We start from the raw sequence: 69,952 nt of genomic DNA, 5'->3' as shown, positions 1-69,952 counted from the left end.
GTACTGACTCCTCTGTATGATGCTGTGTCCTGTCGGCTAATAAACCTGCTGTTTTCCTGCTGAGTGAGAGACTCTCCTGCATGCGGGCAGGGGGCAGAGCTTGGGGGACCCCAGAACCCCATCACACCCATGCACACACTATGCACAGCAAACACCATACATAACTGGACACGCACACCCACATACAAACACACAGACACACAACCTAGGAGGGCGGGAGGCAGCTGACTGACAGTCCGAGTGTGACCTCGCATACACTGGTAGGATTTTAAAACAAATGCTCTTTCTGCACCTGATCAGCACATCCCAGGGCCTGGCAACACACACAGCAGTGGGTCAGTGGCTCTGTTTGCTGGGAACACACCAGCGCCTGTCTGAGGACTGCGCCCCACTGTTCAGTCTGGGTGTGAACGATGGCACCTACCTGTTCTTGTGCCAGTTCCCACTGGCGCCTCCACAACAGTGATCTCATTCGCACGGCTCTGAACAGAAAGCAGGAACAGGTGCATCTGCTGGGCTTGCTACACTGGGGATGGCTATAAATCAGTGTCGGCAAATCCCAGCAGAGTCTCTACATGGCTGGGAGGCACGAGGGACCCCAGTGTTTACTGAAACCAAAATACCTCTTGAAAAACTGAAGGGCTAAGCAGGAATGGACAGTCCTCTTCCCAATAGGGGTGTAAAATGTCTCTGCCTGGACATCTGGCAGCAAGGCTCCCACCCACCCTGTCCTCTTCAGGGCTTGCAGCTGTCACCTCCACCTCTGGCAGCAGTGACACTGGTTATGCCATAAATATGCAATCAGTAATATGCATTAAGGCTGGCACTAGAAACTTGCTGCTGAAAGGGGAGCAATAATTCAGTGGAATTACACAATCTCCTCAAATAGTAACATAGAGGAAACCATGCTAATCTATACACTATCAAAACAAAAAACAGTCAAGTAGCACTTTAAAGACTAACAAAATAACTTATTAGGTGAGCTTTCGTGAGACAGACCCACTTCTTCAGACCATAGCCAGATCAGAACAGACTCAACATTCAAGGCACAGAGAATCAAAAACAGTAAGCAGTAATTCTCTAAAACCAGGGCATTTGCAGACAAGAATATTAAAGGAGTTGGCTGAGGAGCAATCTGTGTTCTTTTTAAGACATCTTGGCCCACTGTGGAAGTTTCAGAGGAATGCAAACCGTGCTAAGCCAATGTTTTAGATAAGTGAGGAAGACACACAGATAACTAGGCTATGTTTAGCCTTCTCCAATCCCAGAAAAAGCATGAGAAGGCTGCTAAGGGGTGCCATCAGCAAATCTGTGAAGGACGGCATAATCAGTGCCAATCACCATGGCTTTATGGGAAACAGGATGTGTCAAACAAACGTCATGCAGGATCTGATGGTGTGAAGCTGGAGTCCCCCTCCGGAAGTCCTCTCCCCTGGCCTACTATGTTCCTGTGTGAAACTTCGGGTCACAGAGGAGATGGTGGGATCTCAGTGTTCCCAGGGATGACCCATCCAAGGGGCAATATCATACTGCTCTGCGAGTGACCGGCAGCCCCTCTGGTTTCATTCCCACACAGCCACCAGCAAGGCAGGTGGGCCCCAGCTGGCAGAGGGACCCCAGTGGATACTCCCCTCCACGTGCACCCGGATCTGCAGAAATGTACCGTCTGAGGCCGCCCAAGACCATCTCTTGTTCTGTGCGCGGTTATGAACTGGGCTGTTCTTCCGTGCGAGGGCAGGAGACTGGCACCACCCGCTGCCGTCGGAGCAGCGCGCCCACGAGCTCTCGGCAAACAAGCTAGCGAGGCCGTAGGCCGAAGAGTGCACTCCATGCAGACGGGGGGCGGGGGGGGTATTAAAGGACTGTAAGTGTTAGACACAGAGGTTGGGGTCGGCAGCTGCGCCAGCCTTTGAGGTGTCTTTGGCCCCTGGAACTGGGGCCTTGAGGTGTTTCAAGCCCCGTCTCACCAATGAGGAATTCTCTGGGAGCTCTGGAGAGCAGGAGTGAAGCCCTCAGCCCCTAGGACATGAGAACATAAGAACAGCCAGACGGGGTCAGACCATAGGCCCATCAAGCCCAGCACCCTGACTTCGGACAGTGGCCAATGCAGGCGCGTCTCTCGCTGAGCCTGCCAGACCCGCTGACTGGCCAAGGGAGGGGCGCAAAGAGAACACTCCTCCATTCATTAAACCAGCTCTCAGCTCCCCGGAGCGCCGCGGCACTTGGCTTTTCGGTCTGCGGTTTGTGCAGCGCCTGGCGCGCTGGGGCCAGCTGCATGACTGGGGCTCCCAGGAGCTACCCAAATACTCATTCCCCCTGTGCCCTCAGTGCTTTGCGTGTCCTGCAGGCCTCAGCGGGGGGGCAGTTGTCGTCCATGCCAGGTGTCTCTGGCGCCCGCTCCCCCGTACACACTGTCCCAGGGCGTCGTCCTTCAGGCCCTGGGCGAGGTTACGCTGCAGACAATAACCAAAGTGTCCCCAGCCCGACCCGAGGTTCCCCATGCCATGCAATGGAGCTATACCACCGCCTCACATGCTGGCCGGAGCTCTCAGCATCTGCTCTGCTTCCCCCTGGTCCTCTGCCAGGCTGTCGGCATGCGCCTTGGCTCTCGAGTCCTGCCCCTTCCCTAGGAGCCGGCTGCAGCTGGTCCCCGCCCCAGCCCCCCGCCTGGGGACAGGTCCTTCTTCAGCCTCTCCAGCAGGCAGAGGGGGTTCATCTGCGCTCCCCACGTCCAACACAGACCCAACCGGGGCGGACACTGGCCTGACCCTGGCACCTCCTCCAGGGGCAGCCAAATCCACCGACAGCTCACTCACGCTGTCACCAGCCTGGTCACCCACCTGATTCCCAATGCGGAGCCAGGAGACCCTCCCTGACCCCGCTGACTCCTGTGCTGCTCAATGCTGCCGTGAGCATCACCCACCAGCCAGACACCGCCCCATCCCCCTGTCCGCCTCCCCTGAGGTCCCACCCCACCTGCAGCAGGACCAGCCTTTGGCCAGGGCTGCCCAGCTGCTGGGGGGACCCTCGGCCAGCTTGTGGGGATTGTGGCTCAGATGCTGACTCAGCCTGTCAAGCCCCGGCCTCAATGCCCACATCCGTGTGTGTGATGAACTGGCTCTAGCGTGACGCTGGGCCTGGGGTGCTGGATCCCAGCTGCTGCATGGCGAGGCACCACCCAGCCCCTCCACTGCTCGCTGCTGTCCTGCTGTTGGGTGGGACACGGGGTTGCCTTGGGGCTGAAATCCCAGCTGTCATATAAGTGCCAGAGCAGAGGAGCAGGCTGTGGACCCCTGGGACCTACAAGGGTATTGCAGGTGGTCCGGGAAAAAAAAAATAAATAGAAACGATCTCAGAAAATACATTTTAGATCAACTGCAAAGTTACAAACCTTTATTGCGCTACAGTTCAATAACTTCCAATAACGTTATTAACCGTTGTCTGGCAACCGCTGTTCTCGTGCCTTTGTGTGATGACGCGATGGGAAGGGGGCCAAAAGTTGATAGTTTGTGGTTCTGGAGGCCCAATCACTGTGGTGACTTGTTGTGATGAGAAGAGCAATCGAATGGATGTGCCAGAAGAAATCAGTGTGTCTTTTTTGAAATGTTAATGATTTCCAGTTCCTTTGCCTCTAATGAAGTGTCCATAGCGGCCAGAATTGCCTCTGATGGGGGCGTATGAATGGCTGGGGGGAATATTGGGGATCTGCTCTAGTGAAAATGTTTGGACCCACTGTGTTGTACTATTCTCCCCACAACCACCCACTGGTGTCTGATGCCTCTCTCACCATCTCCTTCCATCTTTCCCTGTCCACTGCAGAGTGGCTTCGTTTCTGTACACTAGCCCCTTGGACTCTTTCGTTATCACCCATGTCTCACACCCGTACAACATGCTGCTGAATACACACGTTTTAAAGACCCTCAGCTTCATTCCTAAGCTAATCACTTGACTTTTCCAGATCTTATCCATCGCCTGCAAACCCGCTCTTGCTTTTGCTGTTCTAGTCGCTATTTCTTTCTTACAGTCTAGATCATATGTTACGTTGCTCCCCAGATATGGGAACTTCTCTACTTTCTCTAGCTCCAGCCCCGCTACTCTGATCTTCCTTCCTATTTCCTTATCTCCAGATACCAGCGCTTTTTTTTTCTGATGTTCATAATCAGTCCGTTCCGCTTCCCTTTCTTGTTTAGCACCTGCACCGTTTGTACTAGCTTCTCCTCGTCTTCCTCATACACAACTATATTATCCATGAACTTCAAGTTGTTAATTCTTATCCCGTGCACAACTGTCCCTTCTACCTCTTCCTTGCTCTTGTCCATCGCTCTCTCCAGGTGTGTGATGGGTGCTACCTGTCAGGCAAGGACTGTCTCTGATCAGATGATCAGACAGCATCAGCCACAGTGCTTCTTCGCTTTCTCTTTGGGTTAGAATGGGACAGAAACCCTGCTCTCACCTGTGTCCTCAAGGTTTCATGTAGAATCTCAGTGCCACTGGATGCTATTGTATTTTTCACAGTCAGGGCCCCAATGTAAATAATACAGGTGATGTGCGGCAGCTGTAGAAAAGAGCCTGCAGTGACCTCCCTCCAAAACTCAGGCGCACCTCATGCAGAAGACCCTGGACACCCGAGTGCGGAGCTGTTTGGTTTTCACCCTGTACACGATGGGGTTCAGCGTGGGAGGCAGGAGGAGGTAGAGGTTGGCCAGCAGGACGTGGATGGACTGGGGGACACTCTGGCCGAAGCGGTGCGCCAGGAAGGAGAAGAGCCCCGGGACGTAGAAGATGAGGATGACGCAAACATGGGAGGTGCAGGTGCTGAGAGTCTTGATCCGGGCCTGGCCAGAGGGGAGGCTGAAAACCGCCCGGAGGATCATGATGTAGGACAGAGCAATGCACAGGACATCCAGCCCCCCCACAAGCAGCGCCACCATCAGCCTGTATGCTGCATTGATGGTGGTGTCTGCACAAGCCAGCTTCACCACAGCCATGTGCTCGCAGTAGGAGTGGGGGATGATGGAGGCCTGGCAGAAGGGCAGCCTGCTGAGCAGCAAGGGGAAGGGGGCTATCAGAATGAGACCTCTGACCAGCATTAGCATTGTCATTTTGGCCACTGTAGTGATTTTCATCATGGTTGTGTACTGGAGGGGGTTGCAGACGGCTGTGTAGCGGTCAAACGCCATGGTCACAAGGACTCCTGACTCCACCAATGAAGAAGAATGGATGAAGAACATCTGGGTGAGGCAAGTGTGGGACCCAATCTCCCTGGAGCCCAGCCAGAAGATGCTGAGCGTTCTGGGTGTGGCTGATGTGCACATGACGAGGTCGGTGATGGCCAACATGGCCAGGAAGAGATACATGGGCTTATGCAGGTTGGGGTCCATACTTATAATAAGCAGAATAACGCAGTTCCCCAGCAGGGCTACGATGTACATGGCGCACAGCGGGATCGCGACCCAGTGCTGCCTGGCTTCCAGCCCCGGTATGCCGACCAGCAGGAAGGAGGTGGGTCTCAGGCTGACGTTTCTGCTGGGTAACATGATATGCTGCAGGCCACATCCAGCTCAGGCAGAACAGCTCCGAGACCTGTGTGTGATTCACAGAGTGTGTGACAGCTTTGGGTATGCAGGGAATAGCTAGTAATAGGGTTATAGGTTTGGAAGAGACCTCAGGGGGTTACTGAGTCCAACCCCCAGCTGAAATCAGGATCAATACCAACTAATTCATTCCAGCCACGGCTTCGTCAAGCCAGGACTTAAAGGCTTCTACAGATGGAGATTCCACCACCTGTCTAGGTAACGCATTCCAGTGCTTCAGCACCCGCCTAATGAAATAGTTTTTCCTAGTATCTAACCTAGACGTCCCCCACCACAAACTGAGACCGTTGTTTCTTGTTCTCTCATTTGTCCCCACTGGGAACAGCCTCTCTTCATCCTCCTTGCAATTCCTCTTCAGGTAGTTGAAGGCTGCTAGCAAATCCCGCCTCTCTTCTCTTCTGTAAACTAAATAAGCCCACATCCCTCAGCCTCTCCTTGTAGGTCATGTGCTGCAGCCCCTTCATAATTTCATTGGCCTCCGCTGGGCTCCTCAGTTTCTCTGCACCCTTTCTGTAGTTGTGCGTGTGTTGGGTAGGGTGTGGCGGGGGAGACACTGGATGCAATACTCAAGTTGTGTCCTCCCTTGTGTGGAACAAGGGGGAATAATCAGCTCTCTAGGTCTGCTGGCAGTGCTCCTACTAATGCAGCCCAATATGCCGTTAGCCTTCTTTGCTACAAGGACACGGCATTGGCTCACATCCAGCTTCTCACCCATTGTAATCCCCAGGTACTTTCGGCAGAAAAGCTGCTTATCCAGTGGGTCCCCAGCCTCTAGCAGTTCTCTTTCCCGCAGCACCAGCTATAGAAAGGATGTGGACATATTGGAGCAGGTTCGTCTGAGGGCAAAGAAAATGATTAAGGGGCTGGAGCACATGATCTGTGAGGAGAGGCTGTAGGATTCGGGGTTATTTAGTTTGCAGAAGGGAAAAGTGAGGGGCAATTTGACAGCAGCCTTCGACTGCCTGAAGTGGGGCACTAAAGATGGTGGAGAGAGGCTGTTCTCAGTGGTGACAGGCGGCAGAACAAGGAGCAATGGTCTGAAGTTACAGAAGGAGAGGTGTAGGTTAGATATTAGGAAAAGTTATTTCCCCAGCAGGGCGGTAAAGCACTGGAATGTGTTATCAAGAGAGGGGGTGGATTCTCCATCCCTAGAGGTTTTTAAGTCCCGGTTTGACAAGGTCCTGGCTGGGATGACTTAGTGGGGGTTGATCCTGCTGGAAGCAGGGGGCTGGACTAGGTGACCTCCTGAGGTCTCTTCCAGACCTAGAATTCTATGACTCTGTGACCCTGTCTCTTCCCTCTAGCACAGCTACATCTGCCCCAAGCTCAGTGTTATCCACAGACTTGCTGAGGGCACAGTCCATCCCCTCGTCCAGGTCATTTATGAGGATGTTGAACAAAACCAGCCCCATGACCTGCCCCTAGAATCACAGAATCACAGAATCCTAGAGCTAGAAGGGACTTCAGGAGGTTATTGAGTTCAGCCCCCTGCCCAAAGCAGGATCAACCCCAACTACATCATCCCAGACAGGACTTTGTCAAGCCAGGACTTAAGCACCTCTCGGGATGGAGATTCCCCCACCTCTCCAGGTAATGCATTTCAGTGCTCCACCCACCGCCCGCCTGGGGAAACTGTGTTTCCTAATATCCAAACTCCCTCTGTAACTTGAGACCTTTGCTCCTTGTTCTGCCACCCATCACTACTGGGAACAGCCTGTCTCCATCCTCTTTAGAGCTCCCTTCAGGAAGCTGAAGGCTGCTATCAAATCTCCCCTCACCCTTCTCTTCTGCAAGGCTGGATTTTAAAGCAAACGCTCTTTTCTGAACCTGATCAGCACATTCCAGGCAAACTGCAGCTTCGGCAGTGGGTCTGCTGGGAACACACCGGCGCCTGTCTGCAGACTGCGCCCCACCGCTCGGTCAGAAAGGGTGCAACGGTGCCACCGACCTGTTTGTTTGTGTGCCAGGCCCTGCTAGCTCCTTCACAACAGTGACCTCAGTCGCAGGCTCTGAGCACAGGGCGGGAAAAGATGCATCTGCCAGGCTTGCTACACTTTGGCTCAGTTATAAATCAGCATCAGTAAATCCCAGCAGAGTCTCTACATGGCTGGGAACCACCAGGGACTCCCGTGTTTTTTTGATACCAAAATGCCTCTTGGAAAACTGAAGGGCTAAGAAGAAATGGACAGTCCTGTTCCCGCTAGAGGTGTGAAATGTCTCTGCCTGGACCTCTGGCAGCGGGGCCCCACCCTCCCTGTCCTCCACAGGGCCTGCAGCCGTCCCCTCCACCGCTGGCGGCAGTGACACTGGTTGTACCATAAGTCGGTGGCCAGTCTAGCCCAGGAGCCCCCAAACTTTTCAGCATCACGCCCCTGTCTGACTTCTGAGAAACCCTCACGCCCCCTCAACTCTTCTCTACCACCCTCCAGTGCCCTTCGAACAAAGTGTTCAGTTCCTGATTTAAAATAACGTTCGTATAAAACTTGATATAAAAATGTAATTTACGTTTAAAAATAAGCACACAGAATTTTTTGGCAGGTGCCTGGTGCAGCCGCAGCTGGCCAGCTGCCTGAGCCCCAGGCCAGCCTCCAGAGCTGCACGTGCCAGCCACCCACCCACCTAAGAGCTGTGCTGCCAGAGCAGCCTGCCCGAGCCTCACACCACCAGGGCCAGCCACCCGCTCATGTGCCAGCTGCAGGGGCCAGCTGTCCACCTGCCCACCGCCCACCTGAGGCCTGCACTACCAGGACCAGCCACCCACCCCAACTGCCCAAGCCGCCCGCCCAAGCCCCCCGCTACCAGGGCCAGCTGCCCACGCACCAGCCACCCACCCCAGCTGCCCAGGCCTCCCACCCAAGCCCCGCGCTGCCAGGGCCAGTTGCCCACACACCAGCCCGAGCCACCCCAGCCTCACAGTGCTAGGGCCAGCTTCCCATGCCCTGCTCTGGCGGGGCCAGCTTCCAGAGCCCCATGAGTCCAGCAAGCTGGCCAGCAGCCCGAGCCCTGCGAGCTACCCGCCCGAGCCCTCCCCCGCCCTTCACAAAGCCAGGCACCACCAGCCCCCCATCTAACCCCATCCTCCTCCTCCTCCCCCCAACCCACACTCATTCTCATTTGCAGAAGGCAGCCAGCTCCATGTGGGTCTTTGCCTGCTGCCTACTTTTTGTGGCAGCTGCGCTGGGTCACACATGTAAAATGGCAGGGGCTGAGAGCCGTAAGCAAAGGTCAGATCTTTCTTCAGGTGGGGGAAATGATCGGGGGTCTGGGGGCTGTGTCACCTTGTGCCTCCCCCTTGGAATTTCTTCATGCTCCCCCGGGGGGCATGCCCACCAGTTTGGGAAACCATGGCCTAGCATAACACTAGAAACCCTCTGCTGAAGGGGTAACAACAGTTCAGTGGAATGACTCAGTCTCCTCAAATTCTCTGAAACCTGATTACTTGCACCCAAGAATATGAAAAGAGTTGGCCAAGGAGCACACTCTACTGTTTTAAAGACATCTTGGCCCCTGTGGAAGTTTCACAGGACTGGAAGAAAGTGAGTCTTGTGCCAATGTTTCATAGTGGTAAAAGGGATGCAGAACTAACTTTAGTCTGGTTAGGCTCACCTCAGCCCCACAAAGAAAGCATGACAATGGCACTAGGAGATGCTCTCAGCACAGCTCAGTGCCAGTCAGCATGGCTTCATGGGTGATTGGGTCCATCAACCAGACTGGATTTAGGGCTGTGATGATAAGATGCAGTTTCCCTTCACTTAGCTTGGCAGTACCAGTGGGGGCCTGCCCTGAGACATGCCCCTTCACCTGTGTTCAGCTGGCCTAGTCCCGTTCCTGTCTCTGCTGCCACCCAGGATCACCAAGACAGCTCCCAGGTCTCAATGGGATTGCTATGTACCCCGTAAAGCTCAGGCTTAGAACCCCCCTCACCCTGCTGAGCTAATGACCAGCAGCCCCTTGGCTTTCCCATCACACAGCCACCAGCATGCCAGGAAGTGCCCAGCAGTCGAAGAAAGATCTGGCCTTTGCTTGTGGCTCTCATGTGGAGCTGGCTGCCTTCTGCAAATGAGAGTGAGTGCGGGCTGGGGGGAGGAGGAGGAGGATGGGGTTAGATGAGGGGCTGGGGGTGCCTGGCTTTGTGAAGGGCAGAGGAGGGGCTCAGGTGGGTAGCTCGCAGGGCTTGGGCTGCTGGCCAGCTTGCAAAACTCATGGGGCTCTGGAAGCTGGCGCTGCCAGAGCAGGGCATGGGAGGCTGGCCACAGCAGTGTGAGGCTTGGGTAGCTCGGGTTAGTAAAAACAGTGCAGGTGATAACAAGAAAGGGAAGCGGAACGGACTGATTATGAAAATCAGCAAACAAAAGCGCTGGTATCTGGAGATAAGGAAATAGGAAGGAAGATCAGAGCAGAGAGGCTGGAGCTAGAGAAAGTAGAGAAGTTCCCATATCTGGGGAGCAACGTAACATATGATCTAGACTGTAAGAAAGAAATAGCGACTAGAACAGCAAAAGCAAGAGCAGGTTTGAAGGCGATGGATAAGATCTGGAAAAGTCAAGTGATTAGCTTAGGAATGAAGCTGAGGGTCTTTAAAACGTGTGTATTCAGCAGCATGTTGTACGGGTGTGAGACATGGGTGATAACGAAAGAGTCCAAGGGGCTGGTGTACAGAAACGAAGCCACTCTGCAGTGGACAGGGAAAGATGGAAGGAGATAGTGAGAGAGGCATCAGACACCAATGGGTGGTTGTGGGGAGAATAGTACAACACAGTGGGTCCAAACATTTTCACTAGAGCAGATCCCCAATATTCCCCCCAGCCATTCACACGCCCCCATCAGAGGCAATTCTGGCCGCTATGGACACTTCATTAGAGGCAAAGGAACTGGAAATCATTAACATTTCAAAAAAGACACACTGATTTCTTCTGGCACATCCATTCGATTGCTCTTCTCATCACAACAAGTCACCACAGTGATTGGGCCTCCAGAACCACAAACTATAAACTTTTGGCCCCCTTCCCATCGCGTCATCACACAAAGGCACGAGAACAGCGGTTGCCAGACAACGGTTAATAACGTTATTGGAAGTTATTGAACTGTAGCGCAATAAAGGTTTGTAACTTTGCAGTTGATCTAAAATGTATTTTCTGAGATCGTTTCTATTTATTTTTTTTTTCCCGGACCACCTGCAATACCCTTGTAGGTCCCAGGGGTCCACAGCCTGCTCCTCTGCTCTGGCACTTATATGACAGCTGGGATTTCAGCCCCAAGGCAACCCCGTGTCCCACCCAACAGCAGGACAGCAGCGAGCAGTGGAGGGGCTGGGTGGTGCCTCGCCATGCAGCAGCTGGGATCCAGCACCCCAGGCCCAGCGTCACGCTAGAGCCAGTTCATCACACACACGGATGTGGGCATTGAGGCCGGGGCTTGACAGGCTGAGTCGGCATCTGAGCCACAATCCCCACAAGCTGGCCGAGGGTTCCCCCAGCAGCTGGGCAGCCCTGGCCAAAGGCTGGTCCTGCTGCAGGTGGGGTGGGAACTCAGGGGAGGCGGACAGGGGGATGGGGCGGTGTCTGGCTGGTGGGTGATGCTCACGGCAGCATTGAGCAGCACAGGAGTCAGCGGGGTCAGGGAGGGTCTCCTGGCTCCGCATTGGGAATCAGGTGGGTGACCAGGCTGGTGACAGCGTGAGTGAGCTGTCGGTGGATTTGGCTGCCCCTGGAGGAGGTGCCAGGGTCAGGCCAGTGTCCGCCCCGGTTGGGTCTGTGTTGGACGTGGGGAGCGCAGATGAACCCCCTCTGCCTGCTGGAGAGGCTGAAGAAGGACCTGTCCCCAGGCGGGGGGCTGGGGCGGGGACCAGCTGCAGCCGGCTCCTAGGGAAGGGGCAGGACTCGAGAGCCAAGGCGCATGCCGACAGCCTGGCAGAGGACCAGGGGGAAGCAGAGCAGATGCTGAGAGCTCCGGCCAGCGTGTGAGGCGGTGGTATAGCTCCATTGCATGGCATGGGGAACCTCGGGTCGGGCTGGGGACACTTTGGTTATTGTCTGCAGCGAAACCTCGCCCAGGGCCTGAAGGACGACGCCCTGGGACGGTGTGTACGGGGGAGCGGGCGCCAGAGACACCTGGCATGGACGACAACTGCCCCCCCGCTGCGGCCTGCAGGACACGCAAAGCACTGAGGGCACAGGGGGAATGAGTATTTGGGTAGCTCCTGGGAGCGCCAGTCATGCAGCTGGCCCCAGCGCGCCAGGCGCTGCACAAACCGCAGACCGAAAAGCCAAGTGCCGCGGAGCTCCGGGGAGCTGAGAGCTGGTTTAATGAATGGAGGAGTGTTCTCTTTGCGCCCCTCCCTTGGCCAGTCAGCGGGTCTGGCAGGCTCAGCGAGAGACGCGCCTGCATTGGCCACTGTCCGAAGTCAGGGTGCTGGGCTTGATGGGCCTATGGTCTGACCCCGTCTGGCTGTTCTTATGTTCTCATGTGCTAGGGGCTGAGGGCTTCACTCCTGCTCTCCAGAGCTCCCAGAGAATTCCTCATTGGTGAGACGGGGCTTGAAACACCTCAAGGCCCCAGTTCCAGGGGCCAAAGACACCTCAAAGCTGGCGCAGCTGCCGACCCCAACCTCTGTGTCTAACACTTACAGTCCTTTAATACCCCCCCCCGCCCCCGTCTGCATGGAGTGCACTCTTCGGCCTACGGCCTCGCTAGCTTGTTTGCCGAGAGCTCGTGGGCGCGCTGCTCCGACGGCAGCGGGTGGTGCCAGTCTCCTGCCCTCGCACGGAAGAACAGCCCAGTTCATAACCGCGCACAGAACAAGAGATGGTCTTGGGCGGCCTCAGACGGTACATTTCTGCAGATCCGGGTGCACGTGGAGGGGAGTATCCACTGGGGTCCCTCTGCCAGCTGGGGCCCACCTGCCTTGCTGGTGGCTGTGTGGGAATGAAACCAGAGGGGCTGCCGGTCACTCCCAGAGCAGTGTGATATTGCCCCTTGGATGGGTCATCCCTGGGAACACGGAGATCCCGCCATCTCCTCTGTGACCCGAAGTTTCACACAGGAACATAGTAGGCCAGGGGAGAGGATTTCCGGAGGGGGACTCCAGCTTCACACCATCAGATCCTTCATGACGTGTGTTTGACACATCCTGTTTCCCATAAAGCCATGGTGATTGGCACTGATTATGCCGTCCTTCACAGATTTGCTGATGGGATTGGAGAAGGCTAAACATAGCCCAGTTTAGTCTGTCCCCCCATCCCCTTCTGTCTCCACAGGTCGCTCGCTGGTCGGCCAATGCTGCAGAGCTCAGTGGGCCACGGTTGCAGGGGGCCAGGATGCCTCCTCATCACCCCAGCCTGCATCCCCCCACGGCTGCGGCCGGGACACTCAGAGACGATGGTGGAGGGCTGAGGAGGCGGCTGGCAACCAGGCGGTTGTGTGGGAGAAGACCGAGGTTCTCCGGGAATGGCTGGCAATGGAGTGGGATGTGTGAGTGAGTCTGGCCAGCAGCGTGGACACTGTGGCTCAGGCCTTGGCTGCCCACATCGCCCAGGCTCCCTCCCCCTCACTGGCCCCACCAAAGCCCCCGCCTCCCCACTGCCAGCCGTTCCCCTCATGCACACCAAAGGGTACCACGTGCGTTCCGTGTTGTAAAGTATTTTATTTCCTGCGTTAAAATGTGTTGTTCGCACCCTAACCCTGTGTCCCTGGTGCTTCAGGGGGGAGTGGTTGGGGGGGAGTGTGAGGGGTGCGGAGGTGGGGCGGTGTGTGGTGTGGTGTTTGGCGGGGCAGTCAGGGAGGGCCCTGTGTGAAGGCCTGGCACAGGGCTTCTCGGACCCTCACCACATCCCCCTGTGCCTCACGACACAGGACAGCGGGCGGCTGCTCATAACCGGCCCCCGGGTTCACAGCCCACCCCTGGATAAAGAGCTCCCAGCGCCCCTCCACAAGATTGTGGAGGGCACAGCAGCTGGTAATGACTGGGGGGACGTTCTGGATGCTGACATCCAGCCTTGCGAGGAGGCTGTAAAACCTCCCCTTCAGCCTCCCGAACGCCCGCTCGACTGTACCCCGGCATGGCTGAGGCGACCATTAAAGGTGTCCTGGGCTGGCGTGGGGTGCCCAGTATAGGGCCGCATGAGCCGTGGGTGCAGGGGTACACAGCGTCGGCCACGATGCAGGGGGGCATCATGATGTCCCCGAGTGGGAGCTCCCTCAGGGACACATACGTGCCCCCCTGCATCCAGCATCCCAGCTGCGAATTACAGAACACACGGGCATCAAAGGCCCTGCCCGGCCCCCCCCCACACACACCCAGGAAACGGTCCCTCGAGCCCACCAGGGCCTGCAGTAACACCGAGTGGTTCCCCTTCTGGTTAATGTCGGCTCCCCTGCTGTGCTCTGGAGCCCGGATCGCAACCTGCGTCCCGTCCAGGGCTCCAAAACAACTGGGGAAGCCCAAGTCCACGAACCCAGCAAGGGCGGCACTCAGGACCCCCAGGGTCACAACGTGTAGCAGGAGCACTGTGCTGATGGCTCGGACGACCTGTGGGGGGAAGGAGGGGATGTCCATGAACGCCAGAACGGGAGGCCCCCTGCCCCCCACTGAGGGAACCCCGCCCCCCAAAGCCCCCTGCCCCCAACTCCTACCCACCACCAGAAGTCCCCTTCCCCTCACCAGGAGCCCCCATGACCCCCACCCCTCACCCCCTCACCAGAATCCCCCTGCCCCCCCAACAGGGCCCCCCTGCCCCTTTCCTAGTCTCCCCCTCACCAGGGTGGGTCCATGCTGGGGGCTGGCCATACCTCCTTCGGCACTGCTCCGACAGCAGACTTGCTGACGCCGAATTGGTGGCCGACGGGTCCGTGGCTGTTGGGGGTGGCCAGCTGCCATAGTGTGATGGCCGCCCTCTTCCGTACCAGGAGCGCTGGCTGCATGCAGGTGTCCCAGTGCTGCAGGACTGGGCGAGCCAGTGACAGGGGTCCTCGAATGTCTGTCACGTCACTCTGCTGCTGTCTTCCACCTGCCAGCCTTGAGCAGGTGAGGGCTGTGGGTGCTGGGAGGGGCCCTTTCAGGGTTTGGCTGGCCATGAGCCTGGAAAGGCTTGTCAGCCGTGTGACCCCACACCAGCATCATTTCCTGGGCTCTTACTTCACAGTAGGGGCTGTTTGTGTGTAGACGTTTAACTTGGAAGTAAGGGGAAAGCCGACTTCGAAGTAAGGGGCAGTGCATTTGGTGTGCGGATGCTCTAACTCGAAGCTGCTGACTTCCAAGTTGTCCTTCAAAGGAAGCAACTTTACAGTTATTTTGTAGTGTAGACGCGGCCTAAGTGTGTGATGTCAGGTCCCTTCATCTTTCCAGCCCAGGTCTGTGGTCTCAATGAAAGCTTCCATGACGTCACGTCTACACTGGGAGGTAAAATCGATTTTAGAGATGCAAATTTAGAGAGGAGAATCCATTTTTTGCCACTGTCCACCCAGCACAAGGTCGATGGGACAAAGTCTCCCATCAACTTCCCGTAGTCCAAACATGGGCAGGAGTACAATGGTCAGCAGTGGTGCCCTGTAAATTCGATTTAGCAGGTCCCCACTAGGCAAGTTAATCAAACTCCAGGAGATGAGCCATGGCAGGGTTGACCTTCTCTAGAGTGACGATTTACCATTGGTTTGGTAGGCCCGATTTCCCCTTATACCAAGCTGATTGTCACTGATTATCCCATCCTTCAAAGTGTTATTTATCGCAGCCCCCCCAGCTTGATTGCCATGTTCTGTTTTTCCCCATGGGATTTAGGTAACACAAACCAGCCAATATTATCTGTGCATCTTGTTTACCTTTATAAAATATTGACACAGCATGAGCTTTTTCCAGCCCTCTGAAACTGCCACAGTGTTCTAAGACTTGTTAAAAAGGTTCAAAAGCCTCAAGCAAATCCTTTAGTACTCTTGGGTGAAAGTGAGCTCGTCCTGCAGAAGTTGAAGATGTGCTATTATTTCACTGAAGTATTATTCAGCTTTCTGCAGGGCGGGTTTAGCCCAAAACTAGCAGCCATGGTGTGCAGAATTACAGCATCACCAGTGTCACATATAGCGAGGAAGCCCCAGGGACAGGTGGATGGAGGTCCTGCTGCCAGATGTCAAAGCAGAGACATTTCATAAACTTAGGGGAGAACAAAGTGTTAATTTCTCCTTAGCCCTTCAGCCTTTCAATTGGCATTTTGTTTTCTGTAAGCAGTGGGGGCCCTGGGGACCCCCAGCCACGTGGAGACTCTACTGGGATCTGCTGACATTAATTTATAACCATCCCCAGTGCAGCCGGCACAGCAGACGCGTCTGTTCCTGCCCTGTGTTCGGAGCTGTGTGACTCACGCGACGGTTCCAGGGTGTTACGGGGACTCGGGGCCATTGTTCCCACCTGGCTTACTGCGCAGTGGGACAGCGCCGCGGGCAGGAGCCACGGGAGCAGGTCTGGCTGGCACTGCAGAGGGAGTCATGGCTCGGGCTTAGGAAAAGTGTCAGTTCCAACCTCTCCCATGCGGGCAAGTCCTCGCCGACAGCCCCCTGCAGCTACCGGCCTCCCTCCTGAGCTGGGTGTCTTGTGCATGTGTCTGAGTCTGAGCACCTTTGTGTGCACGTGCTGGGAAGTCGCATGCATATGTGTATGTGTGGTCACAGTGTGTGTGTGTATGTGTGTGCTGTGTGTGTGTGTGCTGTGTGTAGGCTTTGTGTGTGCTGGGAATGCATGTTCATACGTAGGTGTGGGATCACGGTGTGTGCGCTGTGTGTGTTCTGCAGATGTACAGACATGTAGGTGTGTGAGCACTGTGTGTATGGGCTTTGTGTGTGTTGTGTGTATGTATGCACATGCAGGTGTGTGTGGGATTGTGGTGGGTGTCTGCTGTGAGCGTGCTGTGTGTATGTATGGACATGTAGGTGTGTGTGCGAATGTGGTGGGTGCATGCTGTGAGGTGTGTGCATCCTGTGTGCACACTTGGCAGGCTCACTACAGAGGACTCTTACCCAGAGGGAAGTGGGGAAGGAGGAGGGAACGATCAAGTAGGTTTCCTGAGTGAAGAGGAGAACGTGAGCCAATCGGCCCCTTCTCTAAGATGCTCGTGCACTAATGCCAGAAGTCTGGGGAACAAACAGGGAGCATTAGAGGCCCTGGCACAGTCAAAGGAGTATGAGGTGGTGGGAATAACGAGACAAATTGTGAGACAATTTGCATAACTGGAGCGTGGTCGTGGAAGGGTATAAATTGTTTAGGAAGGACAGGCAGGGGAGAAAAGGAGGAGGGGTTGCGCTCTATGTGAGGGAGCAGTATGGTTGCTCAGAGCTCCTGTACGAGGAAGGAGAAAATCCAGTTGAGTGTCTTTGGGTTAAGCTTAGAGGTGGAAGTAACAGAGGTGATGTTGTAGTTGGTGTCTGTTATAGACGCCCTGATCAGGGAGAGGAGATAGATGAGGTTTTCTTCAGGCAGCTAAGCGAAGCTTCGAAATCACAGGCCCTGGTTCTCATGGGAGACTTTAATCATCCAGACATTTGTTGGGAGACCAGTACAGCAGCACACAGACAATCCAGGAAGTTTTTCGTAAACATTGGGGATAACTTCTTGGTACAAGTGCTGAAGGAGCCGACCAGGGCCATGCACAACTTGACATGCTGCTCACAAATAGAGAAGAACTAGAAGAAGAAATGGAAGTGGAAGGGAACTGGGCTGCAGCAACTGTGAGATCATAGATTTCAGGATCTGGAGAAGAGAAAGAAAGGTGACCAGTTACAGACAGACCCTTGATTTCAGAAAAGCAGATTTTAACTCCCTGGTAGAACAGATGAGCAGGATTCCCTGGGAAACGAAGATGAAGGGGAAAAGAATTGAAGAGAACTGGCTGTATTTTAAAGAAGTCTTGCTGAAGACACAGGAACAAACTATCCCGCTGCATGGTAAGAAATGCAAACATGGGAGAAAACCAGCTTGGCTTTACAGGGAAATCCTTAGTCAGCTTAAATTCAAAAAGGATGCACACAAGAAACGGAAATGTGGACAGTTGACTAAGGAGGAGTATAAACATACGGCTGGAGAATGCTGGGCAGTAATCAGGAAAGTGAAAGCACAATTGGAACTGCAGCTGGCAAGGGTTGTGAAGAGTAACAAGAAGGGTTTCTACAGGCATGGTAACAATAAAAAGGTTATCATATAATGTGTGGGCCATAACTGGATGAGGGAGGTAACCTCGTGACAGATGATGCAGGAAAAGCTGAGATACTCAATGCTTTTTTTGCCTCAGTTTTCACGGACAAAGTCAACTTCCACATGACGGTCATAGACGGTGCAAAACAAAAAGCAGTCAAGTAGCACTTTAAAGACGAGCAAAATAGTTTAATAGGTGAGCTTTCGTGGGACAGACCCACTTCTTCAGACCATAACCAGACCAGAACAGACTCAATATTTAAGGCACAGAGAACCAAAAAAAGTAAGCAAGGGGGACAAATCGGAAAAAGATAATCAAAGTGAGCAAATCAGAGAGTGGAGGTGTTAGACAATGCAGTATGGGAAAGTGGAGGGCAGCCACCGGACGACTGGAAGAAGGCAAATGTAGAGCCCATCCTTAAAAAAGGAAAGAAGGACAATCCAGGGAACTATAGACCCGTCAGCCTTCCCTCAATTCCTGGGAAAATAATGGAGGGAATCCTCAAGGAATCCATTTTGGAGCACTTGGAAGAGGGGGAAGTGATCAAAAGTAGCCAACATGGATTCACCAGGGGCAAGTCCTGCCTGACCATTCTGATCAGCTTCTATGATGAGGTAACAAGCTTTGTGGACGTGGGGAAGTCAGTGGATGTGATATACCTTGACTTCAGAAAGGCTTTTGATACGGTCTCCCACAACATTGTTGTCTATAAGTTAAGGAAATATGGACTGGGTCCTTGGACTATAAGATGGCTAGAAAGCTGGCTCGATGGTCCGGTCCAACGGGGAGTGGTCAATGGCTCAATATCTGGATGGCAGTCTGTTTCAAGCGGAGTGCCGCAAGGCTGGGTTCTGGGGACGGTGTTTTTCAACATCTTTATTAACGACCTGTATGAGGGACTGGATTGCACCCTCTGCAAGATTGCGGATGACACAAAGCTTAGGGAAGAGGTAGATTCGTTGGAGGGTAAAGAGAGAAACCCGAGGGACCTAGATAAATTGGAGGACTGGGCCAAAAGAAATCTGATGCGGTTCAATAAGGAGAAGTGTAGAGTCCTGCACCTGGGGCAGAAGAATCCCAAGCATTGTTACAGGCTGGGGACCGACTGGCTCAGCAGCAGTATGGTGGAAAGGGACCTAGGGGTTATGGTGGATGAAAGGCTGGATATTAGTATACAGTGTGCTCTTGTAGCCAAGAAGGCTAACGGCATACGAGGTTGCATTAGAAGGAGCATTTCAAGCAGATCTAAAGAAGTAGTTATTCCTCTTTATTGGGCACTGGTGAGGCCACATCTGGAATATTGTGTCCAGTTTTGGGCCCCCCAGTATAAAAAGGATGTGGATTTGCTGGAGCAGGTTCAGCGAAGGGCAACAGAAATGATTAAGGGTCTGGAGCAGAAGACCAATGAGGATAGGCTGGGGATTTGGGCTTGTTTAATTTACAGGAGAGGAGACTTAGAGGTGATTTAATAGCAGCCTTGAGCTTCCTGAAGTGGAGCTCTAAAAAGGATGGAGAGAAACTGCTCTCAGTGAAGTCAGATGGCAGAACAAGGAGCAATGGTCTGAAGTTGAAGAGGGAGAGGTGTAGGTTAGATATTAGGAAAAACTACTTCACCAGGCAGGTGGTGAAGCACTGGAATGTGTTGCCTAGAGAGGTGGTGGATTCTCCATCCCTTGAGCTTTTTAAGTCTCGGCTGGACAAGGTCCTGGCTGGGATGACTTGGTGGGGGTTGATCCTGCTTGAAGCAGGGGGCTGGACTAGATGACCTCCTGAGGTCCCTTCCAGCCCTGTGATTGTGTGATTCTGTGAACCTCTGGCTTGCTGACCTTCCCAGGGCGGGGTACCTCTACCCGGCCAGAGGTTGGGGGGTCCCAGACCACTCCAACCCTAGAGCCCTGACTCAGGCAGTGGCTCAGAGTCACCTGCCCTGTCAGTCCCCCGTCATGCAGCCTTGGCGGGCGTGGGACCTGCGGCTCTCCCAGGGAGGGGTGGATGCAGAACGAGCAGATTTCCTGAGTCCACCTCAGGCAGCAGGCAGAAGGGCAAGCAGCTGCGTCAGGTCAGCCTGGTGCTCTCTGTCCCCTCCCCAGCCTCAGAGGTGGGGCCAGCCACGCCACTGACCTAAGCGGCTGTGAATTAGGAAATTATCCCATCTGTATAAATCCCCAGTGCTTGGGCCCTTCAGCCGGCAGGTCTGGGCTCCGCGCAGTGGGCAGCTGCTGGGCTGGGCAGGCTGAAGCACATGGGGCTTTCCCTCAGCACAGGGAAACAAACCAAAAAATCCCAAACTTCCCAGGCGTGCCCCATGGCTCCCATCTCTGGTGTGCAGGGCCCTCAGCCCAGCTCAGGGCTGCCTGGGTCCTGTGCAAGGGAGGAGCCTCCCAGGCCAGCACATGGCAACCGCCCTCCCCAGCCCGGACAGGAGAGACAGGCCCTGGGGCTGGGCAGCCGCAGACACAGGGCTGGAGAGGCTCTGCCTGGAGATTGTTCACTGCCTCTGCCCGGCTCGGCTCGGCTCGGCTCGGCTCGGCTCGGCTCGGCTCGTCGCACAGGGAGGCACAGCTGCCTCTTGCACAACTGGGGAGGGGGGTTTCTGTTGTGGTCGAGAGGTTCCCCTGCCTTACAGAGGGATCCCTCCTCCAGCAGGACGTGGGGGGACTGTTCGTTTTGATTTAATTCCCATGTGATGGGCTTAGTCGCTGCAGATGGGGACCAGGCTCGGTGGTGCATACCGGCCCCCCTGTGATTATTTGTACATAAATCTCCTGATTTGGTACATAAATCTCCTGATTTTGAATCCAATCCAATCTTGTGGTTTTGGGTGAACCTGACTCGGGACTTCTGGACATCTGGGGCTGGCAAAGCTGACACTTTAACCCATCATGCCTCCGTCCCAGCTCAAGCTCTCTCCTATCTTGTGTCCTTCACCACGAGTTCTCTCTGCTTCACACATGTGTTGTCTTGACTTCAGAGAGCCCTGGGTGGGGAAGGAAAAGCCTCCTCTGTCGTGGGGGTAAAGCAACTGGAAAAGGTGAGCCTCTAAGTCTCTGTCTGAGCCTGGCCACTTGCTGTGTCAGTGATGGTGGGGTGGTTCCAAATGGAGAGTGCAGCCCCTGGAGATAGAACAGCCTTGGTAATGTCACACTGCGTCCCTGGAATGGCCCCAGAAGGGGAAGACTTTGGGCTACTCCAACTCAGGGCCAGACGTTTCCAATCCATGTCTCCTGTGGGAGCTGTTGGCTGGGGAGTCTCCAGGAGGGCTGGACTCCGAGGATTGAGGGTGGGCTGTGGAGCTGCCGGATAGATCAAGAGTCTAACACAAAACAGGAGGTCGCCACTGCCTGGAGCACTCGGGGAGAGAGCTGGTTGGTCTGATCACAGGAGAAGACAAAGCTGCTCACCACCACTGCTGTGGAGCTGAGCTGGCCTCCTACTGGCAGTCCCAGGCAGGGTGGCATTAGCAAACCCATTCGGCTTTGGCCTCATTGATGGGGCTGGGTACAGAGACGCTGGATTCTTCCCATTCCCCAGAGAGCTGGAGAATGGCTTCCTGTGCCGAATGTCCTCTCTGTTGAGCCCCTCCTGCAACGTAATCTGGTCTGGTGACCGGGCACCGAGGGCTCTCAGGGGTGAAGTGCAGTTCCCCATTGGGTCGGGGTACAATGAAGTTCAGTACAGGAGCTGCTCACATCAGAGGGGATCTTGTTCAGCAGGGCCCTGGAGACCAAGAAGAAGGGGAGCAGATGTGGCGACTGCATTTCCTCTGCAGAGGTTCTCCCTGTCCTGCTTTCATCTCTTCCTCCCCCTGCGCAAAGAATAGAGCCCAGGACAAGCATCGTTATTTCTACTCGGTGCTGAGTCAGAGCTGGGACCACAGTGCTGCAGGACACCTGGCTGCCCAGCCCGCGATGAGCCAGATTCACCGGCAGTGCAAAGCACTTCTGACGGGGCAGTGTGCGCCCAGCCGGGAAAAGAGCTGCAGGCTGCTGAACGGCTGATGTGCAGAGATCACAGCAGAGAGGCGGGTGGCTGCAGAAGATGACTGGTGAAGAAGCAGCAAGGAGGGTGCTGGCGGACGGGCGTGCGAAACCGCCGGCCACATGGTGGAGCAGAGGCGTCAGGAGCAGGTAGCTGCCTGATGGCGCAGAGACGTGAGCAGCACCCAGTCGTGGTGGGGGAGGGGCTTTTGCGGTGTTTTAACAAAATCGTTCCATGTTTATTCCCTCCTTGTATTACATGATTTCTTTCGGCGTTGATCTGCTGTGCTTGTCAATCAGAGCAACCCAGGAGTGACGTATCGCCTGTGGGGTCACCATGTTAGTCTGTAGAGTCACAGGTAACAAGCAGTCCTGTGGCACCTTAGAGACTAACACACTTATTCAGTCAGGGGCTTTTGGGGGCAAAAGGCACCGCTGTGTGTAATTTTTCCAGGTCACTGAGTTGGGGCTTGACTCATTCTTCGTCTGTATCATCGGAAGGGAAGCCCTAGACTCTGAACCTACCGCTGGCTGCTGTTGGCTCCACGTGGCAGAAGGGTCACAAAGGGAACCTTACGACAGACAGAGAGTCACCAGCCTTGGCACAGAGACCAAAGACGGTTCGAGTGCAACACAGAGGCGGAGGGGAGAACCGGCTGCTGTCAGTCAGAAGACCTCTGGAGTAGTGAGAGGCTCTTGTGACCAGCTGGGTGCTGGTTCCTGGACAGCAGGGAGGGAGCGGACTACCTTAGCTTGGAAAGAGGGCTGCTCTTCCCAACTGAACCTTTGTTCTACCGTCCCTGAACTGACCATTGGTTTACTGTAAGGACTCCCAAGGGCTGGGTGTCCTACGGCAGCAATGGTGCAAGGAAAAAGAGAACCAGGAACAGAGGAACTGGGCTGGAGGGGGGCACGTGAGAGGCTGGAGGCAGGTGGGACCAGGGAGCTAACCCCAGACTGGGACAGGTGCGGCTTCTTCACCCAGAGCAGGTGTAACGAGGTGGTTCACAGACCAGGTGCCCCAAGAACTGTCACAGAGAGCAGCTGTAGAATGAGCCTAGCTCACAGCCAGCCAGCTGACTAACCATTCTGTGCACGCAGAAACCAGTCACACACTCTACTCATCACTTGCAGGTCCCCAGAGCTCATCTGCCCTAGCTGGATGTGGCCCGAAGCACATCATGTCTCCTGCCAACAGCAGCAGCCTGAGACCCGCCTCCTTCCTGCTGGTCGGCATACCGGGGCTGGAAGCCGCGCAGCACTGGGTCGCGATCCCGCTGTGCGCCATGTACATCGTAGCCCTGCTGGGGAACTGCGTTATTCTGTTTATTATAAGGACAGACTCCAGTCTACACGAGCCCATGTACCTCTTCCTGGCCACGCTGGCTGTTACCGACCTGGTCCTGTGCACATCCACCGTGCCCAAAATGCTCAGCATCTTCTGGCTGGGCTCTAGGGAGATCGAGTTCCATGCTTGCTTTGCCCAGATGTTCTTTGTCCATTCTTCCTCGCTGGTGGAGACGGGAATCCTGGTGGCCATGGCGTTTGACCGCTACGTGGCCATCTGCAACCCCCTGCGGCACGCGACCATTTTGAAATTTGCTACGGTAGCCAAGATAGCGTCTCTGGTCTTGGTCAGAGGCCTGGCTGTGATCGCCCCCTTCCCTTTGCTGCTCAGGAGGCTGCCCTTCTGCAAGGTCAATGTCATCCCCCACTCCTACTGCGAGCACATGGCCGTGCTGAAGTTGGCCTGTGCAGACACCACGCTCAATACGTCATACGGTGCGGTTGTGACCATGCTGGTGGTGGGCTTGGACGGCATGTCCATTGTTCTCTCCTATGTAATGATCCTCCGGGCGGTCTTCAGTCTGCCCTCTGGCCAGGCCCGGCTCAAATCTCTCAGCACCTGCACCTCCCACGTCTGTGTCATCCTCATCTTCTACGTCCCAGGGCTCTTCTCCTTCCTGGCCCACCGCTTCAGCCAGAATGTCCCCCAGTCTGTCCACATCCTGCTGGCAAACCTCTACCTCCTCCTGCCCCCCATGCTGAACCCCATCGTGTACGGGGTGAAAACCAAGCAGATCCGCACTCGGGTGTCCAGGGTTTTTCACGTGAGGGCTCCTGAGCGCCACAAGACAGTTGCTGTGAGCACATTTCTACCCCTGCCACGCACCACTTGCGTATTGTAAATGTGCCATGACCATGAATAATAAAAGCATCACTGAGTAGAACTGGGACTTCACACGGGGCCTTCTGGCCATAGGGACAGAGACATTCACAACCCATTTCTAATCATCCTGGGAACATCAGACTGGCCACCCTGGGTGAGACCAAAGTCCATCAGCTCAGTGTCCCATTCCTGTAGCAGCCAATGTGAGGTGCCCTAGAGGGAATAAACGGCAGGCAATCACCGAGCAATCGCTCCCCTACCACCCACGCCCAGCCCCTGGTAAACTGAAGCTAGGAACACCCTCCCTGCCCATCCTGGCTAATAGCCATGGATGGAACTATCCCCGAGGCAATGATTTCCTTCTTCTTGGAGCCCCAGTATAGGCTTGGTCTTCACAGCGTCCTCCAGCAAAGAGTTTAGAGGGTTGACCGTGTGTGGCAAGAAGAAACACTTCCTTGGCTGCGTCTCCACTGCCCCACCTTCCGAACAGGGGATGTTTATGAGACACTTTGTAAGATGCTGATGAGGCGCTGCCATGAATAGGCTGCACCTCGTTTGTGTAATGTCAGCCTTGGCGATTTGAAGGTGCCGCTTTCGAATTGTGCTCTGCCCGTGTAGACGGGGCCTTTCGGAAGGACCCCCCGGAATTCCAAAGCCCCTCATATCTACAAGCAAATCGGAAGAAGTCGGGGGGGTCCTTTCAAAAGGCCCCTGTCTACACGCGCGGCACGTGATTTGAAAGCAGCATATTCAAATTGCTGTAGCCAACATTATGCTAATGAGGTGCTGCGTATTAATGGCAGCGCCTCATGAGCATCTTACAAACTGTCTCATTAGCATCCCCCTTTCGATAGGTGGGGGCCTCCGCAGACATAGACCTTATGTGTGTTTTACACAGGTTGCCTGTGAATGTCCTTTGGTGACCCCTGATTCTGGTGCTATCCCATGGACTACATCAGCCAGGCCTTTTTAACCTTTTCTTCTATCGCCTCTTACTTGTCCAAGCTGAGAAGCTACTTTGTCGTCCTCTCTCCTCTGACGGCAGCTGTTCCAGACCCGCACCATTTCTGAGCCATTTTTGAATAGGTCTTTTTGGGGTGAAGGCACCACCCTCGCACAGGGTTCAAGGAGCGGGCGTACCTCGGATCTGCAGAGAGGCAGCGTGATTCTCTCTCCCTCTCCCGCAGGCTGAGCGGGTGTTTTTGGAGAACAATTCACAGGGACCCCAAGGCCTTGTTCTCGAGCAGTGACAGCCAGCGCAGACCCTGCTTTCTGTGTGTAGAGATGGGATTACGCCTCGCACCGTGCATTGCTTTGCGGTCATGGACCCTGAATTTCCGCCGTCGCCTTATTGCCCAGTCACCCTTTGGGAAAGGCGAAGTGTTGGGTGAGCGCACGAGCTGCAGCCAGTTGGGTTTTCAGTGCCTGGGAGAGTCAGGCAGGAGGGCGCACTTTGCTGCTGCCTTGCTTCTCAGGCCCCTGTGTGCGGGGCCACGTGGTGTATTGACCCCAGGGCAGCTCATGAGGACTTCTCCATGTGCAGCCAGCCTATGAGTGAGTTCCCAGCTGTCCCCTAGGCCATGGCCGGCCAGACCCTCTCACAGGCATGATGTGGGAGGTAAGCCAGGGGTCAACCTTCATCCGGTGAATCCCTGACCCCTTTCTTGAGAGCTGCTCCCAGGGGTGGCATGGCTGTGTGTCTCATTCATGCGCAGAGTGTGTGTGTGTGTGGGGGGGGATATTCACGCCCTCTCCAGAAGTCCAATATTCCCTCTATGTTTCTCTACCCACATGTGGAATATATTTTGTTATGTGCACCGAGCGATGTGAACCACCAGCAGACACACCTGCTGTGCACACTGTGGGGATCCTGCAAATTAGCTGGGTGGCATTTCAGTCTCTCCTGGGTGGCCAGCCAAGTGCTCAGCTTCGAGGGAGCCCAGGTGCAGCACGTCCCGTAGGAAAGAGCTTGTACCGCTCCAGGCGGGGCAGCAAGGGGCTGGAAAAGGAAAACACTTTATGGCTCATGCGCTGAACGCTGAGTGTCTTTGAGCTCAGTTACACTTGGCTTTTCAGCCCCTGGGGCACTCGCTGGGGGTTGTTCAGTGCCTAGCACAGGGGTCCGGGTGCAGGCCTAGGCTTTTGAGACTCTGTGACGATAAATGTGTGCTTTATGGCGCCCTCACGTTCCTTTGTGGTGCTCCTGTTTACGCCACAGGATCACCTTGTCTCCATTACCTTCCCTGCTTTGCACTGGCTTCTGCTGTGTCGTATTCAGGAAATGAGGGGGTTGTAGCCTGTTAAGACTGGCTTCAGCAGCTGGCATGAGCTGTGAGGCCTACTGGTGTCGAATCATAGAAGAGTTGGTTGAATGAGACCTCTGGAGGTCATCCAGCCAACTCCTGCTCAAAGCAGTAGCAGCCCAACTAAATCATCCCAACCAGGGCTGTGTCAAACTGGGCCTTGAAAACCTCGAGGGATGGAGGTCCCACCACTTCCCTAGGTAACTCATTCCAGAGCTTCACCACCCCTGGGGAAAGAGTTTTTCCTTATATCCAACCTGAACCTCACCCACCGCAACTTGAGACTATTGCTCCTCATTCTGTCATCCACCACCACTGAGAAGAGCCTGGTTCCATCCTCTTTGGACCCCCCTTCAGGTAGTGGAAGGCTGCTATCAAATGCCCCTCACCCTTCTCTTTTCTGGACTAAATAAGCCCAAATCCCTCAGCCTCACCTTGTTAGTCATCTGCCTCAGCCTCGTAACCATTTCTGTTGTCCTTTGACGGACTCTCATTTGTCCACATCCTTTCTGCAGGGCGGGCCTCAAAACTGTACAGAGTGCTTCAGATTTGGCATCAACTGTGCCACACGGATGGGAATACCCAGCAATGCTCCTGCTAATGCAGGCCAGTATGAGTTCAGCCTTCTTGGCAACACAGGCATCCTGTTGACTTCTCCAACTTCTCATCTGCTGTAATCCCGAGGCCCTTTTCTGAAGAAATTTTGGCATAGATAAAGCTAGGTAGCTCCTACATGATGAGAACTGGCAGCGGAGTGTAGGTTGGAGGGAACTTTGTCTGTAATGGCATAAGCCTCATATCACAAGAGCCGCGTCTACACGTGCCGGCTACTTCGAAGTAGCCGCGCCAACTTCAAAATAGCGCCCGCCACGTCCACACATGGCGAGCGCTATTTCGAAGTTGAAATCGACATAAGGCGGCGAGACGTCGAAGTCGCTATCCTCATGAGGAGATGGGAATAGCGCCCTACTTCAACGTTGAACGTCGAAGTAGGGCACGTGTAGCCGATCTGCGTCCTGCAACATCAAAATAGCGGGGTCCGCCATGGCGGCCATCAGCTGAGGGGTTGAGAGACGCTCTCTCTCCAGCCCCTGCGGGGCTCTATGGTCACCGTGTGCAGCAGCCCTTAGCCCAGGGCTTCTGGCTGCTGCTGCTGCAGCTGGGGATCCATGCTGCATGCACAGGGTCTGCAACCAGTTGTCGGCTCTGTGGATCTTGTGCTGTTTAGTGCAACTGTGTCTGGGAGGGGCCCTTTAAGGGAGCGGCTTGCTGTTGAGTCCGCCCTGTGACCCTGTCTGCAGCTGTTCCTGGCACCCTTATTTCGATGTGGGCCGCTTTGGTGTGTAGACGCTCCCCTGCAGTGCCTACTTCAATGTCATGCTGCCCAATGTCGACGTTGACTGTCGACGACACCAGCCCTGGAGGATGTGTAGACGCTATTCATCGAAATAGCTTATTTTGATGTCGCTACATCGAAATAAGCTATTTCAATGTCGCATTCACGTGTAGACGTAGCTAATGTGAGCTAGCAGCAGCTTTCGCAGTGTTTAGGACGGGACGTCCATCCACAAGAGGGCCATGGCGACAAACTGAAGTGAATGAAGATGGGGTGAAATGATCAATTATAGAACTGGAAGGAACCTCACGTACCCTCTTCAAGTCCAGGCCCCTGCACTCATGCGAGGACCAACCACTATCTAAACCGTCCCTCCACCGCTCCATGGGGCTTTCCTGCCGGTTCCTCTCCTCTCCCCCAGCTGCAGGTCCTTCCTCTGCCTCTCCTCCCAGGAGAGGGGTTGCAGCTGTTCTCAGCACGTCTTACATCCTCTCCGTCCAGGGCGGACACTGAACTGAGCCCGACATCCCAACCAGGGGCAGCCAAGCACTTGCTTAGCTTGTTGTTGACCCCGTCTTGGCTGGAGGAGCAGTTCCATGGCTATCGCAAGGGCTTTATGGCTGCTCAGGGCCTCCACCGCAGAGGCATGTGAAAGGGAGTCTGGCCCTCGATGGGTTCCTGCTGGAACAGGCCGGTGCCATGACACAGATAGTCAGGTACAGGTGGAACAGATAGTGAGGAAGCCAATTCCTGGCTTGTAAGCGCAGAAAACAGCCTCCTCCTTAAAGAGTCGTGATGAAAAACTCAGGGAGAGGGGTCCAGGCTGGCTTACAGAGAGCCAGCTAACTCCTTTCCTCCTCCTCCTCTGCACGCCTCACTGGCTGCTGTTAAATAGTAACAGAGAGGAAGCCGTGCTAGTCTATACACTATCGAAACAAAACGCAGTCAAGTAGCACTTTAAAGACTAGCAAGATGGTTTATTGGGTGAGCCTTCGTGGGACAGACCCACTTCTTCAGACCACAGCCAGACCAGAACAGACTCAATATTTAAGACACTGAGAACCAAAAACAGTAAGCAAGGATGACAAAGCTTTCCAAGCACCTTTTTGGAAAGGGAAACAGCGGAGCTGGCTTTTATATTCAAATTCGGCACACTAACACATGGTTTAAATCATGATGGGAACTTTCTGAGTCACTATAGGGGCTCGTCTGCATACTTGGCTCAATCTAATTCTTGACCTTCCCCCCCCACCCCTCCACTCTCTGATTTGCTCACCTTGATTATCTTTTTCTGATTTGTCCTCCTTGCTTACTGGTTTTGGTTCTCTGTGCCTTAAATATTGAGCGTGTTCTGGTCTGGCTGTGGTCTGAAGAAGTGGGTCTGTCCCACGAAGGCTCACCCGATAAACTATTCTGCTAGTCTTTAAAGTGCTACTTGACTGCGTTTTGTTTTGGCTGCTGTTAGTCTGTCCACACTGGGCTATGACCACCCCCAGGCCAGAACGTACCCCTTTGCCTGCCCTGCTGGGTGTGGCTCCCCAGATCTAAATGAGAGCCGGGTGCCAGTTCTCTGAACCAGAGCGTGGCGTTTGCAGTGAGGGCAGCAGATCAGGCCGGCAAACCCGCTCCTCCCTCTGGCCCAGAGAGCCTGAGCTCCCACCCGGGCCTCAGTCTCCACATGCCTGTGCTCTCTGGCTTGAGTCTTGCTGATGTGGCTGTGTCCTTCTGGACAGGGAGGGCCGAGCCCAGCTACTGCAGGCACAGCGACTCATCCAGACCCTGCTGCAATCACTCCTGGCTGATGGTCAGTCCTTGCTGCTCCCGGCCCTTCCTGCCTCCTGCAATCATGACGCACCAGCACGGACGAGGAGCCTTCCCTCTCCTGCTGCATCCGCCAACTCTCTGTCTCTTGAAAACTGCTCCCGGTCCTCTTGGCCTGTGGCCCCAGAAGCCTGTCAGGAGAAGGCCGGACTGGGCCGGCCCATCAGAGATCGGGTAGAGTTGATGCATTGCGCCAGGGCTCAGATCCCACCTGTGACTGGGCACAGTAGGACTCCTGGACACTCAGGCCCTGCTTTGGGCTTGTGGGAAGCACATGCTGGGGCCAGGACTACCAGGGGTAAACGAGGAGGGGACAAAGTTTCCAGCTGTACAAATAAAAGGTACTCAGGACACTAAAGAGCAAAGCCGACTGCTAAGAGCTACACAGGGACAGGGGCTGGTGTTGGATGCGGCTGGGTCCTGGGCAGCATGGAGAGCCTCGGCTCTGGGCCCATGGAAGGGGAGTGGCCTGCAGAAGGCCCAGGGCTAGGGCTAGCAACCCTCAGTTACCCCTCTGCGCTGCCCGACTGGCACTAGGGCCTCTGGCAGGATTTAAAGGGCCCACAGCGACCATGGAGCATCCTGGAACCCCGGCCCCTTTTAAACCACAGGGCCCTGGGGCAACTGCCTTCTTCCCCACTCCCCTCTTCCCCAGGGGTCTCACCAAAGGGTGACTGGGCAATAAGGCGAAAGCGGAAATTCAGTGTCCATGACCGCAAAGCAATGCACGGTGCGAGGCGTAATCCCATCTCTACACACAGAAAGCAGGGTCTGCACTGGCTGTCACTGCTCGAGAACAAGGCCTTGGGGTCCCTGTGAATTGTTCTCCAAAAACACCCGCTCAGCCTGCGGGAGAGGGAGAGAGAATCACCCTGCTTCTCTGCAGATCCGAGGTACGCCCGCTCCTTGAACCCTGTGCGAGGGTGGTGCTTTCACCCCAAAAAGACCTATTCAAAAATGGCTCAGAAATGGTGGGGGTCTGGAACAGCTGCCATCAGAGAAGAGAGGATGACAAAGGAACTTCTCAGCTTGGACAAGTAAGAGGCGATAGGAGAAAAGGTTAAAAAGGCCTGGCTGATGTAGTCCATGGGATAGCACCAGAATCAGGGGTCACCAAAGGACATTCACAGGCAACCTGTGTAAAACACACATAAGGTCTATGTCTGCGGAGGCCCCCACCTATCGAAAGGGGGATGCTAATGAGACAGTTTGTAAGATGCTCATGAGGCGCTGCCATTAATACGCAGCACCTCATTAGCATGATGTTGGCTACAGCAATTTGAATATGCTGCTTTCAAATCACGTGCTGCGCGTGTAGACAGGGGCCTTTTGAAAGGACCCCCCCGACTTCTTCCTATTTGCTTGTAGATATGAGGGGCTTTGGAATTCCGGGGGGTCCTTCCGAAAGGCCCCGTCTACACGGGCAGAGCACAATTCGAAAGCGGCACCTTCAAATCGCCAAGGCTGACATTACACAAACGAGGTGCAGCCTATTCATGGCAGCGCCTCATCAGCATCTTACAAAGTGTCTCATAAACATCCCCTGTTCGGAAGGTGGGGCAGTGGAGACGCAGCCAAGGAAGTGTTTCTTCTTGCCACACACGGTCAACCCTCTAAACTCTTTGCTGGAGGACGCTGTGAAGACCAAGCCTATACTGGGGCTCCAAGAAGAAGGAAATCATTGCCTCGGGGATAGTTCCATCCATGGCTATTAGCCAGGATGGGCAGGGAGGGTGTTCCTAGCTTCAGTTTACCAGGGGCTGGGCGTGGGTGGTAGGGGAGCGATTGCTCGGTGATTGCCTGCCGTTTATTCCCTCTAGGGCACCTCACATTGGCTGCTACAGGAATGGGACACTGAGCTGATGGACTTTGGTCTCACCCAGGGTGGCCAGTCTGATGTTCCCAGGATGATTAGAAATGGGTTGTGAATGTCTCTGTCCCTATGGCCAGAAGGCCCCGTGTGAAGTCCCAGTTCTACTCAGTGATGCTTTTATTATTCATGGTCATGGCACATTTACAATACGCAAGTGGTGCGTGGCAGGGGTAGAAATGTGCTCACAGCAACTGTCTTGTGGCGCTCAGGAGCCCTCACGTGAAAAACCCTGGACACCCGAGTGCGGATCTGCTTGGTTTTCACCCCGTACACGATGGGGTTCAGCATGGGGGGCAGGAGGAGGTAGAGGTTTGCCAGCAGGATGTGGACAGACTGGGGGACATTCTGGCTGAAGCGGTGGGCCAGGAAGGAGAAGAGCCCTGGGACGTAGAAGATGAGGATGACACAGACGTGGGAGGTGCAGGTGCTGAGAGATTTGAGCCGGGCCTGGCCAGAGGGCAGACTGAAGACCGCCCGGAGGATCATTACATAGGAGAGAACAATGGACATGCCATCCAAGCCCACCACCAGCATGGTCACAACCGCACCGTATGACGTATTGAGCGTGGTGTCTGCACAGGCCAACTTCAGCACGGCCATGTGCTCGCAGTAGGAGTGGGGGATGACATTGACCTTGCAGAAGGGCAGCCTCCTGAGCAGCAAAGGGAAGGGGGCGATCACAGCCAGGCCTCTGACCAAGACCAGAGACGCTATCTTGGCTACCGTAGCAAATTTCAAAATGGTCGCGTGCCGCAGGGGGTTGCAGATGGCCACGTAGCGGTCAAACGCCATGGCCACCAGGATTCCCGTCTCCACCAGCGAGGAAGAATGGACAAAGAACATCTGGGCAAAGCAAGCATGGAACTCGATCTCCCTAGAGCCCAGCCAGAAGATGCTGAGCATTTTGGGCACGGTGGATGTGCACAGGACCAGGTCGGTAACAGCCAGCGTGGCCAGGAAGAGGTACATGGGCTCGTGTAGACTGGAGTCTGTCCTTATAATAAACAGAATAACGCAGTTCCCCAGCAGGGCTACGATGTACATGGCGCACAGCGGGATCGCGACCCAGTGCTGCGCGGCTTCCAGCCCCGGTATGCCGACCAGCAGGAAGGAGGTGGGTCTCAGGCTGCTGCTGTTGGCAGGAGACATGATGTGCTTCAGGCCACATCCAGCTAGGGCAGATGAGCTCCGGGGACCTGCAAGTGATGAGCAGAGTGAGTGACTGGTTTCTGCGTGCACAGAATGGTTAGTCAGCTGGCTGGCTGTGAGCTAGGCTCATTCTACAGCTGCTCTCTGTGACAGTTCTTGGGGCACCTGGTCTGTGAACCACCTCGTTACACCTGCTCTGGGTGAAGAAGCCGCACCTGTACCAGTCTGGGGTTAGCTCCCTGGTCCCACCTGCCTCCAGCCTCTCACGTGCCCCCCTCCAGCCCAGTTCCTCTGCTCCTGGTTCTCTTTTTCCTTGCACCATTGCTGCCGTAGGACACCCAGCCCTTGGGAGTCCTTACAGTAAACCAATGGTCAGTTCAGGGACGGTAGAACAAAGGTTCAGTTGGGAAGAGCAGCCCTCTTTCCAAGCTAAGGTAGTCCGCTCCCTCCCTGCTGTCCAGGAACCAGCACCCAGCTGGTCACAAGAGCCTCTCACTACTCCAGAGGTCTTCTGACTGACAGCAGCCGGTTCTCCCCTCCGCCTCTGTGTTGCACTCGAACCGTCTTTGGTCTCTGTGCCAAGGCTGGTGACTCTCTGTCTGTCGTAAGGTTCCCTTTGTGACCCTTCTGCCACGTGGAGCCAACAGCAGCCAGCGGTCGGTTCAAAGTCTAGGGCTTCCCTTCCGATGACACAGACGAAGAATGAGTCAAGCCCCAGCTCAGTGACCTGGAAAAATTACACACAGCGGTGCCTTTTGCCCCCAAAAGCCCCTGACTGAATAAGTGTGTTAGTCTCTAAGGTGCCACAGGACTGCTTGCTACCTGTGACTCTACAGACTAACATGGTGACCCCACAGGCGATACGTCACTCCTGGGTTGCTCTGATTGACAAATAATCAGAGGGGGGCCGGGGGGATCTTGATTTGCCTTCTGCTTTTTGAGCTGTGAGGGTGCACTGGACTCCCATCTGGGGGGTTTGTCCATGACCACGAGGGCTGGGAGTTTGCTCGTCTTTTAAGAATGACGGTAGAACTCAGCACATGTCCACTTGGTGCCAGCAGTTGGGGGTTTAAGGAAAACACAAGAATCAGGGGAGTTGGCACCACTGTGTCTGAAACTGTCCTAGCTCACAGCATCTCTCAGCCCACTGGGTAAGGACAAAGTTCTCCTTGGAGCAGACTGTATTTTATATTGACCTCAGAAGTGCCAAATCCTGGCCACCAGAGTCACATAAGATTTGGGTGGAAAGAGGAGGCCATTTAGTCTAACCATTTACTTAGAGCAACACCAACACCCACTAAATCATCCCAGCCAGGGCCAGGCCTTAGCAACCTCTGGGGATTCAGAGTCCACCACTTCCATAGTGAACCATTCCACTGCCCCCTGCCACCACTGAGAACAGCCTCTCTCCTTCCTCTTTGGAACCCCCTTCAGGTAGTTGAAGGTTGCTCTCAAATCCCACCTCAGTCTTCTGTTCTGCAGAAAAAATAAGCCCAGTTCCCTCAGCCACACCTTGTATCTCAGGGGCCTTGCCCCTTATAATTTGCATCACCTTCTCTCAAATTTATTCACATACTTTCTGTAGCTGGCTCCCAGAATTATTGCATATGCAATGCTCTATATCGGCCACTTCCTTCAGAAGTGTCAAACTAATACACGGAGTGAAAGATGCTAATAAGTCACAGATGCAAATTCCCCATACCTCATTAGCATAATGTCATGTGATGTGGAGTCCTGAAGACCACTCCAAAATGTTGTGTAGAAGTGCAGCCCCTGGGGGCAGGGCTTCTGGAAGGACGTGCTTCTTCTGGAGCCCCTTCTTCCCGAAAACAGTTTTCCAGATTCCGAACAATGTGATGTTATGCTAATGAGGCACGGGGAATTTGCATCCTCACCTCATTAGCACCTGTCACTCTGTGTATTAACAAGCCACTTTCGAAGGAAGTGACCTGTGTAGAAACAGCCTAGATGTGGCCTCACCATTGCCAAATAGAGGGGAAAGATAACTTTTCCAGAGCTGCTGGAAATGTTCCTCCTAGTACACTTCTCTAGATATGCTGGAAATGCTTCTCCTAATGCACCCCATATGCTGTGAGCCGCCTCGTCAACAAGGGCACACCACTGACTCACATCCACCCTCTTTCATTATAATCCCCAGGTCTGTTTCTGCTGCACGGCTGCTTAGCCAGTTGGTCCCCAGCCTCTGACAGTGACTGGGATTCTTCCATTCGAAGTGCAGGACTCTGCACTTCTCCTTGTTGAACCTTCTCCGATTTCTTTTGGCCCACTTCTCTCATTTGTTTAGGTCATTCTAGAACCTGTCTCTACCCTCCAAAGGATCTACCTCTCCCCCGCAGCTGAGTATGTCATGTTCATTTGTTGTGTCAGTAGAAAGGAAGCCCATGCAGAAGGTGCCAGTCATCAAAGACAGGATACATTATCACGTGGACCCTGGGTCACCTCCCATATTCCCACCTCTGGCTGCACCTACCACATGGTTGGGAAAAGCCGTCCCTACATCTGTCTAGCGTGATCCCTAGGAACAGGCACAGGGACTTCTGTGACCCCTGCTTGGGGGGACGCAACTATTAAGCAGATCATAATGATGTCCTGCTCCCAACTACACAGTATCCACCTGTTCTCACGCCGTACCAAGAAGGTGGGCACTTTGGTCTCCTTGGGCATGGCCTGCACCACCGAGCCTGGTCCCCGTCTGCAGCGACTAAGCCCATCACATGGGAATTAAATCAAAACGAACAGACCGCCCGCGTCCTGCTGGAGGAGGGATCCCTCTGTAAGGTAGGGGAACCTCTCGACTACAATAGAAACCCCCCTCCCCAGCCCCGCAAGAGGCAGCTGTGCCTCCCTATGTGCCGAGCCGAGCCGAGCCGAGCCGGGCCGAGGCAGTGAACAATCTCCAGGCAGAGCCTCTCCAGCCCTGTGTCTGCGGCTGCCCAGCCCCAGGGCCTGTCCGGGCTGGGGAGGGCGGTTGCCATGTGCTGGCCTGGGAGGCTCCTCCCTTGCACAGGACCCAGGCATCCCTGGGCTGGGCTGAGGGCCCTGCACACCAGAGATGGGAGCCATGGGACACGCCTGAGAAGTTTGGGATTTTTTGGTTTGTTTCCCTGTGCTGAGGAAAAGCCCCATGTGCTTCACCCTGCCCAGCCCAGCAGCTGCCCACTGCCCGGAGCCCAGACCTGCCGGCTGAAGGGCCCAAGCACTGGGGATTTATACAGATGGGATAATTTCCTAATTCACAGCCGCTTAGGTCAGTGGCGTGGCTGGCCCCACCTCTGAGGCTGGGGAGGGGACAGAGAGCACCAGGCTGACCTTACGCAGCTGCTTGCCCTTCTGCCTGCTGCCTGAGGTGGACTCAGGAAATCTGCTCGTTCTGCATCCACCCCTCCCTGGCAGAGCCGCGGGTCACACGCCCACCAAGGCTGCATGACGGGGGACTGACAGGGCAGGTGACTCTGAGCCACTGCCTGAGTCAGGGCTCTAGGGTTGGAGTGGTCTGGGACCTCTCAACCTCTGGCCGGGTAGAGGTACCCCGCCCTGGGAAGGTCAGCAAGCCAGAGGTTCACAGAATCACACAATCACAGGACTGGAAGGGACCTAAGGAGGTCATCTAGTCCAGCCCCCTGCTTCAAGCAGGATCAACCCAAACCATGTCATCCCAGCCAGGACCTTGTCCATCCTGGACTTATAAACCTCGAGGGATGGAGAATCCACCACCTCTCTAGGCAACACATTCCAGTACTTCACCACCTGCCTGGTGAAGTAGTTTTTCCTAATATCTAACCTACACCTCTCCCTCTTCAACTTCAGACCATTGCTCCTTGTTCTGCCATCTGACTTCACTGAGAGCAGTTTTTCTCCATCCTTTTTAGAGCTCCACTTCAGGAAGCTCAAGGCTGCTATTAAATCACCTCTAAGTCTCCTCTCCTGTAAATTAAACAAGCCCAAATCCCCAGCCTATCCTCATTGGTCTTCTGCTCCAGACCCTTAATCATTTCTGTTGCCCTTCGCTGAACCTGCTCTAGCAAATCCACATCCTTTTTATACTGGGGGGCCCAAAACTGGACACAATATTCCAGATGTGGCCTCACCAGTGCCCAATAAAGAGGAATAACTACTTCTTTAGATCTGCTTGAAATGCTCCTTCTAATGCAACCTCGTATGCCATTAGCCTTCTTGGCTACAAGAGCACACTGTATGCTAATATCCAGCCTTTAATCCACCATAACCCCTAGGTCCCTTTCCACCATACTGCTGCTGAGCCAGTCGGTCCCCAGCCTGTAACAATGTTTGGGATTCTTCTGCCCCAGGTGCAGGACTCTACACTTCTCCTTATTGAACCGCATCAGATTTCTTTTGGCCCAGTCCTCCAATTTATCTAGGTCCCTCGGGTTTCTCTCTTTACCCTCCAACGAATCTACCTCTTCCCTAAGCTTTGTGTCATCCGCAGTCTTGCAGAGGGTGCAATCCAGTCCCTCATCCAGGTCGTTAATAAAGATGTTGAAAAACACCGTCCCCAGAACCCAGCCTTGCGGCACTCCGCTTGAAACAGACCGCCATCCAGATATTGAGCCATTGACCACTCCCCGTTGGACCGGACCATCGAGCCAGCTTTCTAGCCATCTTATAGTCCAAGGACCCAGTCCATATTTCCTTAACTTATACACAACAATGTTGTGGGAGACCGTATCAAAAGCCTTGCTGAAGTCAAGGTATATCACATCCACTGACTTCCCCATGTCCACAGAGCTTGTTACCTCATCATAGAAGCTAATCAGATTGGTCAGGCAGGACTTGCCCCTGGTGAATCCATGTTGGCTACTTTTGATCACTTTCCCATCTTCCAAGTGCTCCAAAATGGATTCCATCAGGATTTCCTCCATTATTTTCCCAGGGATTGAGGGAAGGCTGACGGGTCTATAGTTCACTGGATTGTCCTTCTTTCCTTTTTTAAGGATGGGCACTACGTTTACCTTCCTCCAGTCGTCCTGTGGCTGCCCTCCACCTTCCCATACTGCATTGTCTAACCCCTCCACTCTCTGATTTGCTCACTTTGATTATCTTTTTCCGATTTGTCCTCCTTGCTTACTGTTTTTGGTTCTCTGTGCCTTAAATATTGAGTCTGTTCTGGTCTGGCTGTGGTCTAAAGAAGTGGGTCTGTCCCACGAAAGCTCACCTATTAAACTATTTTGCTCGTCTTTAAAGTGCTACTTGACTGCTTTTTGTTTTGCATCGTCTATGACTGTCATGGGGAAGTTGACTGTCCGTGAAAACTGAGGCAAAAAAAGCATTGAGTATCTCAGCTTTTCCTGCATCATCTGTCACAAGGTTATCTCCCTCATCCAGTTATGGCCCACACCTTATATGATAACCTTTTTATTGTTAACATGCCTGTAGAAACCCTTCTTGTTACTCTTCACGTCCCTTGCCAGCTGCAGTTCCAATTGTGCTTTCGCTTTCCTGATTACTGCCCAGCATTCTCCAGCCGTATGTTTATACTCCTCCTTAGTCAACTGTCCACATTTCCGTTTCTTGTGTGCATCCTTTTTGAATTTAAGCTGACTAAGGATTTCCCTGTTAAACCAAGCTGGTTTTCTCCCATGTTTGCATTTCTTACCATGCAGTGGGATAGTTTGTTCCTGTGTCTTCAGTAAGACTTTTTTAAAATACTGCCAGTTCTCTTCAACTCTTTTCCCCTTCATCTTCGTTTCCCAAGGGATCCTGCTCATCTGTTCTACCAGGAAGTCAAAGTCTGCTCTTCTGAAATCAAGGGTCTGTCTGTTACTGCTCACCTTTCTTTCTCTTGTCCAGATCCTGAAATCTATGATCTCACAGTTGCTGCAGCCCAGTTCCCTCCCACTTCTATTTCTTCTTCTAGTTCTTCTCTATTTGTGAGCAGCAGGTCAAGTTGTGCATGGCCCCTGGTCGGCTCCTTCAGCACTTGTACCAAGAAGTTATCCCCAGTGTTTACGAAAAACTTCCTGGATTGTCTGTGTGCTGCTGTACTGGTCTCCCAACAAATGTCTGGATGATTAAAGTCTCCCATGAGAACCAGGGCCTGTGATTTGGAAGCTTCGTTTAGCTGCCTGAAGAAAACCTCATCCATTTCCTCTCCCTGATCTGGGCGTCTATAACAGACACCAACTACAACATCATGTCTGTTACTTCCACCTCTAAGCTTAACCCAAAGACACTCAACTGGATTTTCTCCTTCCTCGTACAGGAGCTCTGAGCAACCATACTGCTCCCTCACATATAGTACAACCCCTCCTCCTTTTCTCCCCTGCCTGTCCTTCCTAAACAGTTTATACCCTTCCACGACCACGCTCCAGTGACGCAAATTGTCTCACAAAGTCTCCGTTATTCCCACCACCTCATACTCCTTTGATTGTGCCAGGGCCTCTAATTCTCCCTGTTTGTTCCCCAGGCTTCTGGCATTAGTGCACAAGCATCTTAGAGAAGGGGCCGATTGGCTCACGTTCTCCTCTTCACCCAGGAAACCTACTTGATTGTTCCCTCCTCCTTCCCCACTTCCCTCTGGGTAAGAATCCTCTGTAGTGAGCCTGCCAAGTGTGCACACAGGATGCACACACCTCACAGCATGCACCCACCACATTCGCACACACACCTACATATGCATACATACACACAGCACGCTCACAGCAGACACCCACCACAATCCCACACACACCTGCATGTGCATACATACACACAGTACGCTCACAGCAGACACCCACCACAATCCCACACACACCTGCATGTGCATACATACAAACAACACACACAAAGCCCATACACACAGTGCTCACACACCTACATGTCTGTACATCTGCAGAACACACACAGTGCACACACCGTGATCCCACACCTACGTATGCACATGCATTCCCAGCACACACAAAGCCTACACACACAGCACACACACACACAGCACACACATACACACACACACACTGTGACCACACATACACATATGCATGCAACTTCCCAGCACGTGCACACAAAGGTGCTCAGACTCAGACACATGCACAACACACCCAGCTCAGGAGGGAGGCCGGTAGCTGCAGGGGGCTGTCGGCGAGGACTTGCCCGCATGGGAGAGGTTGGAACTGACACTTTTCCTAAGCCCGAGCCATGACTCCCTCTGCAGTGCCAGCCAGACCTGCTCCCGTGGCTCCTGCCCGCGGCGCTGTCCCACTGCGCAGTAAGCCAGGTGGGAACAATGGCCCCGAGTCCCCGTAACACCCTGGAACCGTCGCGTGAGTCACACAGCTCCGAACACAGGGCAGGAACAGACGCGTCTGCTGCGCCGGCTGCACTGGGGATGGTTATAAATTAATGTCAGCAGATCCCAGCAGAGTCTCCACGTGGCTGGGGGTCCCCAGGGCCCCCACTGCTTACAGAAAACAAAATGCCACTTGAAAGGCTGAAGGACTAAGGAGAAATTAACGCTTTGTGCTCCCCTAAGTTTATGAAATGTCTCTGCTTCGACATCTGGCAGCAGGACCTCCATCCACCTGTCCCTGGGGCTTCCTCTCTATATGTGACACTGGTGATGCTGTAATTCTGCACACCATGGCTGCTGCTAAACTCGCCCTGCAGAAAGCTGAATGATACTTCAGTGAAATAATAGCACATCTTCAACTTCTGCAGGACGAGCTCACTTTCACCCAAGAGTACTAAAGGATTTGCTTGAGGCTTTTGAACCTTTTTAACAAGTCTTAGAACACTGTGGAAGTTTCAGAGGGCTGGAAAAAGCTCATGCTGTGTCAATATTTTATAAAGGTAAATAAGATGCACAGATAATATTGGCTGGTTTGTGTTACCTAAATCCCATGGGGAAAAACAGAACATGGCAATCAAGCTGGGGGGGCTGCGATAAATAACACTTTGAAGGATGGGATAATCAGTGACAATCAGCTTGGTATAAGGGGAAATCGGGCCTACCAAACCAATGGTAAATCTTCACTCTAGAGAAGGTCAACCCTGCCATGGCTCATCTCCTGGAGTTTGATTAACTTGCCTAGTGGGGACCTGCTAAATCCAGTTTACAGGGCACCACTGCTGACCATTGTACTCCTGCCCCTGTTTGGACTACGGGAAGTTGATGGGACACTTTGTCCCATCGACCTTGTGCTGTGTGGACAGTGGCAAAAAATGGATTCTCCTCTCTAAATTTGCATCTCTAAAATCGATTTTACCTCCCAGTGTAGACGTGACGTCATGGAAGCTTTCATTGAGACCACAGACCTGGGCTGGAAAGATAAAGGGACCTGACATCACACACTTAGGCCGTGTCTACACTACAAAATAACTGTAAAGTTGCTTCCTTTGAAGGACAACTTGGAAGTCAGCAGCTTCGAAGTAGAGCATCCGCACACCAAATGCACTGCCCCTTACTTCGAAGTCGGCTTTCCCCTTACTTCCAAGTTAAACGTCAACACACAAACAGCCCCTACTGTGAAGTAAGAGCCCAGGAAATGATGCTGGCGCGGGGTCACATGGCTGACAAGCCTCTCCAGGTTCACAGCCAGCCAAACCCTGAAAGGGCCCCTCCCAGCACCCACAGCCCTCACCTGCTCAAAGCTGGCAGGTGGAAGACAGCAGCAGAGTCACCCGGCAGACATTCGAGGACCCCTGTCACTGGCTCGCCCGGTCCTGCAGCACTGGGACACCTGCATGTGGCTAGCGCTCCTGGTACGGAAGAGGGCGGCCATCACACTACGGCAGCTGTCCACCCCCGACAGCCACGGATCCGTCGGCCACCAGTTCGGCGTCAGCAAGTCTGCCGACAGAGCAGTGCCGAAGGAGGTATGGCCAGCCCCCTGCATGGACCCACCTTGGTGAGGGGGAGACTAGGAAAGGGGCAGGGGGCCCCTGTTGGGGGGGCAGGGGGATTCTGGTGAGGGGGCGATTTCTGAAATCAAGGGTCTGTCTGTAACTGCTCACCTTTCTTTCTCTTGTCCAGATCCTGAAATCTATGATCTCACAGTTGCTGCAGCCCAGTTCCCTCCCACTTCTATTTCTTCTTCTAGTTCTTCTCTATTTGTGAGCAGCAGGTCAAGTTGTGCATGGCCCCTGGTCGGCTCCTTCAGCACTTGTACCAAGAAGTTATCCCCAGTGTTTACGAAAAACTTCCTGGATTGTCTGTGTGCTGCTGTACTGGTCTCCCAACAAATGTCTGGATGATTAAAGTCTCCCATGAGAACCAGGGCCTGTGATTTGGAAGCTTCGTTTAGCTGCCTGAAGAAAACCTCATCTATCTCTTCTCCCTGATCTGGGCGTCTATAACAGACACCAACTACAACATCACGTCTGTTACTTCCACCTCTAAGCTTAATCCAAAGACACGTAACTGGATTTTCTCCTTCCTTCTACAGGAGCTCTGAGCAACCATACTGCTCCCTCACATAGAGCGCAACCCCTCCTCCTTTTCTCCCCTGCCTGTCCTTCCTAAACAGTTTATACCCTTCCACGACCACGCTCCAGTGACGCAAATTGTCTCACAAAGTCTCCGTTATTCCCACCACCTCATACTCCTTTGACTGTGTCAGGGCCTCTAATTCTCCCTGTTTGTTCCCCAGGCTTCTGGCATTAGTGCACAAGCATCTTAGAGAAGGGGCTGATTGGCTCACGTTCTCCTCTTCACTCAGGAAACCTACTTGATTGTTCCCTTCTCCTTCCCCACTTTCCTCTGGGTAAGAGTCCTCTGTAGTGAGCCTGCCAAGTGTGCACACAGGATGCACACACCTCACAGCATGCACCCACCACATTCGCACACACACCTACATGTGCATACATACACACAGCACGCTCACAGCAGACACCCACCACAATCCCACACACACCTGCATGTGCATACATACACACAGCACGCTCACAGCAGACACCCACCACAATCCCACACACACCTGCATGTGCATACATACACACAACACACACAAAGCCCATACACACAGTGCTCACACACCTACATGTCTGTACATCTGCAGAACACACACAGCGCACACACCGTGATCCCACACCTACGTATGCACATGCATTCCCAGCACACACAGAGCCTACACACACAGCACACACACACACAGCACACACATACACACACACACACTGTGACCACACATACACACATGCATGCAACTTCCCAGCACGTGCACACAAAGGTGCTCAGACTCAGACACATGCACAACACACCCAGCTCAGGAGGGAGGCCGGTAGCTGCAGGGGGCTGTCGGCGAGGACTTGCCCGCATGGGAGAGGTTGGAACTGACACTTTTCCTAAGCCCGAGCCATGACTCCCTCTGCAGTGCCAGCCAGACCTGCTCCCGTGGCTCCTGCCCGCGGCGCTGTCCCACTGCGCAGTAAGCCAGGTGGGAACAATGGCCCCGAGTCCCCGTAACACCCTGGAACCGTCGCGTGAGTCACACAGCTCCGAACACAGGGCAGGAACAGACGCGTCTGCTGCGCCGGCTGCACTGGGGATGGTTATAAATTAATGTCAGCAGATCCCAGCAGAGTCTCCACGTGGCTGGTGGTCCCCAGGGCCCCCACTGCTTACAGAAAACAAAATGCCACTTGAAAGGCTGAAGGACTAAGGAGAAATTAACACTTTGTGCTCCCCTAAGTTTATGAAATGTCTCTGCTTCGACATCTGGCAGCAGGACCTCCATCCACCTGTCCCTGGGGCTTCCTCTCTATATGTGACACTGGTGATGCTGTAATTCTGCACACCATGGCTGCTGCTAAACTCGCCCTGTAGAAAGCTGAATGATACTTCAGTGAAATAATAGCACATCTTCAACTTCTGCAGGACGAGCTCACTTTCACCCAAGAGTACTAAAGGATTTGCTTGAGGCTTTTGAACCTTTTTAACAAGTCTTAGAACACTGTGGCAGTTTCAGAGGGCTGGAAAAAGCTCATGCTGTGTCAATATTTTATAAAGGTAAATAAGATGCACAGATGATATTGGCTGGTTTGTGTTACCTAAATCCCATGGGGAAAAACAGAGCATGGCAATCAAGCTGGGGGGGCTGCGATAAATAACACTTTGAAGGATGGGATAATCAGTGACAATCAGCTTGGTATAAGGGGAAATCGGGCCTACCAAACCAATGGTAAATCTTCACTCTAGAGAAGGTCAACCCTGCCATGGCTCATCTCCTGGAGTTTGATTAACTTGCCTAGTGGGGACCTGCTAAATCCAGTTTACAGGGCACCACTGCTGACCATTGTACTCCTGCCCCTGTTTGGACTACGGGAAGTTGATGGGAGACTTTGTCCCATCGACCTTCTGCTGTGTGGACAGAGGCAAAAAATGGATTCTCCTCACTAGATTTTTTTGTCTAAAGTCAATTTTACCTCCCAGTGTAGACGTGACGTCATGGAAGCTTTCATTGAGACCACAGACCTGGGCTGGAAAGATGAAGGGACCTGACATCGCACACTTAGGCCGTGTCTACACTACAAAATAACTGTAAAGTTGCTTCCTTTGAGGGACAACTTGGAAGTCAGCAGCTTCGAGGTAGAGCATCCACACACCAAATGCACTGCCCCTTACTTCGAAGTGGGCTTTCCCCTTACTTCCAAGTTAAACGTCCACACACATACAGCCCCTACTGTGAAGTAAGAGCCCAGGAAATGATGCTGGCTTGGGGTCACACGGCTGACAAGCCTCTCCAGGCTCACGGCCAGCCAAACCCTGAAAGGGCCCCTCCCAGCACCCACAGCCCTCACCTGCTCAAGGCTGACAGGTGGAAGACAGCAGCAGAGTGACCTGACAGACTTTCGAGGACCCCTGTCACTGGCTCGCCCGGTCCTGCAGCACTGGGACACCTGCATGTGGCTAGCGCTCCTGGTACGGAAGAGGGCGGCCATCACACTCTGGCAGCTGTCCACCCCCGACAGCCACGGATCCGTCGGCCACCAGTTCGGCGTCAGCAAGTCTGCCGACAGAGCAGTGCCGAAGGAGGTATGGCCATCCCCCAGCATGGACCCACCCTGGTGAGGGGGAGACTAGGAAAGGGGCAGGGGGCCCCTGTTGGGGGGGCAGGGGGATTCTGGTGAGGGGGTGAGGGGTGGAGGTCATGGGGGCTCCTGGTGAGGGGGAAGGGGACTTCTGGTGGTGGGTAGGGGTTGGGGGCAGGGGGTTTTGGGGGGCGGGGTTCCCTCAGTGGGGGGCAGGGGGCCTCCCGTTCTGGCATTCATGGACATCCCCTCCTTCCCCCCTCAGGTTTTCCGAGCCATCAGCACAGTGCTCCTGCTACACGTTGTGACCCTGGGGGTCCTGGGTGCCATCCTTGCTGGGTTCATGGACTTGGGCTTCCCCAGTTATTTTGGAGCCCTGGACAGGACGCAGGTTGGATCCGGGCTCCAGAGCACAGCGGGGGAGCCGACATTAACTGGAAGGGAAACCACTCGGTGTTACTGCAGGCCCTGGTGGGCGCGAGGGATCGTTTCCTGGGTGTGTGTGTGGGGTGGCCGGGCAGGGCCTTTGATGCCCGTGTGTTCCGTAATTCGCAGCTGGGATGCTGGATGCAGGGGGGCACGTATGTGTCCCTGAGGGAGCTCCCACTCGGGGACATCATGATGCCCCCCTGCATCGTGGCCGACGCTGTGTACCCCTGCACCCACGGCTCATGCGGCCCTATACTGGGCACGCCACGCCAGCCCAGGACACCTTTAGCGGTCGCCTCAACCATGCTGGGGTCCAGTCGAGCGGGCGTTTGGGAGGCTGAACGGGAGGTTTTGCAGCCTCCTCTCCAGGCTGTATGTCAGCCTCCAGAACGTCCCCCCGGTCATTACCAGCTGCTGTGCCCTCCACAAAGACGTACTGTTGATACTGAGCCATTTCCACTTTGCTAAATAGACCTTGTCAGCTCTGGCCCTCCCTCTTACTGGGACCCCACTCTTTAAATACCCCTCTGAAACCACCCCCCCCACTCATGCATCTGACGAAGTGGGTCTTTGCCCACGAAAGTTTCTGCTCCAAAATATCTGTTAGTCTGTAAGGTGCCACAGGACTTCTTAAAAAGGTCTCAGAGCAGTGTTTAAACTAAGAGATGGGGGGAAGCCGATTGGTGCGGAGAAGCACGTGGATCGGATCGAGACTTCTCTTAAGCAAGACTCCATTGATAGAGATTCTCTAGAATTCAGTCAGAAAGAGAAGAAGGGAGATGATAGAGTATGGGCCAGATCAGATGAGAAAAATCACATGTAAAAGAATCCAATATGTCAGGGAAGGGCAGGCATATGAATAGTGGTAGTTTTTTGAAGTGCTTTTACACGAATGCTAGAAGTCTGTCTAATAAGATGGCTGAATTAGAGTACCTTATATCAAAGGAGGAGATTGACATAATTGGCATCACGGAAACCTGGTGGAATAAGGACAATCAGTGGGACACAATCACAACCGGGATATAAAACATATCGGAAGGACAGAATGGGTCGAGCGGGTGGCGGAGTGGTACTGTATGTGAAAGATAATATAAACTCGAAATAAAAACCCTAAATGAATCAAAATGTTCCATCGAATCACTATGGATAGCAATTCCTTCCTCTGATGGGAATATAGCGCTAGGGATATATTATCGACCACCTGACCAGGACAGTGACAGTGATGCTGAAATGCTACAGGAGATTAGAGAGGCTATCAAAATAAAAAACTCACTAATAATGGGGGATTTCAATTATCCCCATATTGACTGGGTACGTGTCACCTCAGGAAGGGCTTCAGAGAGAAAATTTCTTGATGACTTTAATGACTGCTTCTTGGAGCAGTTGGTAGAGGAACCCACAAGGGGAGAGGCAATTCTTGATTTAGTACTGAGTGGAACACAGGATCTGGTCCAAGAGGTAACTATTACAGGACCACTTGGAAACAGTGACCATAACATAATAACATTTAATATTCCTGTGTTGGGAAGAACACTGCAACAGCCCAGCACTCTGGCATTTAATTTCAAAAAGGGGAATTACACAAAAATGAGGAGGTTAGTTAAACAGAAATTAAAAGGTAGAGTAACTAGAGTAAAATCTCTGCAAGCTACATGGAAACTTTTCAAAGATACCATACTAGAGGCCCAACGTAAATGTATACCTCAAATTAAAAAACACAGTAAGAGACTTAAAAAAGAGCCACCATGGCTTAACAACCGTGTAAAAGAGGCAGTGAGAGATCAAATGCATCTTTTAAAAAGTGGAAGTCAAATCCTAGTGATCAAAATAGAAAGGAACATAAACACTGCCAAATTAAATGTAAAAATGTAATAAGAAAAGCCAAAAAAGATTTTGAGGAACAGTTAGCCATAAATTCAAAAAACAATAGTAAAATGTTTTTTAAGTACATTAGAAGCAGGAAGCCTGCTAAAAAAGCAGTGGGGCCCCTGGACGATAGAGACATAAAAGGAGCAATCAAGGAAGATAATGCCATTGCGGAAAAACTAAATGATTTCTTTGCTTCAGTCTTCACAGCTGAGGATGTTAGAGAGATTCTCAAATCTGAGCTGTCCTTTATGGGTGACAGATCTGAGGAACTGTCTCAGATTAAAGTATCATTAGAGGAGGTTTTGGAACTAATTGATAGGCTAAACAGTCACAAGTCTCCGGGACCGGATGATATTCACACAAGGGCTCTGAAAGAACTGAAACTTGAAATTGCGAAACTATTAATGGTGGTTTGTAACCTCTCCTTTAAATCAGCTTCGGTACCCAATGATTGGAAGACAGCTAATATAACACCAACATTTAAAAAAGGCTCTAAAGGAGACCCTGGCAATTACAGACCGGTAAGTCTAACATCAGTACCGGGCAAAATTGTAGAAACAATAGTAAAGAATAAAATTGTCAGACACATAGAGGAACATGATTTGTTGAGCAAAAGTCAACATGGTTTCTGTAGAGGAAAGTTGTGTCTTACTAATCTATTAGAGTTCTTTGAAGGGGTTAACAAGCATGCGGACAGAGGGGATCCTGTAGACATAATATACTTAGGTTTCCAGAAAGCCTTTGACATCGTCCCTCACCAAAGGCTTTTATGTAAATTAGGTGGTCATGGGATAGGAGGAAAGATCCTTTCATGGATCGGGAATTGGTTAAAAGACAGGAAACAAAGGGTAGGAATAAATGGTAAATTTTCACAATGGAAGGGGGTAACTAGTGGCGTTCCCCAAAGGTCAGTCCTGGGACCAATCTTGTTCAACTTATTCGTCAATGATCTAGAGAAAGCAGTAAGCAGTGAGGTGGCAAAGTTTCCAGATGACACCAAACTGTTCAGGACAGTCAAAACCAAAGCAGACTGTGAAGAACTTCAAAAAGATCTCAGCAAACTGAGTGATTGGGCAGCAAAATGGCAAATGAAATTTAATGTGGGTAAGTGTAAGGTAATGCACATTGGGAAAAATAACCCCACTTACACATACAATATGATGGGGGCAAATTTAGCTACAACAGATCAAGAAAGGGATCTTCAAATTATAGTGGATAGTTCTCTGAAAACATCCACGCAGTGTGCAGCGGCAGTCAGTAAAGCAAATAGGATGTTAGGAATAATTAAAAAAGGGATAGAAAACAAGACAAAGAATATCTTACTTCCCCTTTATAAAACTATGATACGCCCACATCTTGAGTATTGCGTGGAGGTGTGGTCTCCTCGCCTCAGAAAAGATATATTGGTGTTAGAAAAGGTTCAGAAAAGGGAAACTAACATGATTAAGGGTTTGAAACGGGTCCCATATGAGGAGAGGCTAGAGAGACTGGGACTTTTCAGTTTGGAAAAGAAGAGACTGAGGGGCGATATGATAGAGGTATATAAAATCATGAATGGTGTGGAGAAAGGGAATACAGAGAAGTTATTTACCTGTTCCCATAATATAAGAACTAGAGGACACCAAATGAAATTAATGGGTAGCAGGTTCAAAACTAATAAAAGAAAGTTTTTCTTCACACAGCGCACAGTCAACCTGTGGAACTCCTTTCCAGAGGACGCTGTGAAGGCCAGGACTCGAACAGAGTTTAAAAAAGAGCTCAATAAATATTTGGAGGTTAGATCCATAGATGGCTATTAGCAAGGGGTAAGGTATGGTGACTAGCCTTTTGTTGAAGGCGGGAGATGCATGGCAGGAGACAAATCGCTTGGTCATTGTCTTCCTTTCACCTCCTTTGGGGCACCAGGTATTGGCTACTGTCGGCAGAGAGGATTCTGGGCTAGATGGACCTTTGGTCTGACCCAGTATGGCCGTTCTTATGTTCTTATGTTCTTATGTTCTGTACATGCTGAAGCATCACTAGTTTTGATACGCAGCCTCAACTAGCCCAGTCCTGGGCTCTGGCTCTCGTTCTGCAGGACACACTTCAGAAAGGATGCTGGCTACTTGGAAATGATCAGACAAGAGCAGCGGGAGGAGGGCGCTCTGGCAAGCCTACCGTGCCATGTGAAGCCAGGAGCTCGGGTGATCACGTGTCCCGTTTTCACCGGGACAGGCCCGTATTTAGGTAGGTGTCCAGCTTTTTAGCAAAAGGCAAATTGTCCCGTATGTTCACTCCCCCTGCTCAGCTGCTCTTCCCCCACATCATAGCACCTGCAGCTGCAGGTAAAGTCAGTCAGGACTGGCCGGACAGCAGGTGGATCGCGTACTGAATGGCCAGTAGAGGCAGCCACAGAAGATGGAGCCGAGGCCCTGCTATAGGACTAAGTCAGGGTGTGTTGGGGTGTGGGGTAGGTTAGTGGGATTTGTGCCCACGTCTCTAAGATTTTAAGAGGGGACCTGGTGCTCCAGCAGAGACCACTTCCAGGAGGTAGCCCAGTCCCCACCACAAGACAGCCTCCCATGTAGCCGAGAACCCCTTGCCCCCACAGGGCAGCTGCCTCTGCAGCTAGGTAGCCCCATTGCGGCACCCTGTGGTGTGGGGCAGCCAGGGAGCTGCACCTGCCCTCCCAGGGTGCACTGTATTCAGCCTAGAGAAATCTGGTCACCCTACCACAAGCTCAATGTACGTGTTGAACGTCTCTCGTCCAGCAGTCTTGGGACCTGTCTGGTGCCAGACGAGAATTTGCCGTACCATGGGAGGTGAATATTATCTAGCACATTACCAACACTTCCTCTGCTTTCTGGGCTCTGAGAAGTGATAAATTACAGTTAACAACACCACAGAACACTGGGAGCCAGGACTGGTGGCTGGAAACAAAGTTTACAGGACCGCGGGAAACTTGGTCACACTCGTGAGAAGTGGTTGTCCGACTAACTAAAATCATGACAGATTCTGGAGCTTGTTGGATGAGACAGTTCTGGATTAGAGAGGTTCCACCTGTCGCTAATTTATTGGGAAGAAGGTGGAGAGGTGAGCTGATCATGGTCAGTGAATTTCTACAGGGGTGAAGGTGACATATAGCAGGGGGCTTTTTGCCTGAGCTGTCAAAGGCAGAATAAGCCCCAGCTTGGAAGGGAAGTGAGACACTTTATGGTTGGTGATGAATGTTTCATGAAGAAGGTTATTAACCGGTGGCACGTTGTTCCCAGAGGCCTGATGCTTTTCACACCACTGGGTGTCTGGACATCTAGGGTGCCCCAGCAGCCCTGGTCATGCTGCACAAAAGCTTCATCACGCCTTGCAAACCAGTCACTGTATTCGGTCTCTAGGGGCCACACTTTAGGGTGACTTCAGGGCCCATGCATTGTTTCATTTCCTCCCACCTGTCCCAGGTGGAATGTCCCAGGCTGAGTCAGGATTTCCAGGGCTGCCCCAGCTGGAGGGCGCTGGGATTCCCAGAGCTGAACTCTCTGCCTGCTCGTCTGGCCAAGAGGAGGTATTTCTCCAGTGAGGAGCACCTGGGTTTTAAACACTAAAAAGAGACAACACATTTTCCTCTCTGAGTGCAACAAGGACCAAGTCCACCAGCATTCTAGTTACTACCATTCTGTACCTGGACCTTCGTCTGTAGCTACAAGCAAGGGGCCAGGGGTGGGGGGAATCTAGCCTCTGATTCAGCTGGATGATTGTATTGACAATTTATGGTAATTATCTGAATTGTAGAAGGCATCAGAGGCCCCAGATCAGTCCAGGGCCCTTTGTGCTGGGCCCTCCGCAAACACAGAAGGAGGAAAAGCCCCAGCCCCAGGGCGGTTACCCATCCCATGAAGACAAGACCCAGCAACAGTGAGTAACAAACCAGCACAGCAAGCAGGGCATTGGGCAGTAAGAGCAGGACGAGTTGCGGGGTGGCACAAGCGGCTGGGCAGGTGTGAGACTGCTGCAATGCACAGCCCTGTCTGGCTTTAGAAATGCACGCTGGGCCCTCAAAGGTAACGCAGGCATCCCAGGGGCTAGTGGAAAGGGTTCTTTGAGTGGCAGATGCACCAGACACACAGCTGGGAGCCTGGCCTGTCCCTAAGGAGGTGCAGGGTCTGGGGCTATCCGCTCCTTCTCCCCAGACACCTCCACTGCCCCACCTCTTCCCATCCCTGCTCCAACCAGTCCCTGTGCAGTTCCGCTCATTCCACCAAGGCCCTCACCTGAGCAGTGTGAGCTGGGGGATTACCGGCAGACTGGATCTGGCAGTGGGGGCCAGCCCTCTCCCCACTCAGCAGCGGCAGTGGGGAGTACAGGCTTCTAACACCCTGCTCTGCCCCGCCATCCCCATCTCCCAGCCAAGGCTCTCCTTCCAAGCCCTGGTGAACACAGGGACAGCTTCCCCACTTCTCCAGAGCCTCCTTCCCTGAGCAACAGCCAACCACTGCTCCGCCAGTTGTGGTGAGGCTCCAGCCAAAACACCCACCAGAGGCCAGATGAGGACCCCCAGATCGGTACTGTCCTACCATGGTCAAAAGCCTGCCTGGTATGAACCTATGACCTAGTCTGTCCCTCCCTGGTGGTGAAGAGGGTCATACATAAACCTTTGATCTCTGAGCTGAGGTTCTCCTGACATTTCCAAACACACTGTTTCAGGTAAAAGGCAGGAAACAGATTTATTGGGTACAGAAAGGCAGATTTTAATGGGCTGTACATAAGAGCAAATGGATCAAAGATGGCTACCTTAGAAATAAAATCACAGTCTCAGAATTATACACTAAGTAGGACTTGAATGAAGCAGTATCTCACCCTGTTAGATGGTACAAACTGTCCATAAAGATTCCATCTACAAGCTACAAACCTCTTTAGTCAGGCTCCAGCACATCTCCAAGTTCAGACTTTGTTTTTCAGCTCTTTGCTGTGGAGATTCACCCCACTGGGTGATGTCATTGTTTTTCCATATGGTGGGAACCACGTTCTTCCAGGCCAAATCCTCAGCCCATTTGGTAGAAAAATGCAGATAGCAAATGGAGATCAGTGTCATGTGGCTTCCTCAGATGCCCTTGCATCCGTCTGTGAGACGTGGCAGCCATTACGGCTGGATTACCCATAGGCTGACTGAAGCCTTCCCAGAAAGAGTCACTGGTGGGGGATGAGCTTCTTCTCAGGTGTATGGCCTGATGGGTGTCACTCAGCAACAACCACGTGTGGGGTACAGATAATGATCCATCACTCCAGATAGAAAAATAAGACATGTACAAACAGGACAATCAAAATAATTTATTAGATGAGCTTTCGTGGGACAGACCCACTTCTTCAGACCAGAGCCAGACCAGAACAGACTCAATATTAAGGCACTGAGAACAAAAAATAGTAATCAAGGTTGACAAATCAGAATAATATTATCAAGGTGAGCACATCAGAGAGCAGAAGGGGTGGGGAAGAGTCAAGAATTAGATTAAGCCAAGTATGCAAAACAGCCCCAATAGTAACCTAAAAAATTCCCATGCTGGTTCAAACCACGTGTTTACGTGTCGAATACTTGGCTTAATCTAATTCTCGACACCCCCCCAACCTTCTGCCCCTCTGCTCTCTGATTTCCAAGTCCAATGTCATCAGCCAGAGCAGGAGAAAAAATTAGGGGCCCTTATGAGTAGAGATCTGGAGCAGCCTGTCTCGGATCTGCCTGGTCTTCACCCCATAGATGATGGGGTTCAGCATGGGGGGCATCAGGAGGTACGCATTGGCAATGAGAACATGGAAATGCAGGGCCACACTATGGCCAAATCGGTAGGTGAGGAAGGAGAAGAGAGCTGGGATGTAAAAGGCTAAAATGGCACAAAGGTGGGATCCACAGGTCCCAAATGTCTTGAGCCGGGCGTCCTTTCTGGGGAGGCTGAAGATGGCCCTGAGGATCTGGGTGTAGGACGCTGTGATAAAAATAGAATCCAGGCCAGTTACTAAAAATACCACAGAGAGGCCATAGTAACTACTGATGCGGGTGTCGGCGCAGGCCAGCTTCACCACAGCCATGTGCTCGCAGTGCGTGTGGGGGATGATGTTGGTTCTGCAATACGGCCACTGCCTCGCCAGCATGGGCATGGGAAGTACGAGCAGACCACTGCGTAGCACCACAGCCAGGCCGATCTTGGCCACCACAGGGTTTGTCAGGACGGTGGAATGTCTCAGGGGGTCACAGATGGCCACGTAGCGATCCAAAGCCATGGCCACAAAGATCCCAGATTCGATAGACAAGAAGGTGTGAATGAAGTACAGCTGGGTGAGGCAGGCACCGAAGTCTATCTCCCTGGAATGAAACCAGAAGATGCTGAGAGTTTTAGGCAGGATGGCTGTAGAGAGGATCAGGTCACTAACAGACAGCATGCAGAGGAAATAGTACATGGGCACATGGAGGCTGGTCTCCCTCTTCACAATGAACAGAATTATGAAGTTCCCCAAGAGGGCTATGGAGTACATGGTACAGAAGGGGATGGAGATCCAGACATGGGCAGCCTCCAACCCAGGAATGCCCAGCAAGATGAAGGTGGTGGGGTTGGTGAAGTCAGTCATGTTAGAATCTGACATGGAGAAGATGAGGTGTCCAATCCTAAGGCAAAATGGCGTCTCTTTCATTTACGCTTCTCTCCCCCTCACTCCGAATGTGTCCAGGATCTAGGATGATGGTCACAGTACACATGCCTGGATGGAGAGATAATGTTAATATGTGACCCTACAGCTATGTCTACACTAACCTTCCCCTTTCAAAGGGGGGATGCTAATGAGTCACTTCAGGATACGCTAATGAGATACTGCAATGAATATGTATCTCCTCATTAACATAATGGCGGCCATGGCACTTCACATGTGCTGCTTTTGATTGTGTTTGGCTCGTCTACGCGGGGTCCTTTTCAAAAGGACCCCACACACTTCAAAATCCCATTATTCCTATTTGGTTACAGGAATAAAGGGATTTTGAATTGCGTAGGGTCCTTTCAAAAAGGACTTCATGTAGATGAACAGCACATGATTGAAAACGCTGCTTTCAAAGAGCTGCGATGGCCATTATGCTAATTAGGTGTTGTACATTCATTATATCACCTTAATAGCATATCCAGAAGTGTCTAATTAGCATCCCCACTTTTGAAAGTGGTGGGGGGGTGGCTAGTGTAGACATAGTCTACATGTATTACTGGAGGCTGTTCTCCTGGGTAACACAGATTGGTCACTTGTCACACATGTATAAATTGCATTTTCTGCAGAATAGCTTGTAAATAAGTGACCCTACCAAAGCCAGTTGGTTTTGCCTTATGAACTACTGCACTGTTGTGCTGTGGGAAATCTTCACATGAACCAAGAGGAGTGGTGATACTTACTGTCCATCATTTTTTTCTGATGCAAGGGAACCCAGTTTAGAGGTTCTATGCCATATGGATTTCTCCATTCACCCAGATGCTCATAATCTGAGTTTGGATCAATTCCAAGATTTTGGTAAGACATGAATCGAGGGAAACATCAGAACTGATTTGCACCTTGAGGAAAAACTCTGAGCGTCATTGATATGAGTTTCATGCAAAAACTTGCTCATTCTCAGCATTGGCCAAACCAAAATCAATGATCAGACTTGGGTAGAGAATGTCTTGCTCTGGACTAGAGCTTAGTTTTGGACACCTAAGGTAAGTTTATACTCAGGAAGTAAGTTGATTTCAGGTATACAACTCTAGCTAAGGCATTTGAGTAGCTAGATTTGAGGTACCAGAATTGATTTACTTCCCTAGTGAAGTCTGAGTTGCTGGGGTCTAGCAGTGACGTCACTTACTCCACACCGTAGCATGGAGTATAGGGATCAATGGCTGAGACCGGAGAGGTCGATTCTGCTGCATTTTAACCAGACTAGAAAAATCAAACTCTGGAAGATCAAACACTAGAGAGCTGATTTTGCGGAAAGTGCAGACAAGCCTGTACTCTCTATTGAGGATACCTGTGACAGAAAGGAGGTTCTGAGACAGTCTGTGAAAATGGCAGAGGCTCCCATATGTGAACAGACTGAAAAGTCACAGACTTTAGAGGATAATAAATTAACAAAATGGAACTGATTATCTTGCAATGAACAAATGAAGAATGGTTCCCTGTCAGAAACAGTGGTAGAAAAATGAACGTTAGTTACCCAGAGTTGAGGCAAATTGCTAGAACTATTGAATCATTATCATCAACAGCATGGTCTCAGCACCCATTGGTGTCTGATTCCTCCCTCACTATTTCCTTCCATCTTTTCCTGTCCAGTGCAGAGTGGCTTAGTTTCTGTAGACTAGCTCCACACCATCCACTATATCATCTACACATTCTTGGTGGGGTCTGCCTTTCCTATTCAAGCCATCCATTATGCCAAATACCAGGGTCTTGATTTTTCATTCGTTGCTCACTCCACAAATATGCCCAAATAGCTGTAACTTCTTTTGCAAAACTTCTGAAGTAGGTTCTCTTTCAGCTGCATCTTCCTCTAGAATTCCTTGCTGACATTCTTCATCCATCCTATTCTCAGGATCTTTCTATAACAACACCTCTCAAACACCAATCTCCTTCCTTCTAATCTTTTGTTATCACCCATGTCTCACATCCGTACAACATGTTGCTGAATGCAAACTGTTCAAGATGCTCCGCTTCATTCCTAAGTTAATCACTTTGCTTTTCCATATCTTATCCATCCATCACCTTCAAACTCACTCCCGCGTTTGCTATTCTAGTTGCTATTTTCTTCTAACAGTATAGATCATGTGTCATGCTGCTCCCCAGATATGTGAACTTTTGTACATTGTCAAGTTTGAGCCTGTCCACACTGATCTTCCTTCCTGTTTCCTTATCTCCAGACACCATTACTGTTACTAATACTATTCAGTGAAAGGGGAATCAAATGAACAGAGAAATGAGAATAAAATTGTGAGTTCCTTAAGAGGAGTTTATTAGGTGGTTAAAAATCCTCAATTCCATAATCAAAAAGTACACAATGTTGGTTAAAAATCCAGGTCTCTTGCAAAGTAGAGGCAGAAATAGCAAGGTCTGGTGGGTGAGATAGAGAAATACATGAGTATCACAGAGGTAGCTGTGTTAGTATGTAGCTTCGAGAATGACAAGAAGTCTTGTGGCACCTTACAGACTAACAGATATTTTGGAGCATAAGCTTTCATGGACAGAGACCCGCTTCATCAGATGCGTGAGTGGGGTGGTGGTTTCAGAGGGTATTCAAAGAGTGGGGTCCCAGAAAGAGGGAGGGCCAGAGCTGACAAAGTCTATTTAGCAAGGTGGAAATGGCCCAATATCAACAGCACTTATCAAAAGAGGAAAATGCAAGTCAGATCAGACAGGGGGATGTGAGCCTTTGTCAGATTCCCCATCAGACTCTGACAATGTCTCACATCCCCCTGTCTGATCTGACTTGATTTTTCCTCTTTTGATACCTACTATTGATAATGGGCCACTTCCACCTTGTTGAATAGACCTTGTCAGCTCTGGCCCTCCCTCCTACCGGGACCTCGCTCTTTAAATACTCCTCTGAAACCACTACCCCCACTCATGCATCTGGTGAAGCGGCAACTAATGAGATAATGTAATACAAGCATATTAAAAAGGGATGTTAAAACAATGAGGACTAAGCGTCACAAAAAGGGTTATTAAATATATTAAGGGGAAAAAAGAAAAAGAAATCCTAGCAAGGGCTATTTCCCTTAGGGATAAAGGAAAAAAAATATTGCTGAAGAATGACGCAACAGTACACATGTGGTGATGAAATATTTTCCAGGCCACTAGATGTCGAGGTGAATGTTAAACAGCATATACAGTAGAACCTAAGAGTTAAGATTACTCCAGACACAAACGGAAGGATGAACCACACAGCTCATTCAGAAATCAAAGTTCACAATCAGCAAACAGGAGAACCAAAATAAAATACAATAAAGTAAGTTCTGCTTCAACTGTCAAGTACGGAAACCACAAGGAATTTTTAATAAAAGATGTGGAAACAATAGAAACTAATGTATGGAATTAGTTTAAAACATTAATCTCCAGGCTAAGTGCTAGTTAACATTTGCATCGAGGCTCTGGTATGAAACAGAAAATCACTGCAGATAAAATTTGGGTGTGACCCAGCAATTGGCAGAGGAATGACAAGGAGGTGGCCAGGGCAGCCACACTGATTGATTTAAAATGTTTTAACATAGTCAAAGGAAAGGCCTCTTGTAGGAGCAGGGATTGCAGGCCAGACTCACAGACTCGGGCACACACGGCGCCTGAATAAGATTTAGGGGACAAGGCTGAGCCAAGGGATGGAAAACAAATGATACCAAAACAAAAAGTAAATAAAATGGCCGACAAAACTGATTATTATTTAAAAAAGCAGAGACTGAGGGGGACCCGAGGACAGCAGTTGTCAGATACATCAAAAGTGCTTTAAAAAGCAGAGAGAAGTTGTTCTCCCTTAGCACAGCAAGACAGAGCAAAGACAGTGGGTTCAAACAACAGTAGAGGAGAAACCTCAGGAAAAGCTGCTTAATCGTAAGAACAGGGGGCCAATGGAACAGGCGCCTCAGGATGACAGGGAAGCTCCGTCCCTGGAGGTTTTCCAGAGGAAGCTGATAGCCCTCTGTCAATCGCTGAGATGCAGCAAATCAGGCACGTTGGCAGGGGTCAGATTGGCTGGTTCCTGCTGTGCCTTCCCACCCAGCGCCTTAGGATTTCACAATGTGAGAGCAGGAGTGTGGAGCAGGTCTTAGCCAAACACAAGTTACGGGCCCAACACAGCAGTAACTGGGTGAAATCTACTGGCCTGTGTTACACAGGAGGTTGGTCTGGATGATCAAATTTTCCCTTCTGTCCTTGAACCCTATGAATCTATCAATAAGGAAACTAGATCAGTCATGTGTATTTACTCTGCCCCTTAACACGCATCCAGGGAACTTTCACTTACACTGATAGTCTGAATATATCTCACTCATAAAATATTTACGTGTCACCTGGTTTGCCATTGAAAGTGGGGCTGGCAGCTCCACCGTTCGTTAACGGGTTCGACACCTTCAATTATAAGACCTTATTTTCAGTTGCTCAGACTCTGGCCAAAGTCTGAGGATGTGGACTGATATTGACCATGCTGGGTGTCTGCGTCCAGACGATTCATTGATTGATTGATTTAATTTCATACGTAACAGTTCAGTATTTTCTCCACTGAAACAAGATGTCTGGGCCATGTTGAGAAATTCATATTATTGCCCAAGGGAGGAGCCCTGGCATGTCCCTGCTTTCTGCAGATAAGAGACAGGTAACAGCCCCTTCAGCCCTGTGGACGTTGCACTCTGCATTAGCACTTGGCTGGCTCCTGAGGGATTCACTCAAAAATCATGGGCCTCTGGCTCAGAATTTGCCTGGTATTTCACATCTACTAACACCTCTTAACCTGAAGAGTCCATTGTACCTCTAAATGCAGTCACCTTGGAACCTGAAGGCATCAACCAGAGCACACAAAAGAGGACATTTTGGCCAATGATACTGGAGCAAACCCCTCCCCAGGACACGGGCCCTGGAAAATTGTTTAATGTCCTTATGGATTGGGAAGAACCTTGGACTTACCCACTGTCTCATCCTTCCCAAACCATACTGGATCTGTTCGAGCAGGAGGTTCTTGAGCTAGAAAGGGGTAAAGTGAAATTAGAAACACAGGTGTCTTCCCTGGGTATCCCTACACAACAGTCTGCACTGCCTGTTACATATCTCTGTGCAGTCCAGGGTGGAGAGGGGGTCACTCAGCCTCTAGCGGAGAAGCAGCATCTGGATATAACCAGGCTGGAGACAAACCTGTCGGTGCTTCTGTGCTCTTCATCTGGCTTAAGAAGTAAACAGTTGTAACCCCAGAGGCACTGAGACCACTGGCAAGGGAGAAGGAAGTCTCTGCTTTACCTCCTTGACAACCCAGGTCTGTCATCATTCCACAGTAATTAAGGCACATTCCCAAAAGAGATGAGAGCTCTTGGGAGTGAGACTTGTGCTGGGTCAGACAGAAATGGCTGCTCTGTGTATCTTTAACCATGATAGTCGACTGGGACGTAAATTTTGGGATAACACTGAGATCTCCATGGGGCCTGATACCCTGGAAGTCCCCAGGATGAATGAGTTGGTTGTAGACAAAAAGATTTGGAGAAAGATGACTGAGGGGAGACATGAACCATTCCTGTTGCTCAAGAACCGGAGATTGGTAGCTCTAACCAATAACTATCATCATTCTGAGAGATCTTCAAAACACCCAGGAAAGAAAAGTCACTATGAATATATCCCCATTATACAGAAAGGTAAATTGAGGCAGGTGTGAACTAGCCAAGATCACACAGCGATTGTTTCAGAGTGAGGGAAAGAACCTGGTTTCTTGACTTCCCTGCTGTTCTTCCTCGCACCACAAGGGCACCGGACTCCAGCCTTGGCAGCATGGTCCGTTCGCTGGGTGGGATGTAGGAAACCCACTGGAAATGGAGCCAGAGTCATCACCTTTCTCTCAAGGTGAATCTGAGTTTTTCAGAACTAGCTGGAGCTCATGAGCTTCTCCCTCCTATGGGCCTCCACTTCTGCTCCCACTCAGAGACCTGCCAGCACGTACCTCAACTGAGGCACTTTGCGTGACTATATTTCCCTATGGTGAATATGGGAGGCTGGTAAAATTGCCTGAATTCAAATAAATTCAATGATAATCAATGAGAACTATGTGGTAGCCGCACCCAACCAGGGCCAGCTGGGGGGAGGGGGCAGGAGGGCCATTTGACCTTGGCCTCAAGCTCCAAGGGGCCTCAGATTTAGACACTTATCAATTTTTTGGCATTTGATAGGCTGGAAAAGAATTTGTCAAACAAAGAAACAAAAAGTCTCAACAGAGCAGCCACGTTAGCCTGTAGCTTCGTAAGAAAAAAAACCGAGCAGTCCCGTAGCACCATAAAGACTAGCAATTTTATTTATTCCGCAATGAGGTTTCATGGGTAAGACCCACTTTGTCGGATGTGATGAGGTGGATTTTACCCACAAAAACTCATTTAGGAATAAATAATATTGTTTAAAAAAAAACTATTCAAATTCTGACTCATTCTTTTCAGTGCCTTATTTTGTTTTGATGTGTCATCTTTTCTTATTGGTATTATGGTGCTAGGCCTGTCACGTGACTGGATGTTTATATTAGATGTGGAAGACATTTTATGTTCCCTGTTGAATATTAACAGAGAGGGAGCCGTGCTAGTCTATATACCATCAAAACAAAAAAGCAGTCAAGTAGCACTTTAAAGACTACTGGGTCTGTCCCACAAAAGCTCACCTAATAAATTATTTTGCTAGTCTTTAAAGTGCTACTTGACTGCTTTTATGTTCTCTGTATATCTGTTGGCCCCAAATATTGGGCTGCTGGGCCATGGGAGGTGTCTAATGAAACCTGAGGATGTCCTGAATCTCTGTATGCTACTTATGTGTTTGTTATGTTTGTTGGTAGAGTTGTGTCTTTTAGTTCTGTAGTTGTATTAACAATGTTGTAGTGCAAAGCTTCACAATAGCAGGTGTAAACTCAACCCCAGCCAGGAGACTGGGCTGAACAGTGGGATGGAAACCAGATGCCCAGAAGGTGAATCCAAATTTCATGAAGTTGGGACTTGTCAATGGAATTCAGCTCACTGGTCAGGTGACCTGGGCTGAGCAAAGGAACTGAAATCAGATCCCCAGGCATCCTTCCACCTGCCATGTAAATGACTGGGGCGTGCTGGGGAAACCAGCGACCAATGGCCTTTTGCCACAGCAGCTCACCTGGGTCAGATGGCACTTACCATCAAGGGCCTGATGGGAAGGAGAAAGGGTTTGATCCCCAGACAAGAGGGAACCATAAGGTGGACCTGGCAGCATTCACCTTGGACTTGATCTCGCTTCTTTGTTCTGGTTCCTGTATCAATAATCCTTGTTCCAGCATACTGACTCCAGCTGGCTGGATCTACATTTCTCCAGCAATTAAAACCATGTAACCTGGAATTATATTCCTTATGGGATGGACTTTGAGAGACTTTCAGGAATCAGCATAGAACGACACTGGCCTGTATCAGTTACTGTAATTGGTGTACGTAAAGTATCGCTTTAACATTTTTTCTCTCTCACCCTGTTCTTTCTTTCTTTGTTAATAGGCCTTTAGATTCTTAGATCTGAAGGATTGGCAAGCCTATTATTTTGGGTAAGATCCAAGTATACATTGACCAGGGACTATGGCTGGACCCTTTGAGGCCTGGAAGAATCTCTGTGGATTTGGTGAAATCGGTTTTAAGAACCGCTTGCCTGTGTTTGGGTGTTGTTGGGCTGGGCTGATATAACAGCTGGGAAGTCTGGGAGTTTGCTGTGTAGGTTTTGGCTGGCCAGTGGGGCTGGCAGAGGTACTTTTCTGGCTGACCGGGCTGGCCTTAGCGCAAAGGAAATCCCAGGCTGGGGCTGTAAGTGGTCTGGTTTTCGGGAAAGATACCCTGGATTGATTTCTCTAGCTGTGCCCAGAAACTGCATCCTATTACAGGGTCTCAAAACCCAGGAGTAGCCTGGGTCTCCCTGGGACTCTGAGAGGACCTTCCCCGATGTCCATTAAAACCTCCATGACCTGGCTGGGGAAATGGGGAATGTGGATCTGGGCTGAGAAAGTCTTGTGCGTAGGTTCAATGTAACTTCTCTTTTGGGGCACAGGCCAGTAGGCTCAAGCCAGCTCCACGGGGCAGGACTGGGAAGGCAGAGCCACCTCCACCCCCATTCACCCCAGCGGGACCCCCAGCCTGGCTTTGTTTTGGTGGTGCAAGGTGCATGGGGGGGGAGTACAAGCCAAAATTATCATTCAAATTGGGGAACTCAGCTCAAAAAGTTTGTGCGCCAGGAGGGCTCCACTGTAGCTCCTCTTCCATAAGGGCTCTGTCGGCCGTGGAGCCAGCTCCCCTATCTGTGGCTTTCACCGTCCGTGTGAGCAAAGGGGGCTGGAGTCCGAGGGGCAGCTTCAACCCCCTGCCCCAGAAGCAGTGGAGGGAGCAACAGTGGCTTGTGCTCCTGCCTCTCTCCTGGCCAGAGGTGAACACAATATGATTCCTTCATGCCATTCCCCACCTCGGCGTCCTCACCCTGCTGCAGCACTCTTTGGGACATGGTCAGAGCCCTGGAGGGTGGCCATGATCTGCCAGCAGCTCTTCACTTCTCCTCCAGCTGGAGTCTGTCTCCCTGCTGCACGCAGAGCCCTGCAGCCCAAGAGTCTCCTCGGCTGCACTTGTGCCTCTCTCCTGCCCCAGCTTCTTCTGGCTCATCCAGTGCCTGTGTCTCGAAAGACTGGACCAACCCCTCCTCCCTCTGTTCCTTTCTCTGGGGGCAGATCCGTTCCCTCCACCTCCATCTCCACCGCTCTGCAGACGCAGGCTGAAGGAGACGGGTTATCCCCAGATGTGTCCCTTCAGCCAGGCAGCACCAGCAGCAGCCGGGCACAGGTGAAATTTCAAGGGATTCATTTCCATCCATCCATCTCAGAACCAGCTTCAGCCCCCACCAAATAACCTAGGTAATTCATACACCGTCCCTGGGTGCCTTGGAGAGGCAATGCTTCCCCACTGGCAAGCACAGAGCCTGGGTGGAGAAAAGAAGCCTTTAATGAAAGGAAAGGAGGTAATTTGGCATTATTTTTTTAGGGGGGATCCCACCACTGAATCCATAAACTAATCATGAGTAAAGGTCAAGCCCCAGGTAACATCCTTTTGGGCAATGTCCTTTTCCTGTCGGGTTCTTAACTCCATCAGCCCATATGTCCCCTTCAGGTGCTGGGCACTGTTTAGGGGAGCCAGGGATCACTAGTCCCACTCCCACGCTTTGTACCCCAGGGCTATTTACAGTTCCTTTAGCATCCCCAGTGTGAGCTGCAACACAGCCTGTGTGGGAAATACAATCAGTTCTGTGCTGCTCCCAGCTTCCCCCTTTGGCAAAGTTAGTGTTTGTATGACCAGAGACAAGCGGCGGGGAGCTAACATAACAAAGGCTTGTTATTAAATCAAACTAAGGCTCATTAGATGAACCTGAGATCATTGCCAGGCATTCCAGTTAACACAAAGGAAACAGAAAGTGATGTCCCCAGGGTCTGTCCTGGGGCCAGAACTATCATATTCATGAATGAGCTGGAGAGAGGACTGGATTAGGTAGGACTGTGGTAAAGGTCTAAAGGAACATGAATAGTGTAGGGAAAAGTAACAAAGGAAATAAGCTAAGAGTTCAGGAATTGACATTTTGTAATGTGGCAACGAAATGGCAGGTACACAGTCCAACGCTACGTATAGTAATGTTGAAACACCACAGGGTGCCAAGGAAAGTATTTAACATCTCCCTGTCCACTAAGTGTTTCAGAAAGAGGTCCCACTCCAATGTCATTACTCAGGTTTAAATGGAGCTTGGTCTGTGACGCAGAACAGGTGGAGAAAAGTTTAGGGGACCTTATGAGTAGAAAGCCAAATCAGCCTGTCTCGGATCTGCCTGGTCTTCACCCCATAGATGATGGGGTTCAGCATGGGGGGCATCAGGAGGTACGCATTGGCAATGAGAACATGGAAATGCAGGGCCACACTATGGCCAAATCGGTAGGTGAGGAAGGAGAAGAGAGCTGGGATGTAAAAGGCTAAAATGGCACAAAGGTGGGATCCACAGGTCCCAAATGTCTTGAGCCGGGCGTCCTTTCTGGGGAGGCTGAAGATGGCCCTGAGGATCTGGGTATAGGACGCTGTGATAAAAATAGCATCCAGACCAGTTACTAAAAATACCACAGAGAGGCCATAGTAACTACTGATGCGGGTGTCGGCGCAGGCCAGCTTCACCACAGCCATGTGCTCACAGTGCGTGTGGGGGATGATGTTGGTTCTGCAATATGGCCACCGCCTTGCCAGGAAGGGAGTGGGAAGTACGAGCAGACCACTGCGCAGCACCACGGCCAGGCCGATCTTGGCCACCACAGGGTTTGTCAGGACGGTGGAATGTCTCAGGGGATCACAGATGGCCACGTAGCGATCCAAAGCCATGGCCACAAAGATCCCAGATTCGATAGACAAGAAGGTATGAATGAAATACATCTGAGTAAGGCAGGCACCGAAGTCTATCTCCCTGGAATGAAACCAGAAGATGCTGAGAGTTTTAGGCAGGATGGCTGTAGAGAGGATCAGGTCACTAACAGACAGCATGCAGAGGAAATAGTACATGGGCACATGGAGGCTGGTCTCCCTCTTCACAATGAACAGAATTATGAAGTTCCCCAAGAGGGCTATGGAGTACATGGTACAGAAGGGGATGGAGATCCAGACATGGGCAGCCTCCAACCCAGGAATGCCCAGCAAGATAAAAGTGGAGGGATTTGTGAAGTCGGTTGAGTTAGAATCTGACATGGAGAAGTCGAGACGGTGTCCAACCTTGAGGCAGAACAGTGTCTTCTGCATTTGTGCTTCTTTCCCCCCTCACTCTGAATGTGTTCAGGGTCTAGGATGATGGTCGCAGTACAAATGCCTGGATGGAGAAATAATGTTAATATGTGACCCTACATGTATTACTGGAGGCTCTTCTCCTGGGTGAAGCAGACTGGCTGCTCTTCACACACATAATTTGCATATTCATCACTCTAAGAAATAGATTGTGAACAAGTGAGCCTACCAATGCTAATTCTATACTTCATAGTGGTTCAGCCTTCGGAATTATGACACTGTTGGGTGGTGACAGAAAGGTTAGTCTGTAATCTAAGAAAACAAACCAGAAGTCATGCAGCACTTTAAAGACTAAAGAAATAATTTATCAGGTGATGAGGTTTCATGGAGCACACCCACTTTTTCAGATCTGGAGATATGCCATTTCCAGTGCAGCACTAATGGTTTTATAAAGCAGAAATAAAAAAAATCAAATAAAAACTGACAAATCACATTCATAGCCCCTTTGTTTAAATGCTACATGACTGCTTGTTGTTTTCTTACAATGTTGTGGAGTGGGAAACCTTCATAGACACCAGCAGAAAACATGAGTGGGGATAGTTACCTTACATCATTCTTTTTCAGTGCAAGAAAACCCAGTTTAGAGGTCTATGCCATAGGAATTTCCCCATTCACCCGCATGCTCATAATCTGTGTTTGGAAAAATTCCAAAGTTTTGTTAAGACATGCATCAGGGGAAACATTAGAACTGGCTTAGATCTAGAATAAAAATCCTGAACTTTTCAGCTCCGTGGAAACGCTTGCTCTTTCACAGCATTGGCCAAAACAAAGTCAGCGATCAGATGCCAAGAGGGTGGGTGGAGAATATCCTGCTCTGGACCACACTTTAGTATTGGATGCCTCGTCGCTATTGAGGATACATGTGACAGGAAGGAGGGAATGAGACAGGCTGTGAAAATGTGGCAGGGTCCCACGTGTGAACAGACTGAAAAGTCACAAACCGGGTCCACACTGCATAGTGCTGTGGACAGAAGAGGCCTTCTGACAATGAAACTAGGACATGTCCACACTCCAAATGTGGTCTGTCGAGAGTCTGTTGATGGAACACAGCAGGTTCCCCGGCAGAGTTCTGTCTTGGCCGTATGAGGCACAGCACCTCTGTCGACAGTGTGGACACTCCAGCGGAGCACACAGAGACATGTCGACAGAGGGCTGGGCAGTCTGGCTGCACTCTGTTAACAGAGGACATTGATGGAGGAGCCTGTATTAGGCGGGTGCATGTTCTTTAGACAGAGGGAGGTTCTGTCAGGAAATATCTATCGACAGTGACACCAGTCGATGGAACTCTGTAGCGTAGTCACAGCTACAGATTTTTAGAGGTTAATATAGGAACACACTGGGACTGATTATCTTGCAGTGGACAAAGCTAGAACAGTTCCCAATGGCTATGACTCCCCTACAGCCATATGGGGAGAGAAGCTACTGGTGGAAGAGATCTTCTGGCAAAGCTTCTCTTGACAGATCGCATCCACACAAAAAAGCAGGTCGAAAGTGTGAGCTGCTCTATTGACAGAGAGCAGCCAGACCGCCCAGCCACACTCTTGACAGAACAGCCAACTGGAAGCTCTGCAGACAGGGTTGCCTGGTGAACGCCTGGGGAACTAGAAGCCCTGTCTGTCAACAGAGGTCTCACTGGGGCATCTACATGGCTTCTTTGTGGATAGAAACTGTCGGCAGAGGTGTTATTCCTCATCCAGGAGGCAAAAGCACAGCTATGGGTACCCGCATGGCCCCTCGATATGCCAATATTTTCATAGCTGACCTAGAACAGCGCTTCCTTAGCTCTCGTCCACTAACACCCCGTCTCTACTTACGCTACATTGATGACATCTTCATCATCTGGACCCGTGGGAAGCAGACTCTGGAGGAATTCCACTAGGACTTCAACAACTTTCACCCCAACATCAACCTCAACCTGGAACAGTCCACACAGGAGATCCACTTCCTGGACACCACGGTGCTAATACACGATGGCCACATCAATACCACCCTGTACCGTAAACCTACTGACCGCTACACCTACCTTCATGCCTCCAGCTTCCATCCCAGACACACCACACGATCCACTGTCTACAGCCAAGCACTAAGATATAACCACATTTGCTCCAACCCTCCGACAGAGACGAACAACTACAGGATCTCTACCAAGCATTCTTGAAACTGCAATACCCACCTGAAAAAGTGAAAAAACAGATCAACAGAGCCAGACGTGTGCCACAAAGCGTCTTACTACAGGACAAGCCCAAGAGAGAAACCAACAGAACACCACTAGCCATCACCTACAGTCCTCAGCTAAAACCTCTACAGCGCATCATCAGGGATTTACAACCCATCCTGGACAATGATCCCCCACTTTCGCAGGCCTTGGGAGGCAGACCAGTCCTTGCCCACAGACAACCTGCCAGCCTGAAGCAAATCCTAACCAGCAACTATACACCGCACCACAATCACTCTAACTCAGGGACCCATCCATGCAACAAACCTCGTTGCCAGCTCTGCTCACATATCTACACCAGCCACACCATTACAGGACCTAACCAGATCAGCCACACCATCGTGGGTTCATTCAGCTGCACATCTACCAATATAATTTATGCTATCATGTGCCAGCAATGCCCCTCTGCTATATACACCGGACAAACTGGACAGTCTGTATGTAAAATTATAAATGCACACAAATCAGATATCAGAAATGGCAATATACAAAAACCCGTAGGAGAGCACTTCAATCTCCCAGGCCACACAGTAGCAGACTTAAAAGTGGCTATCCTACAGCAAAGAAATTTCAGGACCAGACTCCAAAGATAAATTTCTGAGCAACAATTCATCTGCAAATTCGACGCCCTCAGCTCTGGCTTAAACAAAGACTGCAAATGGCTGGCTAAATACAGAAGCAGCTTCCCCTCCCTTGGTGTTCACACCTCCAGATCAACTGCTTGTAGTAAGCCTCACCCTTGCTGACTGAGCTAACCTTGTTATCCCCAGCCTTGCTCTGGCTTATTTATACCTGGCCTTGCAGATTTCCAAGACCAGCATCTGATGAAGTGAGTCTGTGCTCACGAAAGCTCATGGTCAAAACTTTTCTGTTAGTCTATAAGGTGCCACAGGACCACTTGTTGCTGTTACAGATCCAGACTAACACGGCTACCCCTCCGATACTTGACCAATCTCAGAGAGCTCTGGTCAGTGAGCCATTGTCAGTGAATGGGTCTGTTTCCAGATGGCTCTAAGCTCAGTGCTAGTCAACATTTGCATCAAGGCTCTGGTAGGAAATAGAAAATCACGGCAAATAAAATATGGGTGTAACCCAGCAATAAGCAGAGTGGTGAGAAGCAGGTGGCCAGGGCAGGCACATTGGTTGATCTAGAATGTTTTAACATAGTCAATGCAGAGATCTATTGTAGTATCAGGGAATGCAGGTCAGACTCACAGACCTGGGCACACACAGGTATTATAGAGCACATGGACCCCAAATAAGATTTGGGGGACAAAGCTGAGCCAAGGGAAGGAAAACAAATGATACCAAAGCAAAAAGTAAATAAAATGGACAATGAGACTATTGAGGGGGACCCGAGGACAACAGTTGGCACATACACCAAAAGTGCTTTAAAAAGCAGGGAGAGGTTGTTCTCCCTTACCACAGCAGGAGAGAGCAGAGACAGTGGGTTCAAACAACAGGAGAGCAGATGGAGAGGAAATCTCAGGAAAAGCTGCTTAATTGGAAGAACGGGGACAACGAAATAGATGCCACAGGATGACAGGGAAGCTCCGTCCCTGGAGGTTTTCCAGAGGAAGCTGATAGCCCTCTGTCAATCGCTGAGATGCAGCAAATCTGGCATGTTGGCAGGGGTCAGACTGGTTGGTTCCTGCTGTGCCTTCCCACCCAGCGCCTTAGGATTTCACAATGTGAGAGCAGGAGTGTGGAGCAGGTCTTAGCCAAACACAAGTTACGGGCCCAACACAGCAGTAACTGGGTAAAATCTACTGGCCTGTGTTACACAGGAGGTTGGTCTGGATGATCAAATTTTCCCTTCTGTCCTTGAACCCTATTAATCTATCAATAAGGAAACTAGATCAGTCATGTGTATTTACTCTGCCCCTTAACACGCATCCAGGGAACTTTCACTTACACTGATAGTCTGAATATATCTCACTCATAAAATATTTACGTGTCACCTGTTTGCGTGTGGAACTCCTTGTCACAGACATTACTGGAGCCAAGAGCTCAGCGGCATGGCATTCCCAAATGGATCAGCCATTGAAAGTGGGGCTGGCAGCTCCACCTTTTGTGAAGGACATTGGATACCTTCCATGATAAGACCTTATTTCTAGATGTTCAGACATTGGCCAAAGAGTAAGGGTGTGGGACAAAAATAGAGCATGCTGAGTGTCTGCATCCAGCCATCTTCTCAAGCGAAGCGAGGAGAGGAGATGCCTGGGCCACGTTGAGAAATTGTTATGACTGTCCAAGTGAGGAGCCCTGGCTCGTCCCTGGTTTCCGTACATAAGTGTCAGGTAACTCCAACGCCCTTGTGAACGTCCAGCGCCCTCCTTTGCAAGAGGAGGAGGTGGCAGCTGCTCTGCATGAAAACACAGCTGGCTCCTGAGGGCTTTACTCTGCTTTTCCACAAAGGGAAATTTTGCTGCACTGGGGCCAGAGTGAATTATGGGCCACCAGCTCAGAATTTGGCTAGGCATTGTATATCCACTAACCCCATTTATCCGGGAGGCCCATCATTGCTGCTCAGCGCAGCCACCTTGGAGGACATCACCAGGGAAGCACAAAGAGGCAGGAGCCCCGGAATGTTTAATATCTGTGCAGACCCGAGAGGACCAAAGACGTACTCACTGTCTCATCCTGCCCTAACCACACTGGATCTATTTCGGCAGGAGGTTCTTCAGCCAGATATGGGTAATATGAGACTAGAGACACAGGTGTGTTCCCTGGGAATCCCCCTCAGGTTGCCCTGTTCCACAATCTTCTGATCTTGGCATCTCCTGAAACACCCCACACCAAAAGCCGACACAACAGGGTGTACAGTCTGTTATATAGGTCTGTGCAGTCCCAGAGGGGAGCGGGGTCATTCAGCCTCTAGTGGGGAAGCGACATCCGAACGTAAACAGGTTGGAGACAAACCTGTCTGCAAGTCAGTGCTCTTTACCTATCTTCAGGAGTAAGCAGTAATTAAGGCAAATTCCCAAGGAGAAGAGAACTCTTGGGCTCTGTGCTGAGTCACAGAGAATTGCCTGCTCTGGGTATTTGTGTATATGTAGCAGTTTCAGTTGATAAAGAAAAATGCTGGGGTAATTTCTACATCTCCACAGAGTCTGATACTCTGGAAATGCCCATGATGTGTGTGTTGAGTGTAGACAGACAGTTCTGGACAAAGATGACTGAGGGAAGACATGAACACTTCCTGCACATATAAGCTATGTCTACACGTGAAGCCTACATCGAAGTAGCCTATTTCGATGAATAATGTCTACACGTCCTCCAGGGCTGGCAACGTCGATGTTCAAATAGGCGCAGCGAGGGAACGTCTACACGCCAAAGTAGCACATATCGAAATAAGGGTGCCAGGCACAGCTGCAGACAGGGTCACAGGGCGGACTCAACAGCTAGCCACTCCCTTAAAGGGCCCCTCCCAGACACACGCAGCCTGCACAGCACGCGGTCTGCAGAGCCACAGGCACACACGCCCGTCGAAGCAGTATGGACCCCCAGCAGCAGCAGTA

The 69,952-nt window shown here is 51.6% G+C and overlaps 6 protein-coding genes across 6 annotated transcripts in view; 1 reads left to right on the top strand and 5 right to left on the bottom strand.

The window, feature by feature from the left end:
- Nucleotides 1–437, bottom strand: part of LOC142007590 (olfactory receptor 52L1-like) — a 3,239-nt gene extending 2,802 nt beyond the window's left edge. The window contains exon 1 of the mRNA XM_074984281.1: nt 425–437. The gene's annotated coding sequence lies outside the window, so the exon portion shown is untranslated. The remainder of the gene's footprint in view (nt 1–424) is intronic.
- A 4,155-nt stretch (nt 438–4,592) lies between these two features.
- On the bottom strand, nt 4,593–5,537 carry LOC142007589 (olfactory receptor 52L1-like). The gene has a single exon (XM_074984280.1). It carries the CDS (start codon nt 5,535–5,537, stop codon nt 4,593–4,595), a length of 945 nt encoding a protein of 314 aa, XP_074840381.1.
- A 17,385-nt stretch (nt 5,538–22,922) lies between these two features.
- LOC142007588 (olfactory receptor 52R1-like) lies at nt 22,923–25,161 on the top strand. Its single transcript, XM_074984278.1, has 2 exons — nt 22,923–23,885; nt 25,099–25,161. The coding sequence occupies exons 1-2, from the start codon at nt 22,923–22,925 to the stop codon at nt 25,159–25,161; spliced, it is 1,026 nt and encodes a 341-aa protein (XP_074840379.1).
- Nucleotides 25,162–30,154: 4,993 nt separating this feature from the next.
- LOC142007587 (olfactory receptor 52R1-like) lies at nt 30,155–32,393 on the bottom strand. The gene is made up of 2 exons (XM_074984277.1): nt 31,431–32,393; nt 30,155–30,217 (listed from the first exon to the last, which is right to left on the bottom strand). The coding sequence occupies exons 1-2, from the start codon at nt 32,391–32,393 to the stop codon at nt 30,155–30,157; spliced, it is 1,026 nt and encodes a 341-aa protein (XP_074840378.1).
- Nucleotides 32,394–52,331: 19,938 nt separating this feature from the next.
- LOC142007586 (olfactory receptor 52R1-like) lies at nt 52,332–53,410 on the bottom strand. Its single transcript, XM_074984276.1, has one exon. The coding sequence runs from the start codon at nt 53,325–53,327 to the stop codon at nt 52,332–52,334; it is 996 nt and encodes a 331-aa protein (XP_074840377.1). The 5' UTR covers nt 53,328–53,410.
- Nucleotides 53,411–63,175: 9,765 nt separating this feature from the next.
- On the bottom strand, nt 63,176–64,174 carry LOC142002402 (olfactory receptor 52R1-like). Its single transcript, XM_074978499.1, has one exon. It carries the CDS (start codon nt 64,172–64,174, stop codon nt 63,176–63,178), a length of 999 nt encoding a protein of 332 aa, XP_074834600.1.
- Between the last annotated feature and the right edge of the window lie 5,778 nt (nt 64,175–69,952).

This window comes from Carettochelys insculpta, chromosome 1 (assembly GCF_033958435.1).
Source record: "Carettochelys insculpta isolate YL-2023 chromosome 1, ASM3395843v1, whole genome shotgun sequence".
In the NCBI taxonomy this organism is placed as follows: domain Eukaryota; kingdom Metazoa; phylum Chordata; order Testudines; family Carettochelyidae; genus Carettochelys; species Carettochelys insculpta.
This window is presented reverse-complemented; position numbering and strand designations above follow the sequence as displayed.

Bases quoted from the DNA above. Each gene is read 5' to 3' on its own strand.
- LOC142007587 (XM_074984277.1), bottom strand. From the start codon at position 32,393: ATGTCTCCTGCCAACAGCAGCAGCCTGAGACCCACCTCCTTCCTGCTG. The intron at 30,218-31,430 runs GTGAGCACATTT...CCTCTCCCGCAG, and splicing joins AGCGCCACAAGACAGTTGCT to GCTGAGCGGGTGTTTTTGGA.
- LOC142007588 (XM_074984278.1), top strand. From the start codon at position 22,923: ATGTCTCCTGCCAACAGCAGCAGCCTGAGACCCGCCTCCTTCCTGCTG. The intron at 23,886-25,098 runs GTGAGCACATTT...CCTCTCCCGCAG, and splicing joins AGCGCCACAAGACAGTTGCT to GCTGAGCGGGTGTTTTTGGA.
- LOC142007589 (XM_074984280.1), bottom strand. From the start codon at position 5,537: ATGTTACCCAGCAGAAACGTCAGCCTGAGACCCACCTCCTTCCTGCTG.
- LOC142002402 (XM_074978499.1), bottom strand. From the start codon at position 64,174: ATGCAGAAGACACTGTTCTGCCTCAAGGTTGGACACCGTCTCGACTTC.
- LOC142007586 (XM_074984276.1), bottom strand. From the start codon at position 53,327: ATGAAAGAGACGCCATTTTGCCTTAGGATTGGACACCTCATCTTCTCC.